General features: G+C 39.9%; 7 protein-coding genes and 1 pseudogene across 11 annotated transcripts; 5 read left to right on the top strand and 3 right to left on the bottom strand.

The window, feature by feature from the left end:
* Positions 1-1,989: 1,989 nt before the first annotated feature.
* LOC103978403 (acyl-lipid (9-3)-desaturase) lies at positions 1,990-3,948 on the bottom strand. Its single transcript, XM_009394183.3, has one exon. The coding sequence runs from the start codon at positions 3,660-3,662 to the stop codon at positions 2,310-2,312; it is 1,353 nt and encodes a 450-aa protein (XP_009392458.2). The 5' UTR covers positions 3,663-3,948; the 3' UTR covers positions 1,990-2,309.
* Positions 3,949-4,772: 824 nt separating this feature from the next.
* LOC103978402 (golgin candidate 4) lies at positions 4,773-21,540 on the top strand. Of its 2 annotated transcripts, XM_009394182.3 has the most exons (13): positions 4,773-5,202; positions 12,773-12,970; positions 13,225-13,363; positions 13,446-13,510; positions 14,282-14,452; positions 14,606-14,659; positions 15,448-15,567; positions 18,975-19,271; positions 19,361-19,426; positions 19,942-20,144; positions 20,615-20,669; positions 20,749-20,928; positions 21,216-21,540. In XM_009394182.3, exons 1-13 carry the CDS (start codon positions 4,993-4,995, stop codon positions 21,360-21,362), a joined length of 1,905 nt encoding a protein of 634 aa, XP_009392457.2. In that variant the 5' UTR covers positions 4,773-4,992; the 3' UTR covers positions 21,363-21,540. The 2 variants fall into 2 exon arrangements, with proteins under 2 accessions (XP_009392457.2, XP_064985662.1); XM_065129590.1 differs by lacking the exon at positions 13,446-13,510 and having other exon boundaries at positions 13,225-13,329.
* Positions 21,541-25,159: 3,619 nt separating this feature from the next.
* Positions 25,160-26,355, bottom strand: LOC103978400 (allene oxide cyclase, chloroplastic). Its single transcript, XM_009394181.3, has 3 exons — positions 26,056-26,355; positions 25,844-25,968; positions 25,160-25,758 (listed from the first exon to the last, which is right to left on the bottom strand). The coding sequence occupies exons 1-3, from the start codon at positions 26,279-26,281 to the stop codon at positions 25,357-25,359; spliced, it is 753 nt and encodes a 250-aa protein (XP_009392456.1). The 5' UTR covers positions 26,282-26,355; the 3' UTR covers positions 25,160-25,356.
* Positions 26,356-32,171: 5,816 nt separating this feature from the next.
* Positions 32,172-33,330, top strand: LOC103974775 (heat stress transcription factor C-1b-like; annotated as a pseudogene).
* Positions 33,331-37,110: 3,780 nt separating this feature from the next.
* LOC103978398 (uncharacterized) lies at positions 37,111-37,812 on the top strand. Its single transcript, XM_009394178.3, has 2 exons — positions 37,111-37,395; positions 37,544-37,812. Exons 1-2 carry the CDS (start codon positions 37,228-37,230, stop codon positions 37,589-37,591), a joined length of 216 nt encoding a protein of 71 aa, XP_009392453.1. The 5' UTR covers positions 37,111-37,227; the 3' UTR covers positions 37,592-37,812.
* A 1,779-nt stretch (positions 37,813-39,591) lies between these two features.
* LOC103978397 (proline-rich receptor-like protein kinase PERK2) lies at positions 39,592-45,804 on the top strand. The gene is made up of 8 exons (XM_009394177.3): positions 39,592-41,359; positions 41,977-42,429; positions 43,311-43,397; positions 43,505-43,575; positions 43,691-43,767; positions 43,989-44,136; positions 44,813-44,971; positions 45,281-45,804. Exons 1-8 carry the CDS (start codon positions 40,543-40,545, stop codon positions 45,509-45,511), a joined length of 2,043 nt encoding a protein of 680 aa, XP_009392452.2. The 5' UTR covers positions 39,592-40,542; the 3' UTR covers positions 45,512-45,804.
* Positions 45,805-46,777: 973 nt separating this feature from the next.
* Positions 46,778-52,034, bottom strand: LOC135583794 (protein LIKE COV 1-like). Of its 4 annotated transcripts, XR_010491925.1 has the most exons (9): positions 51,792-52,034; positions 50,930-50,982; positions 50,725-50,834; positions 49,529-49,696; positions 49,358-49,455; positions 47,415-47,541; positions 47,162-47,307; positions 46,959-47,060; positions 46,778-46,918 (listed from the first exon to the last, which is right to left on the bottom strand). XR_010491925.1 is itself a non-coding variant. In XM_065129559.1 (8 exons), the coding sequence occupies exons 1-7, from the start codon at positions 51,957-51,959 to the stop codon at positions 47,207-47,209; spliced, it is 825 nt and encodes a 274-aa protein (XP_064985631.1). In that variant the 5' UTR covers positions 51,960-52,034; the 3' UTR covers positions 46,778-47,060; positions 47,162-47,206. The 4 variants fall into 4 exon arrangements, 2 of the variants coding, with proteins under 2 accessions (XP_064985631.1, XP_064985620.1); XR_010491922.1 differs by having other exon boundaries at positions 46,959-47,307; XM_065129559.1 differs by having other exon boundaries at positions 46,778-47,060.
* A 1,525-nt stretch (positions 52,035-53,559) lies between these two features.
* LOC103978431 (probable WRKY transcription factor 65) lies at positions 53,560-54,590 on the top strand. The gene is made up of 3 exons (XM_009394224.2): positions 53,560-53,657; positions 53,731-53,871; positions 53,938-54,590. Exons 1-3 carry the CDS (start codon positions 53,560-53,562, stop codon positions 54,461-54,463), a joined length of 765 nt encoding a protein of 254 aa, XP_009392499.2. The 3' UTR covers positions 54,464-54,590.
* Positions 54,591-61,355: the final 6,765 nt, after the last annotated feature.

The following is a 61,355-nucleotide window of genomic DNA, read 5'->3' as shown; positions in this document are numbered from 1 at the left end:
TGTGCATGGATCAAGCTCCCCTGACACTGTCTAACAGAGATGCTGAATCAAGGGTTCAAGAACTAAGTTATTCTAGTTCAACCAGTGCGACACAGCAACAAATTGACAGTCCAGGTACCAATTTTTTTAAATTTCCAAATATTTAAATTCATTAACTACAATAGCTGAGCAGCTGGTAATAGACTGATCCATGTATGCCCTAGTTTCCTAATATTTGCTTTGAGCTTTCTTCAGTAGTAATTGATCACAGGAAGAAATAACACTAGTAGGAAGGTCTAAAACAAACAGAAGGGATTGAAGGTGTGGTTCACCAAGCATTGCATTCTCTTCTTTCAGGCTTTTTGTGTTCTATATAGGCTGGCAGATGACTACCGTATGGACAATCTGCATTGGCTGGTGATGAAATGAGAACAGAGATTAATTTCCTGTGAAACCATAAAAAAATAAACAAATTCCATGAAGCACAACTATGATGAAACTCTTGGTCTCAAGTTGTCCAACTTGGAGATGGAGTCCATCTTTTAGTTACTAGCATGATTTGAAGCATACTCTGAAAATGAGATGCTTAAAAGTAAGCAACAAAATCATCACTCCAGATTCTAAAATCATCTGTAATCCATGTTATCAAACAAGTATGGGATATCCAAAACAAGGTTGGATATTCCAAATACACATACCTTGGGTCCATCTACTTCGATATGAGATGTTGGATGGAACAACAAGAGATAATAATATGAATGACAGAACCCTCTAGGATGTGGACAATATGAATGACAAAACTCCATCAACCATATATGAAACAGCCCACATGATTCACAGACTGGTCTTGTCTTGATCTAATCAGATAGACCAATAACATGAATAAGCTAATCGGCACCATAAAAATTGCCAGTTGGAAATTCAGATCAGTGGCCAAAAAGAGTCAGCAAAGTCTGATTTTGATATACAAAATTTAACAGATGAATAAACTGACAAGGCAAAGAGCTGAAACACTATTTTGGAATCGTAAGAAGTTACTGACCGCATGAGGCAGTTCATAATGGATTCATGAGAGGAAGTAGAAAAGATATATTTTGCTTTAAATAAATGTAGAAAAGGAAAAACCACTTAATTAAACACTAGCTGCTTTCCTCCACAGAGTTCCTTACCATATTCATGCTCTACAAATAAAATTTGGTATTGTTGCAATTTGAATTCTTAGATAACAAGAAAGCTGTAGTACAAAAAGTTAATATGCTAAGAAAAAAATTAAAAAACACAGAAAACATAGTGGAAATATAGTTATGTCATTTCAACAAAAAGAAGGCATTCACTGATTTGACTTTGCAATAATTCTAGAAGAAAAAAAATGACATTAATCATCTAGAGAAGAAAAATAAATGAAATCAAATAATAGTGGAAAACATCAACTAGGAAGGATTATGACAAATCACAATGAAATCGAGTCCCCTTGAAGGGGGTTATTCTTCACAAGTTTAACATGATACTGGTTATACTTTATACCAAAACTCTTACCAGAACCAAGTTTCTGCAATACCATTATTAAAAGATAGTAATAAAACATCTAGGAAGGGCTATATGACAGATCATAATAAAATCCAGTCCCTTGCAGCCCTGAGCTATTTCTTCCAAAGTTAACATGTTCTTGGGTATCCATCATAACCAAAGCTCCCTGCTAGAACAAAGTTTATGCAATGCCATAGTTAAGCAATAGGAGAAAACATCAATAGCAGAAAACATGAAGAAATCCATTGCCCTTGCAGCACTGAGTTATTTCTTCCAAACTTAACATACTATTAGATATCTATCATAACCAAAACTCACTGGTAGAACAATGTTTCTGCAATGCCATAATCAAACAATAGCAGAAAACATCAACTAGGAAAGATTATGACAAATCATAATGGAATCCAACCGCCCCCTCCCCCTGTAGAACTGAGCTATTTCTTAACATGATGCTGGATATCTTTCATAACAAAGACTCCCCACTAAAGCCAGAGATTTTGCAATGCCATAATCAAACAATAGTGGAAAACATCAACTAGGAAGGCATATGACAAACCATAATGAAATCCAGTCCCCTTGAAGAACTAAGTTATTTCTTGCAAGGTTAACATGATACTGGACACCCATCATAACCAAAACTCCCTGCTACAACAAAGTTTCTATAATAACTTAATTGAAGGAAGGAATGCAGCAAAACTTAACATGCATAGGCTATAGGAAGATTTAGATCTCAACCACCACCACCGAGTCCTTCAAACTCTCACTTGAATCAGAGAAGATGGATGTGCATGCTCTAAAAACTCTCACCCATGGGTGTTAACAGCTTCCCAGACCAAGTTCTTTGGAACTGGGTTTGCCAAGTCCTGAGCTTGCAATGCAGCAGCTCTAAGCGTCCGAACAGTCATGGCATTGGCCTCCCAGAACGAGGCAATATTGTATGGCAGCTTATGCTTCTTGCAGAGCTCCCTCACAAAAGGTGAGACCTTCCTGAGATGGCACCTCGGCAGTCGAGGAAACAGATGGTGCTCCACCTGGAACTGCAAACCCCCATGGAACCAATCCATCCATGGCGAGCAAGAGACGTCCAGCGTCCCCATCGTCTGCTTCTCAAACCAGTCATTTCCCTGCGGCGGCCCGACGTAGACGCTGGAAGAAAAGTGGTTCAAGCAGAATTGAACGTGCTGAATCCCGGTGACCGCCAAGCTAGCGACGACGAACGTGATCCGCTCTCCCCAATTCGGCAAACACGAGACGAGCAGAGGGTACCAGATCCAGAAGACGGCAACCCCGGTGATCTCCTGCCATCTATTGGGCACATTCTTCTTCGAAAGCAGCAGCAGTATGGATTGCGCGAGCAGATTGATCCTGGCGAAGCACATCACCGGGTAGAACGTCCAGTGCTGGTAGCTGATCAGGAACCTCGCGACGGCGTCGAAGTTCATCTTCCTCTCGTAGAAGTACGATGTCATCGAGGCGAAGAACTTGGACGACACCGCGAAGAGGGGCATGTGCTGTAGGTCGGGGTCGAAATCGAGGCTGTTGCAGGCGATGTGGTGGGCGTTGTGGTTCCTCTTCCACCACCCAATGCTGAGGCCCGTGAGGCAATTTCCTGAGATTATCTGGGCGACCCGGTTGAGGCGTGGATTCCGGACGATCCGGTAGTGTCCGGAGTCGTGCCCGATCCAGCCGGACTGGATCCAGAGGAAGCCCGTCATGCCGCCGCAGAGGGCGTGGACGAGGGCGCTCTCCGAGAGAAGCACGCCGGAGACGGCGGTCACGAGGAGGAAGAGCATAAAGCAGATGGTGAAGAGGGCGACGCGGCCCTTCTCATCGAATAGGCCGGACTTGGAGAACTCGGCGACGAGGCGGCGGTAGTCGCGGGAGACGTCGGTAACGCAGTAGCCGTCGAGGTAACCGACGAAGAAGCGGCCAAGGTGGGCCCAGGCGGAGGCGGGGTGGTAGGCGACGAACGCATCGGTAGCGTCCTGGCCGGCGAGGCTGAGGAGGGGGAGGTCGCCGCCGGGGTGGTCCTTGATCCAGTCGGTGACGTCGTAGACCCCACCCTGGATGGAGATCCAGAGATCGGTGGCGGCATTGTGCTTGCGGAGCTCTTCCACGGTGATGTACCTCTTCTCCCCCTCGCCTTCCGTAGCCATTGCGACAGAGAGACGAGTTCGCGTGCACAACCGAGGCGAGTGGTTGAGAGAGAGAGAGAGAGAGAGAGAGAGAGAGAGAGAGAGAGGGAGGAGAAAAGGTTCCCCGAAACAAAAGTCTTTATAGGGAAAATGATCCTATCTTAGGAAGGGGTCATCAGAGAGATGGAAACGAAGGTTGTGAGATAGGAAGGAGCGTCAATATACAAGGATTTTACGGAAGGATATTTTATCATATTTACCATTTTAACCTTTAGATCTCATGTAGTTATAGTGGGAGATTCGTTTATGAGGATAACATTTTATCCCCCTTAAATTTTAATTTTAAGGGGTACTGGAATTATACTTTTGATAATAATAAGTTATTGGCCCCCTTTCCACTTTTTAAGCGGGGTCCATCTGGGCTCCACCTCCTCCCTCCAACGACGAAGTAAGGTAGTGATAGCTTGTTCCCCCAAAGTTGGTTTGTCTTGCTCTTAACCGAGCCGAGCCGAGCCTTAAGCCTGAAGCAAAACCACTACTCATAAAAAATTTGGATAATGATGAGTAGATATATACAAGTTAGTAAGTTGATATCTACATTAAATTCGTGACAGATCACAGATCTAATATTAATGTGAATTATGCTATAGTATACCCGCAGCAAATGCCCATGGTATCACTTATCTTATCAAACATCATCCCTCTTCGGGCAACGAAAACCGAACATCTTTGGGATCCGTTCTTTACGGCACGTCATCCTCCTACCCACCCCCACACCATGCGTGTGAGGTAAGAGTATGCTTTCCGTTTTCGGATGACAATAGGAGGCTATCACAAGCATCATGTGCAAAGCTCACGACTTCCATACATGGTGAGAGAGCACAAAGCTCGGTGGAAGTGATGAAACAAAGGACGTGAGAGAAATGGAGATATGTGCTGCCGTTGCAGCGGAGTGGGGTCCCATTTAGAGATATATAAACAGTCTTTGAATACGATTCCGAGTAATTACTTATTAGACACCTAAATCCAAATCAGACTATTCCATGCTAACTCGGGTCTCGCCCAACTAAAAGTAATCGAACCCGATTTAATAGGGTCTAGTGTATGAGCCACCTCATCGGTTCCCGTGCGGTGGCCAAGTCACTACGCCCGTGTTCGTCATCATCACCTCGAAGCAAGAAACAGACGGCTAGAAGGGCGAGCGTCGAAACGATCGTTTCTTGACGCTTTGCTTCCCCCTCCCTCCCTCCCTCCATCCCTCGTTTCTTTGCTCGTCACATCTGCCCAAGATTGCTTGATCCATCGAAACCCTCTGTCGACTGACGTCGTCGGATCCGAGGAGGCCCGGAGGATGCGGGGTTCGATCGCCACCTACAAGGAGAGCCTCACCCGGATCGCCGACGGGATCTTGGACGCTGCCGACGAGCCCCACGGCCCCCAGGCTCTTGCCGCCGAAGGCGAGGAGTCGCCACGTCGGTTTCCCCGCCGGAGCCTGCCGAGGGTATCGCCACCGCCTGGTTCTCCCATCGCCAATGGGGTCGATTCCGGACGCCAGGACGAGGTACGCCCAGTTTGTGAAGCTGAACGATGACATTCATTTCTCTGGTCAATGGATTTAGACTCTAAGCGTATACTATATCAAGATCTTGAAAAATGGGGTATCTATTGCTAATTGCGTTTCAAGAACCATGGCTGGTGTTGCTATGCGTTGAATATAACCGAAGATCTTGCAATTCTATAGGCCATCCCGGTGACCGTTTTCTCTTTTGTGCCTTTGCATTTCTGCTGGGTGATTCGATCATTTACTTGCGATGAAATTTGGGATATCTATCTGAGTAATTATGAGAGCGTGTAAAAAATGCATGATACGTCGATTGCAGTTGCGTTTATTGGGTATTGGACTATGATTCAGAATTTCCAGACAGCGAAGATCTGTATTAATTATCTTTTTTGTTCAATGTTTCTCTTGGTGTTTCCTGAATACAATACAAACTGTAGATTTCTGTTTTCAGAGGTCCAAAGTGCACTCTTCATTGCACGCAGCTTTTCTTTGCGCATACTATCAGTTTGTGAGGAATGAATTGCAAGTTTATGCGGTGCAGCTAGAATGATGCAAAGAATTGATACTACCAGGATTTTGCTTATGCACATGCATAAGACTTTGGTTCTACAAGGATCTTGGCACTACTAGGGTTTTCAATGTGGTCCAAGGGAGAAGAATTAGATTTAGAAGATTAGAAATTTAGAATCATGATTGATTTGGTTCCTAACACAAATGCTTGAGTGCTAAGATTCTTGTGTTACTTTTCCATATAACAGTGGGGATCTAACAAGACAATCTGGATTTTGGCTAGAACTCCAGGCTATTATTTTTGCTTCAACCTGAGTCTACTTTTCAAAATCTAAGGGGGATATAGTTGAAGTTTAATAACTTCACGATTGCTTTACCAATATATTTATTCTCGTCATGTCTATTGCAATTGTCATAATCTGGATTTTGGCAACAACACAATAATAGTATTTTTGCTTCAAACTGAGATTCATCCCTTAATTTTCAAATCTGAGGGGGATATAGTTGAAGCTTAATCACATATATTTATTTCTCATCATGTTCATTGCAATTGTCAAACCTGGTTTATTTAGCACTCTATGAGGGCAATGTCATGAGGTTAATATCTACGAGATCTGACATTGGCCTCAACTGAAAAAGTGCAAGAAACATCCAACCCGCGTTGGGATGAGGCTGGGTGCCTCATACAGGACCCTTTTTTAATTGAGTAGGCCCCTCAATTCCTCTGCTGCCACTACATCCCTCGCATTGGCAATCCTGATAATTTGTTAATCACCAGCAGGTTCACTTCCACTATCATTTTCATACTGGGATGAACCATAACTATGATTGTGCTCCTTGGCATCCTCAAGCATGTAATAGTGCTTCATTGATACAATAATGATATTAGTAAGTTGGGAGTCATCATAAATATCGTCTTTTCAACCTTCTGTCATGGACTTAACTGGTTTTGCCTAAGTCATGCGGCACCCTTGCGTGTCCATCCGCAAAGGTCAGCCTCCTCGAAACCTTCTATGGTTCCTTAGGACCTACAAAAGAGAAAACATGTTAGAGAAAGCGCCTCATTCGGGATCCACAAGCCTTCATTTCAGAAAACACTTCATAGCCAATGTAAATTACAAACAGACTTTACAAGTCTTGAACGGTTGCACAACAAAGTATCCAAAACGGTCCACTATAGACCGAACATCTCTCACAAGTGTCCACATGACACAACCTTTATTTAGAAGCCTAAAACAACCACCAAACCTAACTAAAATGAGTTTGTTAAGCCTTCGACCGTCCCTCTACATGCTGTGCAAAGCATAAACAAACCAAAAGACACGAACATACATAAGCATTATATCAAATATTCTGTTTACAATTTTGTCCATGACATTCTCCACTTATTCCTTCGACGTCCTCGTCGAAGACTTTACCGACACTACAACTCCTTGCCTTTGCTGAGTCTTCAATCTTCTGCTCTAGTTGCAATGCGCCTCTTGGCTCCCAGTTGCTCTCCGCTGTTGTTGTTGAGTAGTCGAACTTTTGATCCCTCATGCTGTTTCAACTCGCCAGTAATTCTGACTCTTGTGTGGGGTTGGCTGAGTTGTGTTGATCCCTGTTGGTTCCTGCGGATCCTTCAGATGAAGGAAAAAACCATCATTACTATGCGTCAGTCTCTCAAATGCCTCATGCTGCTTGAATTGGGTGGATACTTGTTGGAGCTTTAACGAGCATCGCCTCATTAACTTTTGAAGTTTTTGGATCATTCCTCCACAAAATTTGCTCATCGACTCTTCTTTCACTTAGTTGTCACTTTCAAGTAGGTTCGTATCACTTCCGCTTTCAATTGGCATTCTTTTGGGAAAATAAAGCGGATAATCTACTCTAAGTAGCAATTATCACCATCGGTGAGGATTTGACAATTATCGTCTTTCATTTTGTTTCTTCGAAAGATCTTTGAACATGTGCAGAGTTCCTCTGCTAGATAGCTAAGAGAATTGGGGTACTCGGTTTCGCCTATTCTCTTAAGTGTTGAGAAGGTAAAGGTTACTTGACTTTGCTCGTTTCCTCGAGGGTTGTACTCCATGCATCGAGTTGGTTACTAGCCTTCGCCTGCTTTTGCTCACACTTCTGAAGTACTCGAAGTGTTTGCACTCCTTGCGTTGAGTTAGCTATTACTATGGTTCACCTTCTCAATGCCAAGGTGCCATCGAACTTCTGGAATGCAGGAAGTTTTCACCCCAACTTGGAGTAAGTTTTTAATAGTTTTGGTCGCCTCTGGGATTGTATCGTTTTCTCCATTAACCCTGTCGCTTACTCCACTGAGCAGTAAAGGTACAATACCACGTACTGCTTGCTTCGTTCCTTCATTCCTTGGTCATGCATTCTTGCACGATCCGAAGTCGAAGTCCTTCACTTTCGACTATCTTGATGAGAAGCTCATTGACACTGGTCTTACGAGGTTCCTTGGCCTCTGCCCTTCAACCTTGTCTTGGTACTTGGAGTTTACCTCCGTATGCTCCACTTTCTCGGCCCCTTTCACGATCAAGCGCTCTTCCTCCATGAGAGCAAGGGATCGATGACTTAATGGAAGTCCTGCCTCTACGGTACCTTGGCGCTGCCATGCCCATGGCCCTACTATCCGTCGCCTCACATCTGCATCCCTTCACAATCGGTAGATATGTCTCGGTGGCACTTCTCCGAGTCTACCTCTATTCTAACCGACGCTTTGTTTTTAGGTAGCTAAGTCCCTCTGGACTCGTTGTCGCTTCCTCACCCATTTCGACCCGCTGCTTTAACACCCTGTGTTCTCCAAGCAATTCCCCTTGGTCGATGGAAAGATAGACTACAACTCCAATATATGACCTTTACCATCATGTTGCAGGGTTCGCACCGATTTTGTTCTCCTTAGCTTTCTTGGTAGCAACGTTCGTACTTGGCCTTGTCCTTTAACTTGCTGGGCTCTCTTAAGCGAATGTGAGCTCTGGAGCAGTCCAACTCTCCTGTCGCGTCGATCATACCTCTGCATGATTAAGTCCCTCCAATGAGACTCACTGGTACTTGCATTCGAACTTTTCCCTCGGTAGTATACAACCCCATATGCCGATAACCAAGGGTTTCATCCGATGCAAAATTCGATGCATGCACAGAAGACCTTTCTCTGTGATACCATGACTTTCACTTCTTGAATCCATAGCCCTTCTTGCCGTCATGTTGTTTACTGAAGTGGAGCTCCCAATAGCTCTCGATCATACCTCCATATGATATAGTCTCTCACGGGACTATATTTGTGTGTATCGCATTGCCACAAACTGTTCCACCATGATCCGCTGCACCATGTCACCTCTTGGTGACATCCCCAATGCATTTTGATCCTTATGGGATGAACTCGGATTGTGATCCCTCCATATGTGGCCTTTGCCAACTCATCGCATGGCCTCTTCCACCTTCGATTGTGTTCGCTCCTTTGGCAATCGACCTTCGTCCACCCACTCTCGGGTCACACTCAGACGAAGCACAGCTCTAGGATAATCTGTTGCCTAGTAGCTCCCGAAGTCCACTGACATCGCTGAAATTGGTATACCATTGTCTGGATCTTGGGCCTCTGCCCCTACCAGCACAATCTCCGTTGCGCACCGCTTCCTTCATGGCAACTTGAATGGCAGCACTGTGACATATTCTTTAAGAGTACCAGCCTCCGTGTCCTCTTGCCCCGTCTCATGGCCTTTTGAACCCAACTTTGCCTTCGCAAGTTGAGTCACATTAGTTCCTCCATCAAATGCTTCTCCGAGATAAGGTGCATGTGCCCAGAAACTCCCTTCGTCTTTGGCACCATGCAAGATGAGTCCACTCCATCATAATGAAGGACCCATGGAACGACATGATCCTGCTCTTGCCTCTGTTCAAGGAAAGCTCTATGCCTCCACTCCATGTTCCATCTTCTATACCAGCTCTCTTCATGCGGCTTGAGTACTTCGCCAAGTTACACCCAAGTTGCTTTGCTCCTCGTTTTGCATTGATTTGATAGTGGCCCTTGCGCCCACCATTCCACTGGTTAGCCCTCCATTGAGTCTGATCTCCATATCGACTCCAAGTGTGCCTTCATTTGTGTTGCTTTGGGTCGCTCCCCCACTTGATCTCGCAATGCATTCCCCCAATACATTATCTCAAGCGAGATCATGCGACGACTCCTCGCCACTCGCTCGGTCCGTTGAGCTTTATGAAGTTGTTTTGAGGTACTCAATATGTATGGTCTGTTGCACATGGTTCTCCCTTTGGAGAGTCGGGACTTATCCTTCATGGATATCTGTCCCGTTGGAGCAACTTTTCTTTTCGCTTCCTTCTCTTTGAAAGTTTCGGAGACCACCATCCCCTTGGACTACTTTGCCTTGCTGAACAAACTGTGCATTGTTCTGCCTCCCGTAAACGCACTTGCTAGATTGCGACTCTACGTCAATACAACTCCCGCTGCACCCCTCAAGGCCTAGCAACATGCTGAACTCGCTGCACACTTTAGCCTCCTACGGACGTATCCTTCCCATACTGAAGAGAAAGTTTCAATGCTCTATGGCGTCGAGTTTCGGTTGCCTTGGGATGACCACAAACACTCCATCGTTCGCATACAAGCCTTTGCATGAGTACCGAATTCTTCGAGTTAGCAATTCCCTTCGGCTCTATGCGCTTTGCACAACTCTTTCGGTTGCTGAACAACCCATTCCACTTTACATGGTCTCATCCTTTACCAAGCGCCTCGTTTGCCTTGAGCACCATTGTATATGGTTGTCAACGTCGAGCCGTAGCTCGAACTCATCTATCCTAACCTTTGTGCACTACGCATTCTTCCAAGCTTGCTTGTCCTCGTGGTGCCTCCTACGCTAAGGGTTGGTCATTCCTCTAAATGTCAATCTCAGATACCCACTCCTTTGAGCGACTCCTTTTCCCTACATCTCCATGCCTGTTTTCCCCCAAACGGTTGTGCGTGCTGGCTGCCCTCAACGCAGCCCCGTTAGGTCCCTCACGTTTGCATGCCAAGTGTTTCTATGAGTACTTGTCCTGCTCTGATACCATCTGTCACAGACTTAGCTGGTTTTGCCTAAGTCGTGCGACACCCTTGCGTGTCCATCCGCAAAGGTCAGCCTCCCCGAAAGCTCCTATGGTCCCTTAGAATCTACAAATGAGAAAACGGGTTAGAGAAAGTATCTCACTCGAGATCCACAAGCCTTCATTTCAGAAAACACTCATAGCCAATGCAAATTATAAACAAACTTTACAAACCCTGAACGGTTGCACAACAAAGGGTCCAAAATGGTCCACTATAGACCGAACATCTCTCACGTGTCCACATGACACAATCTTTATTTACAAGCCTAAAACGGTCACCAAACCCAACTAAAATGGGGTTGTTAAGCCTTCGATCATCCCTCTACATGCTGTGCAAAGCATGAACAAACCAAAATACATGGACATACATAAGCATTATATCAAACATCTTGTTTACAATTTTGTCCGCGACACTTCGTACTTATGATATACAAGTTGTTAGATACTCGCTTAGCAAGTTTTTTTTCAATTCAATGATGCCTGAGAAATTTGACTTAGTGAGGGACCTTGTGCAATCAACCATGTCAGAGAATTCACCAGCCATATACTGTTTCAGCCTTGTTATTCCTTCACTATTACTGATGTAGTAGTAGTAGATGCACTATCAATGATGAATGATGATGCTTCAAATATCAGGGTGGTACCATGCCGATTTAGTACTTTATTGATTTAGTATCATTTTTCTGTAAATGTTAATAAACAAATTCAGGTGGACAATAAAATAATTATGCTCGAGTATTGGATATATGACCTAGATCTATGCAGATTAGACTAGATCTACATCGATCTAGATCAGATTGGTGTAGATTCTTCATAGATTGGTTATATCTAGTCTAGATCAACAAGTGATGTAATGTTGATTTGCATCAATATTGGTCAGATCTGAGTGGATCTAGCTTAGATATGCATTAATTTTAGTTAATGCATATTAATTTAGCTTTGATTTATTCATCTATGTCAGCTAGATGTACGTCAATCTTGATCGGTTCCACATATATTTGGCTAGATCTGCAAGGATCTAGCCTAGATCCACATGGATGTGTTGAATCTGCATGGATCTAGGAAAAATCATTGAGGTTCTAGTCTTGGTTCTATGCAAATCATCGAGGTTTGACTTAGATCTAACTAAGTCTGTTAGAAACAAGTACAGCATAATTAAACAAGAAAAGCATGTATTAGAAGCAAACATCAATTAACGTATGCATCTATAGTGAAACAAGAAACAAGTTATTCGAAAAAAAAAGCAAAGAAACTAAATAATTTGCTTTCAGTTTTCCTTGTTTCTTGATTTGGAGAATAATGCAAAGCTTCTATGAAATCCAAGCTTACTGCCCACACAAAAACCAAGCAGGCCATTTGTTATGGCAAGTGTACCGTGCAGTACACCCTTCATTGTATTGTTTTTGTTTTTAAGTAACTTGGTCATCACTCATCAGTATGTTGGTATAGTCTTTGTTTTGGATTATATTTTATTGCAAATTAAAACTAAAAAGAAAATCCAGTATTCATAAATTCTAATCTTGAACCATAGCAATTTCTAGTTCTCATAGAAGCATGTGTCACTTGGCCATGAGTAATGACAAAAGGTTTTATTATTCTTTTTTTCTTGTGTCAATATATTTAGTAACTTGTGAACATTGAAACATTTTGAAACCTCATCTTTTCCATTGCCCGCCTGAGTTAAACTTTTGTAGGATTTTTTTTTTTAGTTGTCTTCCCTTGGTATGAATGTGCTTGTTCATTATTTGAATTAGCTTTTTTTTATGTCAAATGATGATTGTTATTAATACGGCTCCTTTTAGAAGTAATGGTACTTCTGATCTATTCATTATGATATCTTGAAGGTAGGATTGTTAATTTATATCATTAGTATTTGAAGTACATTTGCTGCATGTGTTGGTGAAGGTTTTAGGTATTGGGGCTGCATGAAAAGGTTTTAGGCAGTTCTCAATCATACAGCTTAAATTTTTTGCAGGGAAATGCTGAAGTGTCCCCCAATAGATGGCAAATACATATTTCCCAACAGAATCCACATCCTATGGGAAACCATTCATCTAAGGTTAATGTTCCCAAGCAGGATGGTATCAGCAATGGGGCCATACAAACGCAAGAGCATGATGCTGTGAAACGAAATATGGAGCTGACATATGCAAATTCACAGGGCAATGGACAGGTTGTAATTGTTGTTTTGTCCTTCATATCATAAATGCTAGGAACTTCTTGACACTACATTTCAGAACACATATATTTATCTTCAAGTAAATTAATTGAAGAAAATTCTGCATGGATACTGTCTATTCATTGGTTTGTGACTATTCAACTCTCTGGTTTATCCGCTATTCATTGTTTTGGTCATTGTATGATCAATTTCATTGTTTTTTTCAGTTATTGTTTAAGCATGCATGACTTTTGATGATTGCTATGTAGGAGCATCCAGGTTTGTTTCAAGAGACCAACATATCTCTGGCAGCAGTAAAGGTTAGCCTCGAGGCTGAAATTAAACAACTAAGGGAGCAACTCGACCAAGAGCACGTAAGTGCATTACTATTAAAACAGAAACTGCAAGGTATTGTTATATTTCTTATATTGGGTCTTTGTGTCATTGCATTATTCGGTTTTCATTTTTTTTAATATTTAACTTTTTACAGAGGAATGCCAGCTGAATGAGTCTTATCAGAGCGAACTTAATGATCTGAAGATGGATAAAAAAAGGGCGAGTTTCACTTAAATCCTCAGTTTGATACATGTTCTGTTAGAAAATTTCAGGATTTTCACTAAAACCAGTCTATTATAAGTTATCATATAATTTTACCAAGTCCATTAATTTATCTCCGGATACAAATAGGCTACACAATTAATTTATTCATCATGCTTTTCATAATTGGTATAAAAGCTTAACTAAACATTTATCTTTAGAGGTTTCAACTTCATGCTGATAAACTCTATGAGCTTTCTGTATCTTGTGGTATTTAGGTCCATGTTTCTATATATCACATAGACCGGTACTTACCAAGCAGTATTTACTGGTATTGACAAACTGACACACAGATCAGGCAGTCTGGTCCAGTTAGCCTCCTTTTCATTGTTTTTTTTTTATTTATGATTATTTATGGTTAAAATCTCTCTCTCTCTCTCTCTCTCTCTCTCTCTCTCTCTCCATCCCCATGCATGCATGTTGGCTCACCTCCCTCGCAACACCCATGTTATTTTTACTTCAAGTTCACACAGAAAACACTATCTCAGTTAGTTTAGGATCCTTTGGTCTTAAGAAGCCTTTGTATTACTTGATGCACACAATTTGTATTGAGCTGTTGGTGCATACACTTCAAACTGTAGTTTAGTTACTGCTGTATGTGGGTTGATAGCAAATGCACTGAGTGCATATGTCGATATTGGATTGTAAGTTGATACTATAATCTATCTTCTTTAAACATATTCTTCCATATTGTTTTCTGTCAGATAATTGTTTTTGTTCTACATGCAGAGCTCCATTGAGTTGAAAGAGTTGCAAAAGGACTTAAATAAGAAGATATCAGAATTAGGACAACTAGAAGCGGAACTGAGGAAAAGAGACATGGAACAAGAACATAATATTCCTATGGAGAATGCAAAAAGCATGATTATGACTTTAGAGAAGGAAAATGCAAAGCTAAAGGTAAATACTTGCAGACAGAAAAATAACTCCTTCAGTTATGTTTTTTTTCTTATATTATCTCTATACATGTGAACTATTGTAATTTATTGTTTTGAGTTCTTTGTTCTAATTTTCCAGTAACTTCGAATTTTATCCAAAGTTTATATTGTGTAGATAGAGAAGGATGAACTTGAGAAGAATATGAAACTTTGCATGAAGAGTTCTGAGGTATTGGCTCCAATGAGGTAGTTCTTTATATTTCAGTGGCTTTTATGCTTTAGTGAAACATGAAACAACTAGAATTCTGGAGTAGGTCTTAGTATTGTACAGGCACTGTATCCTGTTTCTGCAATCTGGTAATGGCTGTGTTCAAAATCAACAGAACTCCTAATGTACTTGAGTGAATAATATCGATTTACAACTATGAGAACACTGATTGTGCTTGATTGCATTTTCTTGCAATGTTCATTTTTTCTTTTTACCGCTTTGTTCATTTTGCCTTCCTGCTTCTCTTAAATCATTCAGTTAATGTTAAACCCATATTGCCCTTGTCTGAAAATTTGATCAAATTTAGTTCTTCACCGATATGATTCTAATCCTTACCACAGTGAATTTGTTCTTGCATGATAATCTACAGGTCCTGCTTCTATTACTGACCTATACTGTTAACAATGTTTCTGTGCTTTGTTTTTCTGTAAACTATGTTCAATAGTTATTTCATTCGATCATGTTATCACAGAAGAGAATCATCAAATTTTATAGTCCAGATCTTCTTTGTCTGTGTGATATTCCAAGAAGATCTGAATATTTAATTCATTGTTTTTCTCTTCTTTTTTTTTGTGAATATCCTCCAACGTATCTGCTCTGAGACTGGTGATTTGAGTTGTTACTTCTCTCATCTTTTACCGATATAGTCTGCTTTTAGTACATATGCTGTTTTTATCATGCTGAGTGGACAATGATATAGGAAGACTATTTTGTGACTGACGAGCATTTTACTAATCAAAACTTTGAAGGATACAGAGAATATGACACTTTCAAAAAGAAAGTTGGAGGAAGCACTAGAAGAGACCTGCACAGAACGAGACAAGGCATTACAGGAATTGGCCCGACTTAAGCAACACATACTAGAGAAGGTAATGTTTTCCTTCCTTTTCTTCCATGAGGATGATAAAACCCTAGGACTTTATCTAAGAAAATAGATAGGGATTTGATCGCTTTGAGGTGATCAATCTCCAAGTGGGCCAAAGGCTTTGAGTTGTATTTGATTACTTGAAAATTATTTAATTCTTAGTCAACTAGGACTAGGATTTCTAACAAAAATAAAAATAGTAATTCCTAATTTGCTACATCAGAGGACTCCTAACATAATTAGGAAAAACTTAAAATTCCTACCAGGAAAAACTAAATAGGAAAATAAAGATTAATATCAATTCCCTAAAATTAAGGACTCCTAAAATTTAGGAATCCTAACAGAAGATCATTTCATCAATAAATCATATCAATGACTAATTTTTAGTCCTTAGAGTACTTTTGAAACGTGTATTTGCGTGAATGTATATGAAGATTATTGTCATTAAAAGATTGGCAAGAGGTTTTCGTTTGTACTTGTTGAATATTTTGATTATTTTTTTTAACTCTGTATTAATTTCCGGCAAGGTTCGCAATACGGTACCGTACTGGTGTTTTGACCTAGGCTCGGTACGGTACGATACGGTGTACCGAGCAGTACACCTGATTTCAGTCCGTTAAACCCTCCGAAAATACCTGAAAATAAAAAAAAAAGGTTAGGATAAGGTTTTCAAGTTACAAATAAATATAGTAATAGTATAAGTTTAGCAAAATCAATGTAAATTAGGTAAGAATAGTATCACATATCTTTTTCGGGCTTTGAGGTAGTTTTGTTCGAGGTTCGTATTTCAGCCTGTTATAGATTGAAATATCTATAAAAAAATTATTTGAATTGTTAGACTATTTTGTTACAATATAAACTCTAAAATTCAAATTAATTAAATAATCACATATGTAGATATACCTGATTGTTGATTCTACCACCAAAACGAACGACGGGCCTCCACGGGTGATGGATCGGGGTCCTCGATCCGATACATCTGTATATCAATATGATACGTTTGTTGGACCCAATCATGAAATTGATCTCATGATATAGTGTATTGATACACCGTATGTCATTGATGTATCAATGTGGTGCTGATCGTAGACTGATCATTATGAATCATATTTGTCCGAGGCAGCTCTTAAGGCATATATTGGTGAATGTCAGAGCTTCTAATTTCGCTACTGATCTGCTGTTCTATATCATACTGTTGCTTAGAGAAGGATAACCAACTATCACCATATTGTTGTTGCCCGTATGATTCTCCATAATACGATGAGCCTCTTTCTGTGTCTATATCATGTATGCTCTGTCCCATTTAGTTCTGGCACCTCCTCATCTAAGTACACGCCGTAAATCTCCTTCGGTGTTGGAGGTTGGATCCCTGTGCCAGACTTTTGAATAGAAAAGATCATGCTCTAATAATATGGACCTTGGGCTGTGTTGGCTGGAATCCTATGAAAGTTGAACCATTTTGAGATTGCCTTCCCAATATCCCTTTTTTTTTCTTTTGTGTATGCATCGTCAATCCATGTTTGTTTCACTGTTTGTGGGGGATAGGCTTGCGGATCAATATCAACAATATCTAGTGCGGACCTCCTGCCAAGACCTCTCATAAAACCACAAAGTCCACCATACCTCATGCTACTAGTTCGGCCTAACTGAGAAGGAGTAGTTGGTTGTCTCATGCTAGTTGACCTCTGGATTCCACTACCACTGCCATGCTCTAATTGTGAGTCAGGTCGTCGATGCCTTATTGCTTTATCGACCGTATACTGATGCTCCAATGATGCACGAATCCCAGCTATGAGATCCGGGTCGACTTGATCGCCGTAACCGCCATACTGATCATAAACTGGTTCCCGTATAGTCCTATAATATTCTTCCTCAACTCTTGCCTTCTTTTTTAATGTATCTTCCTTTGCTTGTTGAAGCTTGCTTTGAAATAATTTACGGATCTCCGTCGGAACATTCTTGCATTTTGCAACATCAGGATACCCACCAGTCAAATGCATTTTCACCCGAGTTATTCCTCCACCCTTGCCAATGTAGTCACAATAAATACATTGCCAATGATGATGGTTTCCATCTATCTTTCGGGCATGAACCCATGCATCATCATGTGGCTGTTCTTTTGGTGCCATGATCCTACCAAATTTAAATCAAATAAACTATAAAGTATAAACATATTAAATTGATCAAATATCGATCATAAATCACTAATTACAACATTAAATAATTTTATTAAAATATAACTAATCATATTTTATCATCATAAATATGTTATATGCATAAAAGAAGTATTAAATCAGTAGATACACTAATTACATGATTAACATAGTTAATTTTTTACTAATTACTTCTTTTTCAACACTATAAATATGACAAATACCCTAATAGTTATTAAAGATATTGGATTGACATAAAATCGAATAAATTTCGATTAAATCATCATTAAAATAACTAATCGTAGTATTAAATAACTTTAATAAAACTTAATAAAACTTATTTTACTATCATAAATATTTTTCAATATTTAATATGTATGAAACACACTAATCATAATATTAAAGATCTTAATTACTCTCTAATTAAAGAAAGCGAATACATACCTCTTGATTAGAAAGTTCTTCCTCTTAATCTTCCTAAATTAACCTCGATTGAATTCACAAATCGTTATTTTGTAGAGTTTAGGAGAGAAAAAAAAGGTCTGAGAGAGAGTTTAAGAGAGTATAATGAAATAGGGGAGAAGAATGACTTAAATAGAATGTGAAAGGGCTCGAATGGTCGAAACCAACCGTTATCGAGTTGTGCCGGGTCGTAGCGGTCGAAATTTCGATCGTTACTGCCTGATATTACCTCGTATTGTCCGATATAGGGTTTTTTTGAATGTACCGCTCGGTAGCGGACGGTCCGCGTATCGGTAGCCTATCGAACCGGTATGTACCGCCCGTACCGGGCGGTACAATTCGGTATTGCAGACCTTGGTTTCCGGTATGTCCTTTTAAATAATCCCTACCATTGAAGATGACAATAATCATGCTTTTGAAATTTTACGTACCATTGAGGATGACAAGAATCACGCTTTTAAATTGTAGCTTAAACTTTTGTATCTTACAATGATTTTTATCTACTAAAGAGTTTTTTCTTTCTTTGCAAGGAATAGAGTTATATATGATGATTTAATTTCAGGCATGTGCTGAATGAATTGTAAAGGAACAAGACAGGCCTTCTAGGAAATTGCTAAGATTTCTTTTAGATGATTCTTTTTGTTACATGTAATTAAAGCCAACTTTTGTGCATTGTATAATTCTTGATACCTGTTTTGTCCATTGGAGCATCTTTTACTAGATTCAGTAAAATGTTGCATCGTGCTATATCTATGAATCAAGGCCATCGAATTGAAGAATTTTCTCGATATATTAGGAACTTGAAGATTCAGACAAGATGGATGAGGATAGTAAAATGATTGAGGAACTTCAGGCAAACTGTCAACACCAAATAACTCACATATCGCAGTTGGAGAAGGCTCTAAAGCATGAAATAGAGAAGAAAGAAGAGTTTATGAAACTTAAAAATGATGAACTTCACAAGTCAAATGAAGCAATTATCGATCTGATGCAAAAACTTGCAAATTGTAGGAGCATAGTTGACTCAAAAAATGTTGAATTGCTAAACCTTGAGACTGCCCTTGGCCAGTACTATGCTGAAAGTGAAGCCAAGGCAAGTTCTCCTTTATCCCTGTTCATTACTTCAATGATATGTGTTTCATAATATAATCTCTTTTTTTGATTTGGGGTTATGGACAATAGGAACGATTGGCAAAAGATTTGGCTATGGTAAGAGAAGAAGCTGCTAAATTTTCTGACTCATTAAAGGTACAATGAAATTATGACTTTTTGTTTCTTTCTATCTAATGTCAGTTGATACTATTGATCTTTGCACTCATTGGCATGTTATTATTCATACAGGCAGTACATATAATAACATGAATGATCTTTGCACTACATATATAGGCAGTACATATATAGGCATGTTATTATTCAGTCTGGCTCAAGAATTAATTCCCAGCTGGAATGCCACTAAGCTGAATTTTAAATATTCTGAAATATGGAGTTGGATTCTGCTAAGATTGAGAGTAAAATCCTGATTCCCCTCAACCAAATATCAGGAGTTAAATTTCTCATTATATTCTCTGTCCCAGCATTCAGATAATCAAAAGTCACCAAGTATATAGTTATCCACTACCAGGAGTGACTTCAAAATTCTGGATGGTTTATGCGGAACTGTCATAGACTATAGTTTTTCATTAAATACAGATTTTATGCTGCTGTTGTTATTTATCTTTACGAATGTTTCTGAGTTGTGAATTGAAAATGTTACTGTCTTCTAGGCTGCAAACAATGAGCTGGAAATATCAAGTAGAGAAAAAGATGAGATGATTGCTAAACTCACACAGACTGAGAGGACTGTATCAGAAGGAACGCACTTCATACGTAAACTTGAGGAGGATAATGCAAAGTTACGCCGTGCCCTTGAGCAGAGCATGACAACAGTAAATAGAATGTCTCTGGATTCAGATAACTGCGTTGACAGGTTATTTCACTTGCTGGGTTTTTTTCATTTTATTTTTTTACACATTGCGTATTTGCTTGTTGACCCTGTTACTTGAATATCAGATTGCATGGCTAAATGTTTAGGTTGTGGATCAGAGTCTTCTTTTATTAACTATTTTTCAGGAAAATTGGAATAAGAAAGAGTGACTTAAATGAATTGGAGAGGAATAAGATAGTATATTCAGATCAGAGGTCCTAGAAGACGTAGAATAATTTACAGTAAAAATCAATAAGAACATATTTTATGGCCTCTGATTTGTCTATTTATATTGCCCTCGAAAGAGTTTGATGATGGGAAAATATCAGCTTAGCATAATTCAAATAGTTGTTCGTTAATCTTGAGCTCCACCACCCAAATTTGTTTGAACAAAGTTTCTATGGCTGAACTTTACTTTGGCAAATTGAATATTTCAAATACTTGACTGATTGTGATGTTTGTGTTGCTGACAGGCGAATAGTGATCAAATTGTTAGTGACTTACTTCCAGCGGAACCACAGCAAAGAGGTAACATGTTTCAGACTCAGAATCTTTTTAAATTATTTGTAGATGACAAACCTGTTTGCAACTTCCGAACACGAGCCAGGTTTTGGACCTTATAGTTCGCATGCTGGGTTTTACCGAGGAAGACAAGCAAAGGATAGGCTTTGCACAACATGCTGCTGGCAAAGGCATCGTTAGGGGCATGTTAGGTCGGACAGGGCGTCTGGTTGGAGGCTTTTTGGGAGGAAATTCACCTGAAACATCATCATCTTCAGATAATCAGGTAAAATTTCTCTTTTAAAACCTTTGACACTTTTGATTTACTTTTGGCTATTATGTTCACGTTTCCATTTAATTGTTACATCAAATCTTAGGCAAATAATTTACTTTTAATGGTTATGAGTGGACGAAAGTTTTTTAAAAATAAAATGTTTAAAGAACAAGCTAGCTAGGGCACAAAAAATGTTTAGAGAAACCACACCTGGTGTTTGTTTACTCCCAGTAACTAAGTGTTGTTTGGCACAAACGAGCGAGCATCCATAACGTTAATTTATTTTTTCGTCTGGGCAGTCTTTTGCAGACCTGTGGGTTGACTTTCTTCTCAAAGAAACTGAAGACAGAGAGAGGAGGGAATCTTCTGAAGCATTGGGCGCGTCCAGCAGCCAAGCCGGGAGGCACATGCTCGAAAGCCCCAGAGAATGCCACCAACATACCTAGTAGCAGCAGCAGTTCGCCAACGGATTCAAAGATTGCCATCGAAACATGGACGATAGAAAATTGCCTGTGAGTGCACATTCTTTTTTTTTTTTCTAATTTTTTTTAATTTTTTTTGTTCATAATAAGGGAACAATTGTTTCTATTCTATTTTATTTATCTAACTCCTTTTTCAAAGCAAGATGGTTTTGGGACAAATACCCCCAACGTGTTCCGCTTTGCCAGCATAGAAGACCATGCGATATTTGCGTCTTCTATGCGATATAGCCGCCCCCTGTATGTGTTCAGCTTAAGTTGTGTTCCCAAGAAATTATGTACTTTCCTACTATGACATGCTCAAGGAACAAATTTCTTAGGACTCAAATAGTATGAAGTTTTCAGGTCTTCAGGACATAGTTATATGCGTCATGTTGTCATCATTCATGAAAATAACTAAAAATTGGAAACTCTCTACACCTTTTATCAGTTTAACAAGATGAAACCATCCATCCACTCTGATATAGTAAATCACATTTCATGTCAAATCCTACCACAAAACCATCTAGTCACCTTTGAGTAAAAATATTATGCTTCTCATTTTGGATTTGAATCCCTTTGATGACTAGTCATTATTTATGGTAGTATCAAAACTAAGCATGGATCGGCAAAAGCTGATTCTGTTAACTCATACGCCTACATATATGAAACAAGGTTTAAAACCTCACACAGATACCTGTTTCAACTTCTCACTGGACCAGTAGAGTACCAGTATACCAGACTAATATGCTGACATGTGTCATCTAATATCACTTGAAATAATAATAAAACAATGTACCAAGCTAAACATGTCATTAACATGTTCTTTCCATCTGGCAGCTATAATGCTAACTACATGAAACCTACACAATTTATCCATATCTTTTCTTGAAATAGTAACTAAATTTAGCACCATAGAGGTAATAAAATATTATGAAACATCATCATCATCATCGAACAATATGAAGACAAATGAATAATTGAAAATTAATGTTCCAAAACAAAAAAGGGCAAACAGATAATAATAACAAGCCAAAGAATTTACAGACTTTTGTTAGGGTTCCGAATGCGAAAAAAGATTGCAACCCTGATTTTCCAGTATCATCAAATAATCACTGCATTAGAACTTGTCATTAGGCGGATCTCAAGTCAAACAAAGGAAAATTGGTTAGTCGAACGGTGTATAGCTTTTCTTGAAGATGCATGCATACACACTCAAGCAAACTTCCAAGGAAAAGTAATGTACGAACATAGTCAATGTCAGAAGCAAAGAAGCAACTCGCCGATCATAAAATGCGTCAACAAACAATAAAAAAGAAGAAAAAAAACTGAAGACTTGCACAGTAATATTTGTTGGACCCAGCTTCAAGCTTGGACTAATTCTTATGGTATCTGATTGGTTACTGGATCATCCAAGAAGACATGCAATATATATATATATATATATATTTCAGTGGAATTAGACCTTCAGCAGAAATGGTATACAATGGAATGCTGATGCTTAGTATGGCTATGACACCATAAGTATGATCCATGTCATGAAAACCTGAATTGCTCCCATCTATCCCATCGGAACTGTCAGAGACCAGACACCTTGTTTAGGACTAAAAAGAGAGTTCAAAATGAAATAAATAGTAAGATCGAAGTTATCAAGTAACCATCTAAAACAATTAATACCTTTTTATCTATTGAAACTTTTTTTTATCTATTGAATCTTGCTCAAACTCTTGGTCTTCATACTCAGTCATATAGAAAAGGCAGAGTGTGAAGCATGACATAGGTGAACTGAAATCCAGTAGAAATCTGACGATCATTTTACCTATGTAAAACAAAGTCAAGAAATTGCAGCAGCTCCCAACGATTGAAAGAGAGAGCCCAACAGCCCAGCAATCACCTATTCCAAAACACTATATCAAGTGGCATACTGCAAGAAATTTCTTCAGATCACGCCCTGTTGCAATTTCCCTTTAAACTGCCAAACCCTCTGTTGATCTCTTATCTGAGAGAAAGCGCAATGTTCACTGCCAGATCTTCAGGAACGTGAGGCCGAGACCTACAACACGAACAAGGTCAGCGTTCAGAGAGCTGCATCTTATTTGGAGTCGAATGAGGATAAACACAACTCGCAGTGGTCATCTCACTTGTTGATGAAGGTGGAGGTATCGGACCACAGGAAAAGGATGGCAAGGGACGATACCAGTCAGTGGCAGACCAAACTAAGCAAATGGTATTCCAATCAACTCAAACCAGACCCACACGGGTGTGGCCCCACTGAGCACAGCGGCCGAGGTTTTCTTCTTCTTCCATAGGAAAACGTCAGCCGCTGCATATGATTCAACCGTTTATGAGAAACAACAACAGTGGTGTGCAAATAAATTCTCCAAGAAATCCAGTACATACAGACGTTGATGATCTCATTAACCAAGAAAAGAAGATGGAAACGATGTTTCACGCTGATCAACCAAAATCAAATCAGGGTTTCGTGTTCTCTCCCGATGTGGATCTTTATGGTCCATGATGTCAAAAGATCAACCTAGGGTTTCACGCTCCATACAATTGACTAGCGAGGACGACGTGGATCATCACCGGAACAAAAAGCCCATGTTAGGGTTTTACGTTCTCGAACATTTAATAACAAGGGCCAAACGTCCCAGGATTCTTCTTTTTTCCTTTCAAGAAAACGGATGCAAATCCTAAGTCGTGCCTCAAGAAACGATGTGAGAGATCGAATTACAACTCCATGGATCCCAGCTACAATCAGCTCCACTGTCAAACTAGCCAAGATTAGGTTCAAGATCACCTAAGGAAACCAATGAATGAAGAAGACATTTAGAGATGAGGAAGAAAGAGCGCATACGCTTTCCGCCACCCAAGATCCGGTGGACGGCCTTCTCCCGGCCGAAGAGGCGGAAGATCTTGGACTCGACGGCCTCCGCCACCTCTGACGCTTTCGACATCTCGTAAAGGACGAAACGGCGAGAGGCTTGCGGCGAGGAGGGTCTTTATCGGTCTCGGAGATGCGATAGGGACCGTCGGATCGAAGCAAGGCCAAAATAGTGGAACGAGGAAGAGTCCGACGTGGAGTAGACGGCGTCACTGTTCCGGTGAAGCATTCGGCTGCCTTCTTCCAGACAGCAAACAGGCTTTAGACACGTGTCATCTCTCGACGGGCGGTCGCACAACGACAAGTGTACACGCAGAGACCGTGTGTCGACGCCGACGCGCGTGACGGTGCGACCGAACCTAACACACACGTTCGACTCACCACGACGGACTACCTGGCTTACGATTGGATAGCTGCGACCAACGTAGTGGGCCACGGAACCAGAAGTCAGGTCGGGAATGAGGGTGAACGATTAAGATTTGGTGCTTAAAACTGCGTCCGTCTCATAATTCGTGTGCGAGCGCCCCAACCCCTCCAAGATCACGTGCAGAGCACGTGTAGGCTCACTAGCGCTCGGCTCGGTTCCATGGCTCGGGAAAATCTCCCGGCCGGAAGCAACACTGTCGGTGGTTGTGTGAATGGGTTAGGTAGAGCAGGACGTCGTTCGCGTACCCACAACAAGAAGCTTAAAGTACGACGAGGAATACAGCGATGAACAACTTAATTGGCTTATGAGTAAGGTCGCAATCAAACAATATGCTTTAATATCAACATATTTTATACTCATATCAAATCAGTCTGCTTTCATGACCTTTTTAATTATAAATAATTTACTTTTTGGGAAGCTGAGATATATATATTTATATATAATATGACAGAAAATGTAACGTGCAAACCACTATGAGACCAAGATAATATATATATATATATATATATGTGTGCGCGCGCGCGCGCTTTTAAAATATAATTACTCGATAATTGAAAATTTTTATAGAAAAAGGGTTGAAAGAAGAAAGTGACAATTTTGCCCCTTTGGCTGGAAGTTTTCTTGTGGGCCCGCATCTCCTATATCGCCTCCTAATAATAGCTTTCTCGCCACTAATTGGTGTAGTTGTTGAGGGCGGCGTGGGGTTCCGCAGCCTTGGCGGCGGGCGTGGGCTCGACCTCCGGCGAAGGCGGCACCGGAGAGCAGAGCAGCTCCTCGGGGAGGTCGGGGATGCCCTCGAGGTAGAAGGTGTAGAAGATCTTGAAGGGGAACACGAGCTGGCGCAGCTTCACCTGGCCGCGGACGCCCGCGAACACGCCGGACCCGCCGGTGACGGCCAGGTACGTGTCCTCGTACGTCAAGTACGCTCCCTGCACCGAGATGTGCCCGTACTCGCCGAAGTAGAAGCTGTAGATGGCCTCGTAGCGGTCGCCGACGCGCTCCGGGACGTGCTGGATCAGCACGCACAGCCCCGCCGTGATTCCCAGCCGCTTCTGTAAGTCCCCGGAGTATACCTGTTCGTGGTTCCTCTTTCTCGTTACCCTCCCTTGGTAAACTTACGCTAGTGACGATCGCTCGGCGTTGGAAGAATGGACTTACCTTGTTGCTGAAGGGGACGAGGTCGCCGAGGGAGTTGACGTCCTTCTGGCTCAAACGAAGGTAGGCCGGGCTGTTGCGGTCGAGCTCGTTGATCTCGTAGACGCACATTTCCTGCACGTCGGTAGCTGACGAAGACCAAGAGAATGCTTCGCTCGTCAGTTCAAGAGAGGGAGCACCGAAAGCATTTGATCAGCACAAGGAGAGAGGTCTACCTGGTCCACCACCGGACTCGAGAGATGGGTGGTTGGTGGAGGAAAGGGAGACGTTGATGGCGGATGACTGAGGCCTTCCACGCATCGATTTCAGCTGCAGTTTGTTGCTCGGCGAGGAGCCGAGCCTGAGTGATGCAGGAGAGGTGTTCTGTTGGAGGCCGGAGAGCTTCCTCGAGGAGGAGTTGGAGAGACTGAAGCCGAGAGATGGAGCACTGAGAGAAGCCATGGAGAGAGATGTAAGATGGAGGAATCGATGTGTTATTAGGAGGCGTGGGGATTGAGATGGGGAAATGGGTTGTGGTATGGAGGGGTTTATATCGTGCAGACCGCGGAAGGTGCAGAGCTTGACCACGTTTTGCACGGTGGACGGAGGAGGCCGGCGGACGGAAAGGCGTCCGCGAGCGACTTCCGCGTGGGAGCTCGTCTGAATTGGCCACGCGCGTGTGCCACGAGAACTCGTCCCATTCGAGACGCAATCGCGAGGCGATCCTCTTGCCACGTCATATGATCTCATATTTCTCGAACACGTGCTGTCCGAGAGTCGCAAGTGACTGGTCGACACCCAACCGGTGGTATGTCGCGAAGGGTGAGTTCCAAATCGTGTCCGCCGGTGTCAAATTTACGCACGGGGACGGTGGAACAGCCCACCGACGCGAGCGTGCCGTGGGCTCGGAAGCCGCCCCGCAAGCGGCGGTCGATGTCGTGCCCTTCTGCTCCGCTTAATATATATCGAGTCAAAAAGTAAATACGCCCCACAACTTTGGTCACGACAATAATAAGTTACAAGCATGTGTTTTACCCGACTTTTAGGACCATCTTGTACGTCGAAATTATTGCTACCTTTTTGTGAGTATGAGTAGTTGATTGGGATATGAAGGTTTCCGCATCAAATACGTGCGTCGGTCGGTATTATATACGGACAATTAGATGGCTTGTTGTGTTGACTGGTATATATTATTTATAATTTGAAGGTATAAAAGTCTAAATATTATAATTGACATTTAGATAGGAGAAATATTGATCCCAATAGTATATTGATCCCAAAAGTAGTTTGACATGTGTTAGTTCAATCATATTTCATCCCACTAAAAAAAAATGATAGTTCAAATGAATGTGAATATTTAAATTATTTTGTTCTTACGACATAAGCATGGAAGATATTGAATTGAAAATTTCATAAAGGCGGCCCCTATCCGAGCCTAATTTCTAAGGCTCCCCATAGAACTCTTTCACCCTGACCTCCTCTTTGAGATAGAGGCTAAAGTTAATCATCCCCATAAGATTGATAAGAATATTCGGTTTGGCTATAGAGCCAAGTTCGATAGGGTTTATGTCTTGTTCGATTTCTCAAAATTATTTCCTCAAGGGATTTAGGTCACAATTGGAGACTCCTAATTTTTTCAATCTATTATCTTCGAGAACATCCCAACCTTCTGCTTTGATTGCAACCTAGTTGACCATAAAATAGAGTCCCGCCTCTTGTCAAAGGAGAAAGTCAGCTCCATTGACGGTAACCATAAAAATATAGTAAAGTCAATGGAGGAGGACAAACTCTGTAAACCTTGGGTCAAGGTCCATCACCGAGCCACACTCAAAGGGCAGGGTGACTAGGGTTCTTCCTAATTCAAGGACTCAAATAGCATTGTCAACTAATGTTGAACCCAAAATGGGTCAAACTGGCCAATCAAACTCAAAATTTGAGTCCTTAGGTACTTAACCATTCCTGGATGATGTGCAAAAATCCTCAATCTTTGGACCTAAAGGCAACCTACCCAAGAAATTTGCTAAGAGGCGTATGATAGCTGGTTCGTCTTTTTTCATGTTCTCTCCCGAGATAGCCACCCTCGGATGCTGCTTCCGTCACAACAAGACAGTGCTTGTTCCAAAGGGCATCGTCCCAACTAACCTTAATGATTCCTCTCCTTCTGTTCTATGCCAGGTTACATATAACTCCTTGATTACTGTGAGAGCAAAAGGGAAGCAAACACTTAACCCCCTCTCAAACCCTTTCCTTACCCTAGGGTCAATGGACCTGGACCCTCCTCCTAGTCCGATGATTGACCTCATGAATAAGAAATTCATTTTCAAAGTGGAGAAGATGATAGAATTGACTCCCTCTAAAGGGCAATCTCCTCCCTCAATCAACCTTAGAACCTTTGATGGTTTGGTGGCCATAATGGCAAAGGTCTTTACAAGGATCATGACAGATGTTGATGGAAGAGTTGCGAGCTTCCTTCTTGAGGAGGTTAAACTGGAGTGGACAAACTATAAACAACAGGAAGGTTCCAGAGCTCACCAATATGTTACTCAAGGAGTCTCTTTACCCTCCATTAAATGTTTTAGACACAAAAATAAAAAGAAAAAAAATGGATCTTTACAAGAGATTAGCTCCTTTACTTGGAAGCATGATTTCCAAAACCCCCCATTTCTCCCTCCTAATTTCTCTATCAAGTATCAATTCTAAACTGTAGAGGCACTAGGAAGAAAGAAAGCAAGGAACAAGTGTTCCTTCTATTGAAACAACACAATATTGGTCTCTTATGCTCTTGAAATCTCACATGCAGGAAGAACATAATAACAAATTTTTCAAAAGATTGGGGTGCTCTTAGGAGAGGATTATGTGGCTAAGCAAGGATGATCGGGAGGAATCTTTCTAGCTTGGTAATCACATATGATCAAGGCTTCGATCATCGGTAAGGACTCTCAGTTTATAACTATCATAGCCCAAGAAGCCGATAAACCTCTTTATATTCTCTCCTCTATTTGTGTGAGTACAAAAGCTTACGTTTAAAACTTGTTTTAGATACGTCTCTGTAAACTCAATTTACAAGGTTTTCCATATATGATTTGTGGAGATTTCAAACATTATCTCTAGTTATGAAAAAATTGATGGTCAACCCTTATGTTTAAGCAATTCGATTTTAATTTTTTATATTTTTTTAATTCAAAGCTTATCGATTTGGGTTTTAAAAGTACCCTATTTATCTAGACAAATAAAAGATTTGGTAAATCTAGGATCTTTGCCTGCCTAAACAAAGCCTATGCTAATTTTGCCTGAAGTCATGCTTTCTCCAATTCCTTATTCTTGTCGTTCAACATATGACTCACAAAATCTATCAGAAAATCTTCCATTTTAACACTCATTGGAATGACATTCCTAAGATTAAAAGCTTCATCTCTAATGCCTAGCTAAGCTCCACCTTATTGTTCCCCCATGATCTCTATTTCCTAAAGCCTATGTAAACTTCACTTCCTCTTAGCCGAGTGAAAACAAAAGGGAGGTGACAACCTTATTCGCTCTATTACTAAAACTTAGCACTCCATCACCTGCATTGAGAAAAAGCAATCCTCTCATCCTCTTAGTGAGGAAGAATGTCATACCTTGCAAACTCTCCATAATAGGTTGACGACCCTTACCAAGCGGGATCATCTTTATTGGTGATCTAGTCAACTTAGGAAAAAGGTATCTTTCATCACTTTGATTCATCTTGCTAGTGATGAGATCATTACCAACAATCAGGAAATTACGACCAGCTTTGCCAATTGGTATTTGGACCTCTAGAAGTTTGACCCGTTCTCTCTCTCTCTCTAGGGCTTGGAACTCAATCCCTATCCTCGATAATATCCTTAACTCCAACAAACTCATTTGTGAGTTCTCGCTTAACGAAATCCATTATATAGTTTTTAACATGGGCTCTAGTAAAAGCCTTGACCTTGATGGATACACATGAATTCTTTAGGGGTTCATGGGATACCATTAAACAAACTCTCTTCTAAGTCTTTAAAGATTTCCATTACACTAGTTTTATTCCTCTTAGTCGGGAGAAAACTCACTTGATTTTTATCCCCAAGAAGATTAATTATTCTAGAATTGAAGACTATAGACTCATAGCGCTTTGTAATGTTATTTACAAAATCCTTACTAACGTTATTGCCGATAGAGTCAAGCCCTATTTTAACAACCTAATCAATGATTCTCAATCTTCTTTTGTCCTAGGCCATAACATTTAAAATAATACCCTTATTGCCAATGAGCTAACCCACTCCATCACCTAACATCAAGGGCAACAAAACCTTTACTATTCTTAAGTTAAACCTTTCTAAGGATTTTGATAGTATTTCCTTGTTTGCCATTGTTGAAACACTTTCTCATATAAGATTCCTCTATATCCTTATGAAATGGATTCAAGCCTACATCTCCTCATCTACCTTTGCTTACCTTGGGAATGCCTATGCCTTTAGGTGGTTTAGGAATAACAATGATATTAGACAAGGTGGCCCTCTCTTACCATATTTTTTTCATCGTGATGCAATAAGTCTTATTTGTGCCCCTTGATAATAAAGTTCACAATCTGATTGTCTTTGGAAGTACCCTTAAAATCTATTCCAACTTGTGCAAAAGTCTTCGACCTTTACTTTTTCCCTATGACCATAATATATCAAATCTGACTTATTCTTTTCAAGATACTATAACTCCTAAATCAAGCATAGAATATGCTCATCAGTGGGTATCAATAAAGGACTTTAGCCAATGTGATACCTTAGTTCATTTGTGCCTCACAAGCAACTTCTTGTTCCTCTTCAACAATCTCTTGTGGACAAAGTCCTTAGGATTCAAGATTGGCAAAAAAAAACCCTCTCTCTCAAACTAGGAAAATCATCTTAATTAATCTAGTCATCAATTCTATTTTTATTTACTATCTTATGAACTATATATTTTTTGACAAAATCCTCAACAGGATTGTATGTTCATTTAATTCAAAAGGGTTGAATTTGATTAGTTGACACTATGTCACAAAGCATAAAAGATAACTTTCTCTTCTAAACAATGACAACACGACATAGGTTGGGGTCTTTAAGGCAAAATACAACCCATGGATCAACCACAAGCCTAAGTCTTTCTCTTCCAACTGGAAATTTTTTTTTGCTCTCTTATTTCCAATATTAAAACTAGCTTCAGGAAGATTGTTGGATCCGACGACTCTTGTATTAGCACTTGGGAGGGAGGATCCATGGATCAATAACCTCTCCATTTCCAAGTAGCTAATTTTTTTTGTTAATGTAGGGTTTTTGAACCATTATTCCGAAGCATCTGATTTCATTTCTAATGCTGAACGGATGCTACATGATCTCAACCTTTTGTTTTCATCCGTTATTGGTCAAGAGGATTAAGAATGATTCATATCTCAAAATTTCCCTTGATGATTCTTGGATTCAGGCCTTTACTCCAAGTAGTGCTTACCATTTATCTCAAAATATCTACATTATCTAATATGTATGTGTGTCGAATATTAACATCCTTCATGTATATATTAATCTTAAAAACTCAAACCAATCATTTCTAACTGCATGTAAAACTAAATATATAAAGTATCTAAAACACCTCTAATATTATTATTTTTATTATTATTTCAAAGATTGTTAATAATACATAGAGTTTCAGCAAATTGACAAACATGACAATCAAACACTAGAAATTGATTACAAGGACATGCAAATTAATAGGTTATACATATCATACTAAAATTTATAAGGAAAAAATATATATAATCATCTCTCTCTCTCTCTCTCTCTCTCTCTCTCTCTCTCTCTCTCTCCCCTCATATATCACAAAGCAGAGGTAAATAAGCTTGAGTGGATTCAGTGTAGATTTGAAAGAAACAAGGTCATGAACCTAGTTTGGGCCAAGGTTATCTGAAAACTAAGGCCCAAAAGTTGACCCTGGGCCGAATAATTTCAGGATTGGATCAAATTTGGTCATTGGAAGAAGGGAAGAGAGGTATGCAAGGATTTGGTTGCCGTACTTCTTAGTGCTTGTATTGATTAAAAATCAGACAAATAAAAAAAATGCAATATCATAATAAATATTTTAAATTCAAGATAAATAATTCTGAAAAAATTAAATTGTTAACTAAAAAAATCTAAGATTAAAATTATGAGACGACGCAATTCGGTGGGCCCCTAAAAGTGTGCACTGGATCACACACAAAGTGCCTCGCGTCCGATCACGTTGTGATCTTTAAGCCGACACGCGTCCTACGTTACACCCCCCCCCCTGTCGACTGCTATTTGGTCCCCTTCCCATTATCGCAATGAACCGCGCTTTGTTCCATAAAACTCCCAGGAGAGGTCTTCTCCTCATGTCTTGCTGCGGTTTATCAGGGAGAGAGAGAGAGAGTGGGACAATAAGGATGGAAGAGAAGAGCAGAGGTTGCCATGACTGCCAAGAACCAGTGGCGCCATTCGTAGCGAAGACGTATCAGATGGTGAGCGACCAGGGGTTGGACTCCTTGATCCGGTGGGGGAACCAGAACAACAGCTTCCTCGTGGTCGACCCCAACGACTTCTCGCAGCTCCTCCTTCCCTCCTTCTTCAAGCACCGCAACTTCTCCACCTTCATCCGCCAGCTCAACACCTATGTCTGCTGACCCTACTTCTCCTTTCACCACCATCTCTCTCCCACCCTGTCGAACTCACTCATACGTGCTCTTGGGTTGGTGTCCAGGGATTTCGGAAGGTGGATCCTGATAGATGGGAGTTCACTCATGAGTCGTTCCTCAGAGGGCAGGCTCACCTCCTCCCTTCTATCACCAGGCGGCGGAGGAAGACCCAAGGTGTCCTGCATGGAAGCAGTAGCAGGGGCAGGGGAGGAAGAGCGGCTGCTACTGCAGGAGCTCGAGAAGTTGCGGCAGCAACAGAGAAGTCTCGAGGAGGAGGTGAAGGCCATGAGCAAGCGAGTGCAGGCCACCGAACGGAGGCCGCGTCAACTTATGTCCTTCCTCGTCAAAGTGGCCGAGGACCCCAAGCTTCTCCTGCAAAGACTCGTTCGCTCCAAACAGCAGCAGCAGCAGCTATCTACGGAGAAGAAGAGACGGGTATTCGCTTCCCCTGCAACAACTTTGCGGCCTTTCGATGACGTTTCAGCAATGCTTAAGCCGTCACGTACGGAACCAAAACCACTTGACGTCGGTGGTTTTGATCTTTCTGCACGTCAAACAAGTTCCCAACCGGAGTTTGGACTGAGCGGAACGAGTTCAGGGACAGCATCATCAACAGTAGCCTTCCCCTTCACCTTGCTCGACCAAGGATTTTTCTAGCCTTACGTCTGCAGGTGCTACAGTAGCGAGAGACGTAAAAAAAAAAATCTGGGGATCAATCTTACTCCTCTATCTTTGGAGAATCTAGTCTACAATTGGAAGACTTGCTTTAAGCGCATCTTCCATTACCACTCTGTATACTTGTTAATCTAGTAGAAGAGATCTTACATTCCGGTTATCCTTGTCTTGAGTCTTCAACGTTTACATGAGCCCTTGCTCTTCTGTTCTACTCTCAGTAAGCTACATCACAGTCGTGTATCATCGATCGAGATGGGACTTGATGATCTAATGATGGAAGGCAGAAAGGAAGCCGACCTTTTGCCTCCTCTTTTCTGTGGAGTGAATCGACACCGGACCCATGGAGGGGATAAGGGAGCACGGAATTCGACGGCTTCACTTTCAAATGAAGGAAACGAAGAGGCGGTGGAAGGAGGACGACAGACCTGGCGTTGCACACGCGGCCGACTTGCAGTGGTGGCGGCTCAAGACTAGCAAAGCACAGGTCCAACGACCAAAAGAACGACCCTCCCCTCTTAGTTACCTACCTTATGTTGGTCGGGCGCCATAAGATGCATGCAGCACATGGCCTCCAATCACGAAACAAGTGTGTCAGGTGTAGAGTCCAGTCGGGTAGAAACAAGAAAAAAGGACTTTTGTCGATGGAAAGCGGCTCCATCGTCGGGGAAAAGAGAGAAGGGGACGGGAACCTGTGGTGGGACCCGTCGACACGAAGGTTCTACACTTGAATAGTAAGCTTGTTTGTTCTAACTTTGCTCCTTTTCTTTAGAGTGATGGGAGTCCAAAAAAGTCCACAACGTTCTCGGTCCAGTCTGCGCTCAACTATTGATGTCCCTCCATAAAGTAAGATCCTTCACGTATATAACTAATTATCATTTTCGGTAGTTTAGCTTAAAGTTTTTATGATCTAATATATAATTATAAAATTTACAGGAAACTAAAGTTTTAACCAGCTGAGGGAGATTAATTAGTAATGGGTATATATGCTGATTTCTATCTTTTACAGTGAGCTTAAATTTGCAGATATAAAGTGGTCAATCAATACCTTTGAATTGATATATATTGCATGTCAACAAATTCCTTACACTGCTATTTCAGGTTTTATCCTCCTCCGACTCTAAGATAGAAGTAGTAGTGATAAGTATGTTTAATATCGCATTTGTTTAATAGGAGAACCACGAACTTATAAAGCACAATACTCACTTCTATCCTCGTAGTGTCTTTTGGATCTACTATAAACTTTTGCGGGATCCACCCAGAATGAACAATTCCTATCAAACCCTCATGCTCAAACCGATGAAGTCAAATAAGAACTTATCAAACGACACACTAGGTAGAAGCCCAAGTGGCATCGATTCCCCTATCGAGACACTGGTAAATGCATTTAGTTTCACATCGACTAAGGATCAAAGAAACTCAAGCCTTAAAAGCGATAAAATCAATTTTAGCTCAGTTCAGCAAAACCGTGCAAGACCCACTAAGAGTGGACAAATCTTTTCGAGTTCTCGTGCTCATAGACAAATGATGATTCATCAACTAATGAAGCCCCACATAAAACAAACCTAACCTTATCGAGTACACAGTAACAATGCACAAGTCCTCCCCTTCTCCCAAAAATTTCTTTTGAGAAATTTGTTTAAAGTCAAAATCCATAGAGAAAAAAAGAAACCTCAAAGGATGTTAGACTGTGATTCAGTATGTCATCACTAGCAATAAACTGAATTGACAAAAAAACTCTGGTGGATTTGTTACACCAACATTGGCTTTGGTGATTACTAACAATATTGAGAAGGTCAATTTATCCAACTGAAAAAGGAAGAGAATTGAAGTATCTGACTCTACTTATGAGTTTACATGAGCATCTATTTTTGAGTTTTTAATTGGCAAAAGAAGCATATATTTCTAACAATATAGTTACAAGATGAGCCATATATTCACTAAAGCACATAATATTAGTACACTCTCAAAATAATAGTATAGTTATGCTCCATCAAACTTAGATTTAATCTGGACCAGCTCAAGGACATTCATGTATCATGGTAATTAGTAGGTGCATAATGTTTTCTATGTTGGACTTCTAATATTCCTGTGGATCATTGAATGTGTCAGTACCATCTCAGAAAGCTACATTGAACAAGCGATAATCACACTTTCATTTGACAAGGAAAGAAGCTTAGGGCAGACACCAATATCAACCTATAATACATGTTTGCTCATATCATATCCAATAATAAGAACTGTATATTTTCCATGATGAGGATGAGTTTATAATTAATGGTGCTAACCATCTTACCAGGGTAAGTATCATAAAAAGGCTAATTTGTTGATTGCCAAGTCACTGATAACTAATGCTAGGTCTCATGTCTTCACTAGAAGAATGATCAAAATTCAATAATAACAATACAAATAAAGAGATTACCTTTATCTGAGTCTTCATAAACCCAAACAGGTCCACAATATCACCAGAAGACAAATGTAACCTTCAGTGACAAATTGTTGGCAGACAAATAGACATGGGATTCATAAAGAATACATATGATTGCCAGCATGTATAACTTGTTATCAAACACTTAGAAGGCTTAAAAGACAACTCAGAATGAAACCTATTAATCATTTGGAAACAATCCATAGCATCAATCAATTATAAAGGAGAGAGATGTGCATACTAATATCATATAATTCATCCAACAATAAATTCCACATTAGCCATCACTAGTGTGAGCTCTCGGAACCACGAGGAATTGCTCTGGGTTGAACCTTACATGATTTTACACCTTTGGAATGGACCCAAAAGACTATAGGGTAGGAAAGAAGTCGCTTTTGGATCTTAATTAGGCCTTGACTCTAATTACCCAACCAATGTTAGACTAAATGTGGTCTGATATTATCATAGGGCTTAGTTGGGGAGTAAGGCTGAGAAAAATGTCCACTCTGGGATGGGCTGTAAGATTTTACTCTTTTGGGATGGACTCCAAAAGATATCTTTAAGAGAGGAGTCAAAGGGTCACTATGTTAGGCATCGACTCTTAATTAGACATTGCAACTCCTCGACCAATGTGATAAGAAATCAAGCTTTATTTTCCACCTCACAAGGCAAATTTGGAAACCTAGCTCAAGATTTAACAGCTATTGTGATCTACACATTAATGGTACTGAATGAAAACGTATTATCATGATCTTTTCTGCATCTTCAGATGAACAAGAACAAACGATTAAGCTAATAAGGTACGCTAAATGCACTTATATACCGTCAAAGAGAAAAGAAGCAGGCCGACCATTACAAACAATAGCAAAATCATGAAATCAAGCATTGCGACTTCCAGATGAAGAAGCGCATACCGGTCAGACGGGGCTGAGGAGCTGGTAGAGTTGGGGTTTGGGCTCGGACTGCATGCCGATGACGATGATGAGGATGACGAAGCTGCAGTGTGTGAGCACCTTGGCCTTCTTCATCGCCCATGATCGCTCTTCAGGCACCTTGGAGCCCTTCCCGTCCCCAGCCTCGCCTAAAACCCTACCTTTACCGCCGTTGCTGTCTCCAACTGTTCACTTTAAGCCGAGAACGCGTCTATGAACACAATCTCCACCGTCCATGTGGGCTGTTACAGTAAGTCCAATTTTTAGGTCAATAACTCATAAAATTCCATATATTTATAAAAAATAAATAAATAATAAATGTTTTAATATTTTTTTATATCTTTATAAAAATGATGTTAGAAAATGAAAAAAACATTTTCCCTTTTAAAATCATATATTAGATAATGAAAAACTATTTTCATATTTTAAAATTTTTATTTCGTATTTTCATATTAAGCTACAACATATCGGGCCATGAGTTGGTCTGTTAGGCCTCGATCTACGTTTACACCTATCGGGCCCTAACTTGGTCTGTTGGGCCTCGATCTAGGTTTATACATAACGGGAGTTTAGGGTATCATGCATCGGTTAGTCTCTCCCCTCTTCACGGTGATCATATCGTTGTAGCGGCAGCGATCCGAGCAGCGCAAGAGATCAGCTATCGAGGAGGGAAGAAGAAGGAGAGGAGAGCGGAGCAGAAATGGGGGGCGGCATGGAGGTCAACAAGAACAAGTACATCGAGGACTGGAACGCAGCGAGGGAGAACCTCGAGTTGAACTTCCGCTGGACCCGCCGCAACCTCGCCCTCATCGGCATCTTCGGCCTCGCCGTCCCCATCCTCGTCTACAAGGGCATCGTCCGCGAATTCGTACCGATCTCCTTCTCATCTCCATCCTCGTCTTTCTTTTCCCGCTTCGTCTTCTTTTTCCCCTCTTGATCCTCACCAGTATAAGTAAATCCCCTAATTGCTTGGCATCGATGGTTTAATCCTCTGTGGTTTTTGGTGTTTGTGGCAGCACATGCAAGATGAGGACGCCGGAAGGCCTCTGAGGAAGTTCCTGTGAGAGTTCCGTCAAAGGTTGTGTGCTTCCCTTTCTTCTGAAATAATAATAGTATTACTGAAGGCGATGTCGTGATGTTGGTCGTCAGAGTTCTGTACGATTCAGAAACGCGGTTGCCTGATCCGTCGTTAGTTACTCCATCATGTTCCATAATTCTGCTTGAGTTTGATGTGTGAGAACCATGACTTGTGGTAAATCCATGGTGTACTTGTGGTTTCCCTTTCCTTCTGATTGTGCATCTTATAATGTTTATCTAGGTCACTTGGTAGTGTATAGTAAAGATCAAAGATAAGGTAATTCATTTGAAGTAACCATTGCTGATAGTTGTTATGCTGCAATTATAGGTAAGGTCCTTTCTCGACTACCGAGACATGAATTTCTGACACTATCTGCAAACCCTGTGAATGAAATGTTTAGTAGAATAATGAGCCCTCATGTGAATTAAGCAGCTTCTTGTGATGACAGCTGAGATGTTCTCCACAAGCAAGCACCATTCAAATTGATAGAAATCCTGTCCTCATCGACCGGTTATACCTGTCCATGCTGACATAAAAGGTTGGTCATTGCTAGTGTGTATAAGATGAATTGCATAGAAAGCAGATCAAATAGTGATTGCTGGGAATTCAATCATTTGGAAGATATTGGTAGTTGCTTGTACCCGGCCTGCACTCTAAATTTATGGAATTGGATACTGATTTGCCTCACATTGCAAGTGCTGATAGTGTCAAATAGTAGTTTCCGTAAGACAAACAATGAACAATGTTGGTTAATTGCACCAAATATCTTGTCAAGCTATGTCGTTGCTGCAATTACATTTTTGATATATGGATGTCGTATGTTTTGACTTGGTTGGTTGTGCAGTCTGTTGCCATTTGAATCCTATGCTTTTGTAGCTTTGGAAAACTTACTTTCATGTGTTGTGTAATACTATTTTTCTTTCTTCAGGTGCCTGAGGACATTTTGAATTGTTGAGGTTGTTGGTCTAAATTAGAAATGACTTGATATATGTCGTTCTCAAGTACTCAGAGACTAGTGGCTTAAAATGATGAGTTCCTCTCTGTAGAGAGCCCATAGGAACTGCATGATAGTTCTCAACTCAATGTTTTGTTTCGTAAAGACCAAATTAGGATTTCACAAATCTTTGACATAAGAAAATCTCACACTGATATAATAACAGGAGAAGCCAATTAGCAATATACATGAACATGGATCCTGAAACACAATCAGTCTGCAGTCTATATAAGGTCCATTGTATGCTGAGAAAGCACTAAGTAGTTTCAGAATCTTATTTGGAGTAATGACACCTGAACTTAAGATGATCTATGCTTTCATGCTGTCAAGAATTGGTAGCAATACTTGAACAAGTTGGAGACCAGTACCTGAACTTGGTTGGATTGATATGTACAAGGATTGGTATGGAATGGATATGGTCAGTGCGGACCTAAATGAATATTTAGAAATTATTTCGGATTTGATATGAAGGTTTACTACAGTATGGGTCTTTTGGTGTCCAGTCAAACTGGCATTGGTCAACTGTGGTATTTAATTCTATGATACAAGCATCTAAAGTATGTTGTGAAGTGATTGCATGAACCTTCAAGCATTATTTACTTTAAAATCGCATCTCTCTGTCAAGTTGTTAGAATTGTAATATATTAGCTTGTGTGTGTCAAAGCTTATTTTAGTAATGAGTAAATCTTTCTTTTTTGCAAGTGAAAAAAAAAAGATTTACAATATGCTGTTGATATAACATACTTGGAAATCTTTTTTTTTTTAACTTGCAAGTAAAAAAAAAAAAAGATTTACATAGATTTTAGTAATGAGTAAATCTGATCAACCTGTCATGGATCAGTTGTGCCATTCTTCTGATGATATGACTTCAATTGTAGGAGTTGGCCTGCAGCATTATATATGCTGTTGGTTGCAAATATTAGCCAGCTTTGTGTTTGGATGTATAAATTGCTGGTGACAAGCTATATGGTTGTAAACATAAAGAAGCTAGTTGATACTTGCAAGTATGTTGTTTCGATCAAGTTCAATTGCTGAGCTAAGTTTAGGAGCTAGACATTTATACACAAATTGATTAGTTGAAAGTTGTCTCATTGGTTTCGTGTGCGGCTTTTCCTACTGACATCAAACCTATAGCAAGCTGAGTCCTATCTTTGGTACGACTCAGCCTATAATTCTCATAAGGTGGGAACGTATTTATCATTTCTCACGTCACTTGCGTGTGCTGATTCTTCTATTGACTTCAACCTATTTATTTTAATTCCGAATGCTCAGCTCTGCACAACTGGAGGCAGATAGAACTACGGCATTGGAAGAGGAAACATCCCTTCCCGCGGTTACATGACAGTATAATACGCGGGAATATAAATAACTTCTATCTGCTTGAGAAGAGGAGGGATGTTCGCAGATGACCAAACGGCAAAGATTTGATGGGATTAGTCTTGTTTTTAGTTGGCTTGGCGGATAGTGAGTTGCATCGACTGCCCAATGCGTCTTTCTTGGTGGGTGTGTGTGGGTTCGATGTTGTCGATGTTAGTTAAATCTGATCCACTGTAGCCTCTCTATTGTGCACAGTGAGAGCCAAATGTGCGCGGTTATTACTCATTGGATCAACGCTATGGAAAGGTTAGTGGTTTTGACTTCAACGATCACGATAGAGACGGAGCCTCTCAACTACGCCTTCGTTGGTCGTTACAAGCGAGTCGTATTCGGCGTGCACACTTATTGGCTCTGACACTTGAATGTCATGTAATTTAAGAGAAATACGAATTGGAGATGTTGGCTAATTACTGATTATGCAGAATTTAGGGGATTAAGATTTAAATGGAATTTGGACTTCTTCCTCTTCTTCTTCTTCTGACTTAATTATTTGGAGGGCCAACAGGCGAGAATTAAGTAGTGTCTGAACCGGTTTCCCGCCGGCAATTGCACCCGGTTTTGCCGCCATGTCGTCGCCTCCTCCGCCCTCGAGCCCGACGCCGTCGCCACCCAACCCCACGTCGCCGCCTCCTTCCGCTCCTCCTCCGATCGACCCCACGTCGCCACCTCCTTCCGCTCCTCCTCCGATCAACCCCACGTCGCCGCCTCCTTCCGCTACTCCTCCGATCAACCCCACGTCGCCGCCTCCTTCCGCTCCTCCTCCGACCAACCCCACGTCGCCGCCTCTTTCCTCTCCGCCTCCAACAGCTCCTCCGCCCGCACCTTCCTCGTCTCCTTCGCTGACGCCGCCGCCCGGTGTTCCGCCGACGTCTCCGCCCACGCCGCCTCCGTCGAGCCCCACCCCTCCCCCGGCGTCTCCTCCGCCGCAGGCGCCTCCTGCCTCGCCTCCCGTGTCGCCATCGCCTCCTCCTCCTACGGTCACACCTCGACCGTCGCCTCCACCACCGGTGAACCCGCCCCCGCCTCCGCCGAGCCGGTCTCCCCCTCCGGCCCCACCATCACCACCGACTTCACCACCTCCGCCGCCACCAAAGAGCCCGTCTCCCCCGCCGCTCTCTCCGTCGCCTCCTGCGCCACCGACGCCTCTGGGATCTCCTCCACCGCCACCCGCCCCCTCAGCCTCCAACCCTCCGCCTCCGTTTAATGCATCACCGCCGCCACCTCCGTCTTCGACAAAGTCAAGCGAGACATCGACAGCAGCAATAGTTGGAGGAGTTGCCGCTGCTGCTGCCATCGTCGCATTGTTGTTGGGCATATTCCTCTTTTGCTACTGGAGGAGGAGAAGGCAGCGGTCTTCGCCTCCTGCTCCGCCGCCATATTTAGGTGCTTATTTCTCTCTCTCTCTCTCTCTCTCTCTCTCTCTCTCTCTCTCTCTATATATATATATATATATATATATATATATATATATATATATATATATATATATATATATATATATTCCTTATAAAACATCAAAAACCCTAGCGATTGATATTGTTATAATGGTAAAAATTAAAGCAGATACTGTTTTCATTTATATTGGCAAATCCAATTTTACCAACTCAACTTCGCATTCGACTGCAGTTGAAATGTGAAACTCAAGAGTCTGTTTTTTCTTTTTGAGCAAAGCAGTGGTAATTTGTTCATTTTAGATATCATCTCACTAGATGAGGATGGCTGTATTTAATTGGTGAAATTTGTGATTATTATGGATAGAAAAATAATGCTTTTCCTATTCTCCTTACACAGTGATGGATTTCTTATTTTCTGGATAATTTGCTCTTGCAATTGACTGTGATTTATCACTTTATCTGGAAATATAAGATAGGTTTGCAACTGTAGGATACCATTTAGGATTTATTAAAGATCTTTTTTAGTTCAATCTATACTTCTCTGATTTTATGAGAAACTTGTTCTCCATATTCTGTACTCACCCTATCTTCTCTTTGCATCATCAGTTGATCCATATGCTCCAACCTCACCAGCAATATATACTCTTGCCACAAAGCCATCTGTCGGAAGCAAAGACTTAAGTTCTGGTTCCCAGCTCTCTGAACCCGAAAATCCATTTTTGCCATCTTCACCTGAAATTGCCCTTTCATTCGCGAAGATTGCCTTCACATATGAAGAATTGGCAATGGCAGCAGATGGATTCTCTGATGCTAACCTTCTCGGAAAAGGCGGTTTTGGGCATGTCTATAAAGGGATATTTGATGGAAAAGAAATTGCTATCAAGAAATTGATGTCCGGAGGAGGACAGGGGGATCGGGAATTCCGGGCAGAAGTGGAGAAGCTCAGTCGTGTTCACCACAGACATTTGGTATCATTGGTCGGATACTGCATTTCTGGAAGCCAGAGGATACTTATATATGAATATCTTCCGAATAAGACTCTTGAATTCCACTTACATGGTAATCTTTAATCGAATGAGTACCTAGTCATTGTTTATTATATCAGCTTCTTTTGCAACTTGAATACGATACATAATGATTTTTGCTGAAGTTCATTGTGTGAGTGGAAATTAAAAGAAATTGATGCTAAAAGTAGTGCAAGACAGTTTGTTATGGATATGCTTTTATTTAGCATATTAATGTCATATTTTCACATCATCGAAACTAGTAACACAAGATACTTAGATTATTTACGTGGATATTAGTTGTTCATGCTAACTGTTTATCGATCTAGTTTTTCCCTATGACTTGATTTTTTTCATGTTACCTCTTCGTGTTTCTGTATTTCTGGTGTTCTTTGATCTATTTGTTTCTTCTAGTTTTTCTCTAATATTATTCGGTGATAATATAAATATTTATTTATTTAATTTTTTTCTTTTCAGTGAAGTATAATGATTTTTGAATGAATTCCAATCTTAATAATGACTTAAAAGCATAGTTAAAATTAGCTTCCTTTGGCATGGTTAAGTTCCTGTTTGTTGACAGGAGATCGTAAAACACCATCGAACGCATTAATACCAAAGGAATAGCAAAACATCATCCAATCTGTTAATACAAAAAGAATAAGTTCCATTCCTGTAGATATATAGCTCCTTAGTTTAGCGGTCTGCTACTGAGCTACCTCGAAGGTGGTGGCTGTATCTTGTTGATGTGGAACTAACAGAAGTAGTCTGGAAAAAAAATTCTACATAAGTGCAGCATGAATTATGGCACTGCAGTTCATAGGCTTTTCATTCAAAATTCTGTTGATTCGAGACCTCCAAAATGGCAATTTGTATTTGCTTTCTACTTGCTTCTTTGTGTTTGTTTCTCCCTTTTAATGTAATTTTGTTCTTATGCAGGGAAGGATCAACCAACTATGGAATGGCCAACCAGATATAAAATTGCTGTGGGTTCTGCAAAGGGATTAGCATATCTGCATGAAGACTGTCAGTTCCTCTGTTTCTTTTATAGTTTCAAGGCTAATATTTTGACCGTGCTCATGTGACGACATATGGAACTATGTTATAATACCATCACCTCTGATCTTCTTCAGGTCGCCCTAAAATTATTCATCGTGATATTAAGGCTGCCAATATCCTTCTTGATTCAAACTTTGAGGCAAAGGTAGGAAAAATGATCACTTGTCATCTCTTTCTCGTGTCCTGATCGTTTATAAACTATTGACTGATCCAGTGACAAATCCTTGATTGGGAATTACTAAGTTGAAGACAACATGCAGGTTTCAGACTTTGGACTGGCTAAGTTTCAAGGTGAAAGTGATACCCATGTTTCGACCAGAGTTGTGGGAACTTTTGGGTGGGATGAAGCATATTTCCTTCAGTTTGTCTTTGTTTTGGTTATATTAGCCTTTCATGTAAAAACTGATTCATAACTGCTAATCATTTGGATTATGTCATTCGATTCACGAAATCTGTATGCAATTTTGCTTGTAGGCCAGACATCAAAATATTAGTCGTTCAACTCTGTGATACAAGATACCTGTAGTTACACCATGTCTTGTGTTCTTTTTCCTGTAGGTATGTGGCACCAGAATACGCAACTTCTGGCAGACTCACAGATAAATCCGATGTTTTTTCTTTTGGGGTCGTGATGCTGGAGTTAATCACTGGAAGAAGACCTGTTTATTCAAATCAATCTTACATGGACGAGTCTTTGGTTACCTGGGTTGGTCTCTTTCCGATAGAATCTTTTTTACTGTATTTGCACCGTTCGCATCGTTCCTTGAACTGTGAACATTTCTGGATAACATGGCTTTTGAATTGGCATTTTAGCACTGCACAATTGTTTCATCAATTGTGAATTCGTAAATGGCATGTAGTTCTCATACTGTTTGGATATAAATTGAATTAGGATTTGTAACACGTTCAAGAACTTTGAAGCACATCTATGTTGTCTTACCTCACAAGATTTAGGTCCATGTTTTGCAAATTATGTTATTGTTGTCGTCTGTAATAGCTTGCTTATCGCTAGACTGCATGATCATTATAGATCATAATTCTATTGTTACACAGCTGTTGCCCATGGATTATAATAAAGGAAACCGTTTGAAATGCCTATTATATCTAGAAAACCTTCCACATTGTGGAAATAATGAGGATATGAAGACATTCTTAATCATGGTTGTTACAAAAGCTGACTTCTGCTCTCATGTTTCCAAATTAGTATCACATTGTATCTACATATTGATTTTAAGTGATTTTAAGTTAAAATTGACCTAAGCTTTTCTTGTTTACGCTGTTTGTTTTGCCCCCCCCCCCCCTCTCTCTCTCTCTCTCTGTCTCTTTCGTGTCGTAGGAACATACATAATTGTTTAATTGATGCAATTGACTTGTTGTTACAGGCAAGACCTTTGCTGACACAAGCTGCAGAGGTGGGCAACTACGAGACCCTGATCGATCCACATCTAGAGAACTACGACCCTAATGAGATGATACGTATGATTGCTTGTGCCGCTGCTTGCGTGCGCCAATCTGCAAAACTTCGACCAAGGATGAGCCAGGTAAATTGGCCTATTTGTCTTGTTGTCGATACATGCTTAGTGATAATCTTGCTAATCAAAGAAATAAAGCTTGCCGATACGAATCAGGTTCTACTTTTACACTCCCAATGTTCTTGTTCAAGATGCAGATCATCTAACAATTTTCTGCTTTTGAATATTATCTTTTTTCTGGTTTCTAATTACATCCATTCTCACAAAAAATAATAGATCTTGTTTATGGCCTGCTTGGAAATACGAATGTTCATCATATCTAATGAGTCTTTTTAAGTTTAGGAAACAGGAATGAGTTGTTTGATTTGGATTGTGCAGATTGTTCGATACTTGGAAGGAGAAATATCTCTTGAGATGTTGCATGGAGAAGTTTTGCCAGGCCACAGTGCTCTCCAGGCTTCATCCACTTATGATTCTAACCAAAATAATGAGCATATGGTAAGGTTAAGGCGGATGGCATTTGCAAATCAAGATATGAGCAACAGCTTATTTAGTGAGCCGATCAGCGAGTCTGATCCGAACCAGGAGGAGTCGTCGGGCGGGCGGTGATGAAGAAGCATATAATGATGAGATCAGCAGATTGAAGAAGAAGAGCACCTCAGAATCCAGTTCTGCTGTATAGGATTTGATTTATGTATACATTTGTTGTACAATTTCTCCCGCTTGTGTTTTCTTGTTGCTATATACGATTCATGTGCACCTGCTAACTTGTGGGTGGGTAAATAAACCACAGTTTGAAGGGTTGATGTGATGGCTGTATACTCTTTGTAATTTATATAAACCATGGTCGGGGATTCGTTACTTCCGAACCTAACCGGAATCGGATCTCGATGGTTCAGTTACGATTCTTTATTTTTTGGGGAATTGGCGTTTTTGAACGGGTGATTCTTTTATTTATAAAATAATTAATAATTTTTAAATCATTTTTAATTTATAAAAAATATTTATATATATAAAAAAAAGAGCTATGTGGTTCGATTCCATAGCGAAGGTTAAGAGAGTAAAAGATGGAGTAGTTCAATTCCAAAACCAAAATAAAAGATAGAGAAAGACGAGTACCGAACCCAAGAGAGGAAAAAAAGTCCCGAACTACTAATAGTATGAGATGAGATGAATAGACAGAGGAGTAAAAGATGGATAAATAGATAGAGAAAGAGTAAAAGATGAATGAATAGATAGAGAACGAACCATCTAGATCAATAGATAAATAAAGAAAAAGATGATTGGGGTGCATTGACCCGAAACTAAACTTATCTTTTTTAAAAAAAAAAAAAATAAATTTGATTAATTTAAAAAGTATAAGTTGTCACATTGAGGACATGAATAATTTTGATCTAATTTCCTAATTTACTCGAGGAGAGAAAGAAGAAAATACCAATAGAATTTGAGAAAAAAAACCAACTTATAATTATGATTGAAGTATTCAAATCTTAAAGATGCATCCACGAAAGAAAGAAAGATCAAATCATATATTTAGTAATACAAAGCTGTGAAATGTGCCAAGGTAAGGCCTTCTTATCTTCTTCATCCTGCGTGTGCTCGACCTAAAACGTATTTAATAATTATCCTTTTTTTTTAATATTATCTTTTAATTATTATATATATTTTTATCTCTTTATTCTAAAAAAATAACCCATTGCTGCTTCCACTCCTATGATTTAACTTTACAAAGTGATGCAATCAGTGACAAATACAACTTTGTGTTACTATACACTAAAAAACTGGGCAGAAAAATATTGACGATGGATTATCTAATTCACTTTTGTACGCAAATTAGTCAATAATTTTCTCATCTCAAAGGAGTTACGAGCAAAGTGACTGAAGAAGCATCCTATTTATTACCTCCAACCATTTCTTTTAGTCGCTAGAAACTAAACAGTAGATGCCTAACTGAAGACTATAAATAAGATCATAGCAGGTCTTCCTACAATCCATAATGCTGAAATGGTACGTTACCTAACGATTACGATGTGAAGAAGCTGCAGTAGAACACCACCTAACGATTACGATGTGAAGAAGCTGAAGTAGAACACCGGGAAGCAGTAATTCAGGTGACACACAGAATTAGCATGAAGAATTCTGCAAAATTTCTTATGACCTATTTACAAGTCGCAAACGAACCAAAGCCAAAGAAGTGTGTTAAGAGCCATCAAGAATTGCCAGACCGCTCGAAGAAAAAACCGGCAAGTCTTGCACTACCTGAAACTAATGAAAATTTTGCCCTGCTATATCTGCCAGCAGCAACTAAGGGTAAATTCTGCCAGATCTAGCTCCATCAGGTACTGTATGTGGATCCAGTGCTGACAGAACTTGAGGCATTGACATACCCCCAGAAACAACAATCTCTGCATTCCCCATGAAAAGAATATCATGAATATTAATTTTGACTGATATTAATGATAAATGAATATAGGCAAAGTGCATTAAACAATTAAAAAAGACAGAAATCTACCAATTCCTTCACGAACAGAAATATTTGGTCTGATAACATCTTTTGAGCTGACCAGAAAAATGTCACCGATATAAAGATGGTTGGTTGGAACATAGACACAGCAGAGTTCTTCCTCACCAGAATAACTCTGTTGGAAGATCAATTGAAAAGAGAAATGTGAGACTATAGACAAGCCACCGGGAAGAAATAGAGACAAACACTAACAACAATGATGCATAGACCAAACGTTGCTCATGCACATGCAAATTCGATATTCAAGTGAAGACAAAAATTATTTACCTTTTTTTGTCTTTTGGACAAGGGCACATGACCTGAGGCTATAGGCAGGACTAATAGAAAGTCATCCTAGGCCACAAATTGGAATACAATGTTCACTCATTCCATGTAAAGCCCATTGAGGTCATAGAGAGAAGCCAAAGCCTTAAGAAAAGGAGCAACCATGCATATAACATAGGCAGTATCTGCATCCAGCAGGAAATAATGCAACTATGGTTGATCAAACCACTTAGCCCGTCATTCAAGATGACAATAAGAACTAAGCTATGTGTGGTCAGTCAAAGAATTATTCACTTGATACAAGGATTTTAACACCAGTTTGGGGTCTGTTTCATTAACCTAGGACCAGTGTGATTTTTGTATCATCAAATAAAATAACAAAAAATTAAATGCATAGATACCCGTAACAAGTTATATGTCTCGACACCAATACTTAGTCAAACCAATAAATAATGGTTGATGCATAATGATCTGATCATGATTTAAAAACTTGACTTGATAGCACTACAATGCATGTGTCTTCACATAGTGGTTGTTTCAACACCAACAAAAATCCTGTGAAGTCCCAACTATTTGGGGTCGCCTAACATAGTGGTTGTTTCAAATAAGTAATAATGTTTCAATAATTCTAATACATAACCCATGTCAACCTAAAGCTAATTAAATGTTTGAATACGACTATTACTCGAGGACCACAATCTCTGTATCATAGGAACTCCCTTCCTGTCCTATCAGAGTGAAGCCCTCTCTTTTAGTTAACTAGAGTCGTATGCTCTTTCACTTAACTAGTTATCTGCACATGCTGCAGATAAGTTAATTAGCATCCATATCAAGGTATTCCTCGTGATAAAAAAAGACATTCAGTGCAAGAGACTCTTGCCAATTCGGCATCTGAGGAAAGTCAAAAAGTATACAACCTACTCCTGCAGCAACCAGAGAGGATGTTTCCCTGCTGATATTGTCAAAAGAAGTTCAATGAATTGAAGGATTTAACTAGGGTAAATGATGCATATGTATCATTGACAACATGCATATCCCTGTTATTGATCAAACCCACCTTAGGGAGCACTGTCTGAGTTTTGAAGGTCAGGCACTACGATATGTGTATAGAAGTGCCTTGAAGTGTCCACTTGAACCCTAGTTTTCTTATGTTGTTTAGAAAAAAAGAACTTTAAGTTAAACCTGAACCCTCATATAAATGCTACCAAGTAGAAAGCATTGTAAATCTTGATCTACCAACCATGATAGAGACATTTTCCCACACTTTTTACCCTAAAGGATTGCTTGTGAACTGCCCTGTTCCAATGATCTTATTCTACTCTCTCTCTCTCTCTCTCTCTCTCTCTCTCAGTCTCTAGTGCAGTGCTGCAACTTGGCATGCCATCAGCTCTCCATCCCACCAGACACTTATCCCAGCTGTTCATTAATGAAGATTTGGCCAACTACCAGGCTTTTCTTATCAAGCTTTAAGGATGAACTGAAACGCACGTAAAGAGTAAGATATACTGTCTTATTGTAAAACACCAAAGGGAGAATCAGATCTTTGGACCAGTGCATAAAACAAAATTGTTTATGCACATAAACATGAATATGAACCACAAAGGCCATCATGAATTATTATGCAATACGTAATACCACCAATAGTTAACGATGACATCTGACAAGACCTGAAGAACAACAGTGGAAGTGATAAATCCAAATGCATGTTCACCAAGCCGAGGGTGCCTGATAATTACAACTTCCTTGAATGCTTGTTTATTCTGGTCTGTATTAAAAAAAAAAGAACCAGTGATATATATACTTAGGTTTGAAAAATTGAACAAGTAGAAATTACTTACCAGGTGAGACAGCAGAACTAATTTGCTTAGAAGCATTGTAGATGTGACGAACAAAAGGCATCCGCTTGATAAACCATTCGCCAAGACTAAGGACAGATGCACCGAGCCATGATGACATGAATACTCCAACCAAGAAAATGAAGGTTATGGAAGTTACAAAACCAAGTCCTGGGAAGGTAAGGATTCAGCATTTAGAAAACAAAACATTGACAGGAAGGGGGACAAATTAAAAGAATCTATGGCAAAGGCTCTTCTTCAAATTTAGCTATCTTACACCTGTGTTTGCTCCACAATAGTGAAAAACCCCAAGTGCTTCCAAAATGTTCCACCCCAAGCATAACAAAGGACAAAGCAAGAAAAATTTACATTATACAATTGTGCATGCACATTGTTGAGTACGCTCCAAGAATTGTGCATGTGTAGCGCATGCTCCAAGACATGTGGATGAACACACACGTAGATACTTAAATAACATATGAAGTTACATAAAAATGAAGACGTGATTGTATCACAAACAAGAAATGAAAACGAATTGCCCAACCTCACTAAATAAGACAAGTGACCCAGTTGATTGACCGAAAACCGTGGCAAGCTACTTGCAAAACAGAACATCACCCACTTCTTCCTGGATGTACTAATTTCAGAGTACATGTCTGCAAGCTTCTATACATTTGATCCATCGGACCCAGAAAGATGGCTCGAGCAATCAAAAGATGAAACCCTCAGTCATTGGACTTTCCAATGAAAATTTGTGATGCCCAATCAGCATAGGAACCTAAAGGTTGCTACTTGCTAGAGTAATTGAAATTTTACAAGTCTTTGGATTTTCAAATGAAAGAAGTGTATTATGTCAAATGTGAACTGCAAGGTTAGCCAGACTGGTTTTGCAGCTTAAGAATGAGAAGAAAAACGACAGGACTTTAAAATGGAAGGTCCAAAGAAGCATTAATGGTTGTTCCAGTATTATATTATCAAAGAATATGTTCGATAAGAGTGAAACAATCTCAGCTTCAAACAGCGTCCAGGAAAAATCAACAACCATCTGAGAACATGTACTTCCAAACAGAAACCAGTAATGGAAAACTCAGCTACAAAGATCATTTAAATAAATATTTCATTACAATAAATGTACAGCATCTGAATTGTCACTTGAATCACATAGAATATTTTGAAAAAAAAAATAATAATGTGCATACCAAATAAGTTTATGCCAAGTTGAGCATAGATCGGAGAAAAAAATCCATCAACAAAATGAATAAACCACCAGGTGATATAAAAGGTGATAGCAATTGGAAAGAGGATCACACTGCAAATGCAGAAAAAGTGATCGGTCACTAGTTAATAAGATCAAAACTAAAAGCATATGTAAGTTCATGCTGGATATAGATGAAAGACGCTTACCATCCTGTCATGAACTTTTTCGAAGCCCAACTGTGGATGACTATATAAAACGCCTGCACTTGAAGAAATGGATTAGTAAAACCATTTCTTAGGAAAAGCTGCAATGATAAGCATCAAGTCTACATACATCGTCACAATACTTGATAAGGATTTCAAAACGAGAGCAGTTAGCTCATAAAGAAGAACCACATAACCTTTTTCCAGTAGTTAATGCAGTGGCAAACATCACGGGCTCTGTAATGAAAACTTAAATCGAATGTGGGTATGGTGTTAAGACAGAAACTATTTGCCACAGTGAGATAGCAACGGGAAACAATGGCAAGGGCTTTAAAGTTCTCCATTTGAGCATTCCGCTCAACTAATAAAAGTGACGTACAAGGCACGAAATAATTAGAGAATTTCAGTATGTGCTGCAGCTAAACTTCATATATTTTAGCAAATGAGCACTACCATCAATATATTTCCTCGCAGATAAACGGCCAAGGCACGTCTAACACGATTCGATGTCATTGATCTGAACATTGTTAACCTCAGATAACAGGAAAAAAAAAAGGATTTTTTTTCTTTGATGCCAATTCCTTACACCAAATTTGCGAGAAGATACGATTATATGTTCCAATTTCAAGCCTAATTAGGTCAAAAGAATAGCATCCTTCGGCGGCTCATGAACAAACCCTAAAAACAAGAACTAAAACCAGACTCAAGTCCATGAACATCCATATCACAGAGGCCACAATGATCGCCGAATACCACAAAACCAAAAGGAAATGAGCGGAAACAATGTAAAACGAAATCGTAAAAGGAATGCATCAAACCGAATAGAAGATCTACAAGAACGAAGAGATCGGTGGAGGTGGGCCACCTCTCTACCGGTGTGGGAGTGGCGGTGGTGGTGGTGGTGGTGGTGGTTAGGGCAAGCGGAGGAGGAGGAAGCCCTGGATTCGGAGTCGTGGTCCACGACGGGGATGAGCAGCTCACGATCCCTCTCCCTATTTCCCATTGGACTCGACGACTTCTCGTCGCCCATCATCGCCTCGCCTCGCCTCGCCTCGATCTCTCTTCCTCCCTCGCTCTTCCAGACGCTCAACCGGAGCGCTGAAGCAAACCCAAACGGAAGGGAAATGAAATGGTAGAAGACTTTACACACCCTTCAATAATACCCAAACCTTCACCCTCGTCAACGCAAAATGTGGCGACAATCAAGGGCAGTTGACGCCACTCACGGCTGACCAAATCGATCGAATGGACGGTTAAGATCAATTGGGTGGATGGGTGGGCCTGTATTGGGTGGAGAAATAAAGGTTTCTCCACATAATGTGCCAAAGCAATTGCCGCGTCGTCTGAACCGTTAGATCTGGACGGGTTCTCTTAATCTGGACGGCTGGACGGTCGAGATGGAGATGAGAACAAAAAGCATCATCTGATGACAAAATATTGATTTTTGGGAATATTCTCACTAAGAGTTACAAAAGTGAGAAAGAAAATAATATCTATTTAATTATATTTTTATCATATACAATGTATGATTAAATCTTATCGTTTTCCTATCATAATCAACCTATACTATAATAAAAAAATTGTAAGCCGTAATGGATCGACTACATGGATGATTTATCATCATTTAAAATTATATCATAAGATATTCTATCATTTACCCATGATATTGGATTGACACGTAGATAGTTAGTCTTGGTATTCAAGAGGCTCAATCCTTATAAGTCAATATATTTTTCTTTTTTCACACTTATGATATCATAATCAGTATCGATACTCTTTTTCTACTTAACCTTTTATATATTTTTTATAGCTATTATAAACCCTTATATCATATATATATATATATATATATATATATATATATTGAATAATAATTTTTTTACTCAAGTCTAATATTTTATCACGACTCAATTTAAAGAGATAATTGATAATTGAACTCTGAATCATCGATACAATAAACTTAAGATTAAGTTAACATTAGTAAATCAGTAAAATTTGATAAATCAATCCAAATGTTTCATCCAAATGGATTGGATTGTAAGAATTAAGTAAAAGTTATGCGAATAGAATATAAACGATAAATGAATAGTATAATCATAATGATTGGTCATAGGCGATACCACAATGTCACCGAGTAGAGAAGAAACCTGACTGCTGCAAATGCTGTTCGATTTAAGAGAAGTTAATGTTGAGGGATGATTACCATTTTTCAGCATGCATAAACCAGAAGTAGGATGATCACACAGCTTCTCTGCACATGATAAGATGGTGTCCAATGATACCAAGAAACCTACAATAGTGACGTCCACCCAAAGTAATACGGATGTGAGAATCCAAGCGGGTCAATCCCCCTTTATGCGTTTTTTTGGGGACCGATAAATCTTGGAATCCGATCACGGAATGCTGTCGCCTGTTCGATCGTTTACGTAACGTTGCTTTGTACGAGGCAGATGCGAAGGGTAGAGAGAGAATGTGACAGTTTGAGTCAGCATGACATCAAGACCTCGGATGATTTAGTTGGGTAACGATCCTCGGCGAGAGACATCGAGGGCAACTGCGTACAAGGAAAGCGCGCACAGCCGACACCAACAGAGGCCACGGAGGTCTCCTCTTCCTCATCGGAGCTTTTGGTTATGGATGCATGGAAGCCCGAGGAGGACCGCGGAGGTGACCGCGAGCTGAAACCCACCCCACCTTTGGCTTCTTCTTCGTCTTCCTGTTCGAAGAGAAGGTAGGAACTCGTAGTTCCCAACTGGGAAGTGCTGAGTTTGTGTGTTTTGAACCAAGTAGAGCTTCTTGTACAGCCGGCTGCCGGTGCAGAAACGAGTGGTGTCGGTTACCGTCGGCTCGAAGCCCCTACACGCCGGTGAGGCGTTCCCGCCGTCGGATTCATGGTCATGGAGGAAGTACGGGCAGAAGCCCATCAAAGGCTCCCCTTATCCTAGGTGCGTACTTGGCTTCCGCGTGTGTGAGAGAGAGCTCTGGTTTCTTGTACGTTCGTGGCCATGCAGGAGTTACTACAGGTGCAGTAGCTGCAAGGGTTGCCCGGCGAGGAAGCAGGTGGAGTGCAGCCGCCTGGACCCCACCAAGCTCATCGTCACCTACTCCTTCGACCACAACCACCTCTGTCCCCTCCCTAGGAACGGCCGCCACCACCAGAACCGCCTGCCTCCTCCGGCGCCGCCCCCCATAGAGGAGCCAGCGCCGCCAGCTCAGTCAGGCTTCAGACCGCTCGAGTCCACGCCCGAGCAGGAGGCGAAGTACCCCGTCGTGATCGGGAAGAACGAGCCGCTGCAGCTGGTCGACGGCGGCCGCCTCCCATGGTTCTCCGACGTGGCTTCCGCTTCCACTACCTCGGCTGGCTCCGACGAGCTACTCTACGGCTCCCTCCATTTCGGTAGCGACGCGGCCACGGGATCGATGGCGGAGGAGAGGGAGGCTGGGCTGGTGGAGGAGTCGCTGTTCGCGGGGCTGGGGGAGCTGCCGGAGTACTCAGTGGTGCTCCGCTGGGGACTGACGTCGGGGCACACCGGGTGATGGACGGCGTACGGCAGTTGATGCTTTTACTTTTACTTTGGTTGACTACTCGGACACGATCTTCACAAATCAGATTTCTAAGTTATCCACAAATAACAAAGCAAATGAAAGCCCAGAAATATTTTTTTTTTTTTTTTTTGGCATTAGCGAATTGATATTTGTAGGAACAACAAAGGAATAAGTATATTTATATATACAAATAAATTATTGTTAACACACAGAAACCATCCACTAGTGAGTCAGTCCGATTGATTTACTGTTGAAAGTATAAGTCCGATGACTCCTTCTTGCTAACACAAAGAGTTAGCACAACGATCCTGTGTGGGAGTTCATCAGAAAAGGTGATTCGTTGAGAGCAATCTAACCCTCGTATGGTAGAGTCAGGCTGGAGAGCTAAGCCATCCTTATTGTTGGGCTGTCTCCTGGGTGTATCTCCGGATGGTATTGAGGGTCTTGCACAATAGGTCTATGTTGGGGGTGTCTCGGCTCGACCCCTCCGATGCTTAAGTCAGAGAGATAGAGAGGAAGGTTAATAATGTAAATGAGAGAGTTAAGAGCTCTTACCCGCTTGCCCTAGCTTGGTTCAGAGCTTGCCTTTTATACTTGGACATTAAGTGGCCTAGACGTGCGTTTGCCAAGGTCCCCCATACCTTACATAACGGAGGCATCAATAAGAGCGACTTGCTAGTGTATGCCCTTTAGTGCCTAGGGCAATCTGTTAGGGGGATGCTTCTAAGCTGACTTCCTTGTCGCTTTGGGTTAGGTAGGGAGTGGTTTCTTCATTGACCGTTGGAAATGGAACACTAGTGAAGGCAGAGTATGCCATCGGTCATTAATACAAAGGCATGACTTCTGTTGATATATCAATCAGGAGTGGGACATGTGGGCCTATTCTTGGAAGTTAGGGTAGGTGACATGACCTCTTGTTGGTGGCCGTAGGGAGGTGGTTCTCGGGCTTTTTCTTAGGTGTTGCTTACATGACGAGGGGAGCTGGGGAGTACTAGGATTATCCCTATTATTCATCCCCTTGGAAAGGTGTTGTTCAAAGCTTCAATTGGAGGTCTTGAAGGATATTGCTTTTCCTGTGTTTCTATGTGGTGATGTCATCACTGTTTAGCTTTGGGTTCATTGTTAGCACCATGGTGGTTTGTGCGAGGCCTATTTGGGGTGGGTTGTACTTTACTGGGGTGACATTTGATTAGACGAATGTTGACCGAAGAGACCTCTCTCTCTTTTCCTCCGTCTCTATCTTCATTCTTCCCCTTCAGTATACGAGTTCATTCTCTCTCATTTTTCAACATTCCCATTCTATTTTGGGGGGTTTCCTTCTCCAATTTTGCCTCCCTCTTCTGTGCCTGTGTAACATTCCTCGTTTTTAAAAATTTTACAAGGGCCTATTTGTAATATAGGAACCTAAATATAAATATTAAAAATATAATATAATTTATGAAAGATTCATATTAGGTTTAAGAAAAAAATGGTGGACATATATCACTAGCTAACCTAATGGTGCCACTTAAGTTTATTTTGTAGATAACACCTAAGCCTCTTTCATGTATGCTTGCTACCTTGCAATCCTTATATTAGCTAAATCTAATATATTAGAGGGGAAATTAAAAGAGAAAAACTTAAGAGCTGCAGCCAATGTGGGTTTGAGAGGAGAAAGGAAGAGGAATTGAAGTAGGAGAAGGAGAAGAAGCTTTGCTTTGTTTTGAGAGGAGAAAGGAAGAGGAATTGAAGTAGGAGAAGGAGAAGAAGCTTTGCTTTGATTTGCTTGAGGTTTTACATCAATTCCCCACGTTTGAGAATCAAACCTTTTTAAAATAAGTATTCTAACTCCTTCCTATAGAAATCTTGATCTCTATTTCATCTTAATTCTAAAAAATTTAGAAGATTTTGATTTTATACTTGATATTTCTATTGTTTGAGAATAAAACTGTGAGTCTGAATTTTTTTTGAGATTTGACCCTTCTATAATGTTCTAGCCATAACATTCTTCACAAATTCTTGATTTTGGAAAAGCTAGATTTTTTCAAAAATAGACTCATAGCTCTTTCTTTTGATATCAAGATTGATAAATTTAGAGTCTATTTACCTACCGAAACTATTATTTCAATTGACCTTATAAAATTTGTAAAATAGAGATTATTGGTTTTGACTTTTCAGTACTCTATTGCTTATAACTGTATGTTGAAAACTCTGATTTATTTGAAACATGATTTATTAGAAACTAGACTTATAGACCTTTGTTTGTATATCTAATTTGAAAGATTTGAAGTATAAATGCCTATTGAATCATCTGTTCTAATCAACTTTATGAATTTTATAAAATAGAGATAATATTCTCTCACCTTTGGTTACTAAATTATTTATAACTCCTTATTGGAAACTCCTATTAATACAAAACATGATTTATCTAAAACTAAATTAATATATCTTTTGAATGAGCCTATTTTATGCAAATTATAGCATAATTTGTTATCCAAATAATTCATGCAATATGCCTCTTAAATTTTATTAGAATCGAGCTTTGGTCGATTTTGCCTATTCTTGTTTCATCTCTTAGGAAATTGATTTCAACTAAAATCCTTACTGTAGTTCAGCTTTAAATTATTACTTCAAAATTCTATATACTCCTGTCCTACAAGTGTTTGCATACCTGAATTTGTTAGGTAAACTTTATGTTTATATCGTAATGTTTCGTATAGGCACATGCATTTTGTTGTTCCGCATGTGTTTCCGATATGTGCCAACTTTATTATTCATAATATCATTTTGTACTATAGTGTTTATGAGATTATTTGAACCTTTGCTAGAAATAGTAAAAGGATTATTTGGACCTTTGCCAAAAATGGTAAAGGGATTATCTATACCTTTGCCAGAAATGGTAAAGGGTATATACTTAGAGCCTGCGATGCTTTGTCGGCCCTCTCTATCTTCATCTAAACATGGATGGATGACGCTCTCAGATGTGGGAGATTATGTTTAGGATCCCACTTCACCTTTTATTTATTTGATATGATATCCAAAGCTTTGGTTATGTGCTTCTACATGTGCTTTGGATAAGAATGAAATGTATACAACGTCAAATGCGACATTTGAGCTTCTGTTTCGTATTTGTTTTTTGATATGTTTCGAAATATTTCATTTGTTATTGATATGCTCCGAAATACTTCATATGTTATTGATATACTCCGAAATGCTTCATATGCCATTGATATGTTTCGAAGCATTTTCTCTGCCATTGATATGATTCGAAATGTTTCATCTGCCATTGATATACTCCAATTAGCCCTTACTCCATTGTTATGAATAAAACATATTTCGAACAATATGACATTGTAATTCTAGATAAGTCGAGTGGCTATCTTTAAACTCTTGTATCTCTGCCTTATATTTTGAAACCTTATTTGTTTGAAACTGTCCTCTTTGATATGGATATGTTAGTCACTTGCTGAGCTTTATATGCTCACTCTGTTGCTATATAATTTTTTCAAGATAGCATATTACTCGTTAAAATGTTTAAATTGGGTTGAGGCAGTGGAAGACTAGAAGATTTTTGAGACAAATCTTTTGTAATTGAAAGGTGGTTGATCTATAAGTACATTTTATATGTAATAAAATATTAACGATAAATCTGGATTGATGTATCTTGTAAATATTTGAAAGTATCTCTCATATTAGGATTTGGGGAATGTTAAAGTTAAAATTGTGTAATGATATAAACATGTGGTATAGATTGATTTTGTGATTGTACAGAATACCACACTTGTGGAATTATGGATGTGAATGACTTATGTTTTCTCAATGTCCTCAAATATGTGTTTGGATCTTGGAATTGGATTATTGATCTGAATTATAATATTATCGATTTTATAATATTATAGGTCCTTAATGTTCTATAATATTATAGGTCCTCAATGTCCTCAATTGTTGATCTTGGAATTGGATTCTCAATGTCCTAAAAGGTGCCCTATAAGATAGGTTCACGCTTCCTGAATAAGAAAATTCGGAGGGGCATGATAGTATGGGTGGGAGTGTAGTTCTACAATAGTAGGTGTTAGCTTGACCGCGTGAGAGGGAGGATCGGTATTAGTCCACCGTAGTGAGTCTTGATTCGACCGCCATGGGTAGGGGTATCGATATCAGTCCACTGAAGTGGCTCCACTGTAGCGGGTCTTGATTCAACCATCATGTGCGGGAGTATCGGTATCATTCCATTAGAGCAAGATTTGATTCAACCGTCATGGGTAGGAGTATCGGTATCAGTTTGTCGGAGTGGCTCTCATTGTAATGGGTCTTGATTCGACCATCGTGGGCGAGAGTCTCGATATCCGTTAGTCGGAGTAGCTTCTACCATAACAGGTCTTGATTTGACCACCATGGTGGTGATAAGAATTAAACGAAGAAGATAGAAAGATAGAAATTGTAAAAGAAACTATGAAATGTATAAGATGTAATTGGCTAATACATTTGATAGTGAGCTCTTGATAGCTATTTATACACATTCAGTAGGGAGGTTATACACATTCAGCAGGGAGGATTTTTCTCAACTACTTAGAGATTTCCTCAACTTCCTTGAGGAAATCTTATCTACTTATCATGCCCCCGCAAGATTGAGCTTCCATCAAGGATGCCGACCTTGGACCGATGAGATGAAAATGGTTTCCGAGCGAGAGGCTTTGTGAGTGAGTCTGCTAGTTGATCAGTTGTATGTACGTGAGAAACACGGAGTTGATGTCTGACAACTTGATCTCGCACGAAGTGGAAGTCGATGACAATGTGTTTCATGCGGGAATGGAACACTGGATTGGCACATAAGTAGGTAGCACCAATATTGTCACAATATATTGTAGGAATAACCGTGGAGTTGACATTGAGTTCCTTGAGCAGATTTGTGACCCAATTGAGTTCAGCAGCGGTGGTGGCGATGGCACGGTATTCAGCTTCAATTGTAGATCGTGCAACCGTCTTTTATTTTTTAGAACTCCAACTGATTGTAGTGGCTCCAAGGAAGACAATGTATCCTGACATAGATGTTCTATCATCAAAGTTCCCTGCCCAATCAGCATCAGCAAAGGCATGGAGATGGAGTGAAGTATTTTTGCGAAGAAAAATGCCATAATTAAGAGTCCCTTTAAGATACCACAAAATTCGTTTAACCGCAAACCAATGCATAGTAGATAGTCGATGCATGAATTGTGATAATTTATTGACGGCAAATGAAATATCTAGACGCGTGAGAGCCAAGGACTTGTCGATATTGAGTCGAATCTGTAGCAGAACTTCCATCACATAATTTAAGTGATTCACTGGTAGAGAGAGGAGTTGTAACCTCTTTCGCATCCTGCATGTTTGTCTTTGATAATAAATCTTGAATATACTTTCTTTGTGATAGGAAGAGACCTGAAGATGTAAATGTTGCTTCCACTCCCAGAAAGTAGCTTAAAGTTCCTAGATCTTTGAGGGAGAAGCGATCGGCCAAGTGCTTTAGAAACGCTTGAGTCTTCAAAGGATCATTTCCTGTGATAATAATATCATCCATATATACTAAAAGATATATTATGCTTCCATTCTGTTGGCAAATGAATAACGTGTAACTGTTATTATTAAATATCTAATTTAATAATAATATAACTGTTATCATTAAGATTCATAATTCATTATCATGAATTTCTTTATTAATTATGGTTTAAATGATTTCAGTTTTTTATTCTTTAAACATGAAACCGTTATTATTAAATTAAATATTTAATATCATTAAAGTTCTTCATTATGGTCCAAACGTTACAAATATGAATTAATTCTTGAACGTTATGATTTGGTGATAATAAATGTTTTTGATGGGAGAACATCTATATATATATATGAGGATTTTGGTCCTTGGGCTCAATCATCTCTTTGAAGCAAAAGGCTTTCCTACACCATCTAAAGCGAGAGTTCTGAGCCGAGAAGTACCAAAGTTCAAAAAGAAACCTCTGCAGAAATTCTTGACGACAATGGCTGGAGGTACGCTATTTCGTTTCCGCATAAGTTTTTATTGTGTTTCTATTATAATGATTTAGAAATACAAGTTAGCTTCATTTATTTCTAACATTTGGTATCAGAGCCTTTTGACCTCTACCTTGATATGAAAGAGTTTTCATTTTTATGTCATGAAAATGATTTGATTTTGGTTTCTTCTTGGAAACTTCTTGATATATTTTATTGAAAATCACGAGGAAATATCATTTTCAACATTTTAGTTGGTAAAATGCTCATATTATATATACATATTTAGTTATATTAAATTATGCTTATGAGCAAATTTTTTATGTTTAAAATGTCCAGTGATCCATATAATCTTAATTAATTAAGAATTAGCCACAGCATCCTTAATTAATTAAAATTATATATAAAGTTAAAATAAGGATCACATAAGTAATTAGACATCATATTGTGATTGATTATATTTCGTATAATAATTGTTATCCCACATGATCTTTTATTATATTTAATATAATTAATCAGGATAAAATATCAGATTATTTTCATAATTTACCCATAGGGATTATGAATTAGAATATAATTTGATAGTTTTATCATAAAGACCATATGAATCTATTTGAATTAAGAATTTAGCCCACAAGCACTTTTTATGTGATGAGATTCATATTTTTGGCATGTTTCACATTGGTAAAACATGTAATTTAGTCTATTAAGCTTCAAATTTTGACATAAGCATGTTTGATTTTATGTAGTTTCTCAAACTATTAATTTCTCTGATATTCGATGTGATATTCCTGAACTTAATGGTGATAACTATAAGATATGGAAGGAGAGGGTTCTCCTCCATTTAGGGTGGATGAATATCGATTATGCTATCAAGAAAGACGAACCACCTATAGTCACT

This window comes from Musa acuminata, chromosome BXJ1-3 (genome assembly GCF_036884655.1).
Source record: "Musa acuminata AAA Group cultivar baxijiao chromosome BXJ1-3, Cavendish_Baxijiao_AAA, whole genome shotgun sequence".
Taxonomy (NCBI): domain Eukaryota; kingdom Viridiplantae; phylum Streptophyta; class Magnoliopsida; order Zingiberales; family Musaceae; genus Musa; species Musa acuminata.
The sequence above is the reverse complement of the archived record's forward strand: the minus strand, read 5'-3'. Positions and strand labels throughout refer to the sequence as shown.

Coding starts and splice junctions, on each gene's coding strand:
- LOC103978403 (XM_009394183.3), bottom strand. CDS start 3,662: ATGGCTACGGAAGGCGAGGGGGAGAAGAGGTACATCACCGTGGAAGAG.
- LOC103978402 (XM_009394182.3), top strand. CDS start 4,993: ATGCGGGGTTCGATCGCCACCTACAAGGAGAGCCTCACCCGGATCGCC. Junction 14,453..14,605: donor AGGAAAATGCAAAGCTAAAG/GTAAATACTTGC, acceptor TATATTGTGTAG/ATAGAGAAGGATGAACTTGA. Junction 20,145..20,614: donor TCAGATAACTGCGTTGACAG/GTTATTTCACTT, acceptor TGTTGCTGACAG/GCGAATAGTGATCAAATTGT.
- LOC103978400 (XM_009394181.3), bottom strand. CDS start 26,281: ATGGCTTCTCTCAGTGCTCCATCTCTCGGCTTCAGTCTCTCCAACTCC. Junction 25,969..26,055: donor CGAGTCCGGTGGTGGACCAG/GTAGACCTCTCT, acceptor GGTCTTCGTCAG/CTACCGACGTGCAGGAAATG. Junction 25,759..25,843: donor TCGTCCCCTTCAGCAACAAG/GTAAGTCCATTC, acceptor AACCACGAACAG/GTATACTCCGGGGACTTACA.
- LOC103978398 (XM_009394178.3), top strand. CDS start 37,228: ATGGGGGGCGGCATGGAGGTCAACAAGAACAAGTACATCGAGGACTGG. Junction 37,396..37,543: donor AGGGCATCGTCCGCGAATTC/GTACCGATCTCC, acceptor TGTTTGTGGCAG/CACATGCAAGATGAGGACGC.
- LOC103978397 (XM_009394177.3), top strand. CDS start 40,543: ATGTCGTCGCCTCCTCCGCCCTCGAGCCCGACGCCGTCGCCACCCAAC. Junction 41,360..41,976: donor TGCTCCGCCGCCATATTTAG/GTGCTTATTTCT, acceptor TTGCATCATCAG/TTGATCCATATGCTCCAACC. Junction 43,398..43,504: donor AGCATATCTGCATGAAGACT/GTCAGTTCCTCT, acceptor GATCTTCTTCAG/GTCGCCCTAAAATTATTCAT.
- LOC135583794 (XM_065129548.1), bottom strand. CDS start 51,959: ATGATGGGCGACGAGAAGTCGTCGAGTCCAATGGGAAATAGGGAGAGG. Junction 49,456..49,528: donor TAGTTCTGCTGTCTCACCTG/GTAAGTAATTTC, acceptor TTTTTAATACAG/ACCAGAATAAACAAGCATTC. Junction 47,308..47,414: donor TTCTGTTCGTGAAGGAATTG/GTAGATTTCTGT, acceptor TGGGGAATGCAG/AGATTGTTGTTTCTGGGGGT.
- LOC103978431 (XM_009394224.2), top strand. CDS start 53,560: ATGGATGCATGGAAGCCCGAGGAGGACCGCGGAGGTGACCGCGAGCTG. Junction 53,658..53,730: donor TCTTCCTGTTCGAAGAGAAG/GTAGGAACTCGT, acceptor CTTCTTGTACAG/CCGGCTGCCGGTGCAGAAAC. Junction 53,872..53,937: donor AAAGGCTCCCCTTATCCTAG/GTGCGTACTTGG, acceptor GTGGCCATGCAG/GAGTTACTACAGGTGCAGTA.